Source organism: Cebidichthys violaceus, unplaced genomic scaffold (genome assembly GCF_023349555.1).
Source record: "Cebidichthys violaceus isolate CVI_PGR_0920_01 unplaced genomic scaffold, fCebVio1.0.p SCAF_7, whole genome shotgun sequence".
Classification (NCBI taxonomy): Eukaryota; Metazoa; Chordata; class Actinopteri; order Perciformes; family Stichaeidae; genus Cebidichthys; species Cebidichthys violaceus.
In genome coordinates this window covers 12,505,593-12,577,681 of record NW_027176927.1, presented here as the reverse complement: position 1 = coordinate 12,577,681, position 72,089 = coordinate 12,505,593, and the positions used below count along the sequence as shown (strand labels likewise).

Sequence of the window (72,089 nt, the reverse complement as noted above, 5' to 3'; positions counted from 1 at the left end):
TTGCATCAATAAGTGAGGTAAAGCGTGACAATTCACCCTTATCTTTGCGAACAATCTGCTGCCAAAAACGTCTTAGCAAATGTGCAAAGGACTGCATGATTACAACTGTAGCAGAAACAATGGATTCTTAGATATACAGCATAAGTTGTGAATTTTGAGGATATACAGATTGTAACCCCTTTGATTGACTGGTAATCTTTTAAGACTATTTCCCTACTCTCTGCCCAATGCATGCTGGGATAGAGTACTCAAAAGGGATTCTGCTCCACGCTGCCACTTCACTATTCTTGATCGTCTTCTTCAACATGCAAAAGGAAACTGAGCATTCCCTGGTGTATACCGCCACCTAATGGCTCTCGATTGACTCTGTAATGAGGCAAACGATCTAAAGACTCTGATGTTGATCTGCACCGGACACATATGGTCATATATGTACAGTGCTTTCAGACAAGGGAGGACAATACAAGTCTTTCTTTTTTTAAACTTTTCTTTTGAAGCTCTGAATGCTCTAATGTCCTACATTTATCGTTCCAGCATCATTAAATCTCAAATAAGTAGGAGCAAAGGTTTTTTTCTAGTTAAAGGTGTTGTTGTCCAAGAATCCATCTGGTGGTGCAGAGGTTTTGACATTGCACTTGCTGCACTGAGGAGCAAACAGAAACTACTTCAATCATTCATTATGCATATGGGTAAAAACACTGATTTTATTAAACTTCTATTGAGGTACAACAAAAGAAAGGAACAAACCAAGCAGCCAGCGGTTTCAAAAGAAGTTGTCCTTTGCTTATGAGCAGGAATTAAGCTCATGAACATGAATCAGATGTGTGTGCCTCTGACTGGCCCCAGAGGGCCTCACTGATAACGTTCAGTAAAAGAAATGAAGGGAGGAAGAGCAGAGAGAAGAAAGGGAGACCAAAGGAGAGGACATAATGTATAAAAATATCAGAGGGAAAGGAGCATAGACAGTTAAAAATCACCAAGTTGCCAGGCTGCCTGTTACATAATACTGCTGTCACAACCTGACAGTGACATCAAACATCTATCAGTCTGTCTAGACCTTAGATAATTCCCCTAGATTCAAGGGGAAATCTGCTCTGGCCAGAGGACCGGTTTCAGGTGAAGGAGAAAAAAAAAGATACTCAAAGATTTTGACAGACCCACCATCCTGACTGCAGACTGGTCTGGCCCTCTTTGTCTTTCTCTGACACCGTCCTCTTCAGCGTGAGAGGAAGAACTGTGGCCTTAGGAGACACACCACCACTGTTTGGGGAATCTGAGCTCTCATACAGCTTATAACAAATATGGTCTCATCCGTCAAACAATCTCACAGGAAGATTAACAACTGAATCACTGCAGCAACAATCCTCTCAGCATGGTAATCAGATCCAGTGCTTGTACCTATGCTCCTGCCGGTGCTGCTGGTGCTGTTGGTCCTTGGCTTATGTGGGATGGAGGGTCGGGCAGCCAGAGCAGGCTTCGCTCCCTGTGGCACCGGTGGTTTGGGACTTACTGGCCCCCCAGGAGAACTTGAGAAGGATGTAGCCCTGAGACGAGGGGCCTTGTCAGGCTTCGTCTCGCCTCGAGGACGGGTCTTCTCTGGGGAACCAGTCGGAGGATCTGATTTATTAATTGAGCCACTGGGAGACCGGCTTTCTGAAATGGGTTGGGCTGGTACATGCAAAAAAAACAACATATGGGTATGAAACCAGACACTAAAACAGAAACATGATCCACTAATAATCCACTAAAACCAGCTGCAGGTCTGCTTGAGTAACTTTTTTCGGACTTGTCCGATTTATCTGCTTTTTCGGATTTGGTGGAACGTTTGATGAGGTTGAGGAAACCTCCTTTACACTTGATGCTGATTCAGCATTCCAAGTATTGTTCTTCTAATCTTTATTGTTGGAATGCTGATTCAGCATTCCAAGTATTGTTATCCTATTCTTTATTCAGACTATTTCTTCTGTACGTATTTTGGCACTTAATACCTTCCACATTTCTTAAGCTACAGAAACAGTTCAAATATTTAAATGTTCAGCTCTTTCAGCTCATGAGTACTATATCTCTTCATATTTCTAATCTTTCAACTTTTTGAATTATTAAGCTTTTTGCAATTTTTTTTAATGGGATGTCTATGGAGAAACTTTTCAAATCCTCTTAAACTTTTTCAACTTTCAGATCCTTCTACTTCCTCATACTTTCAGCTACAGACACCATTTGAACTTTCAAATGTTGAGAAAACCCTGATCAATGATTGTATGTTATAATATCTTTTACACTTTTTGAACTGTAGCAATTTTGCTTTTATGTGTTTTTCAGCCCTTTTCTGCTTTTATAATGGGTGTGTATTGCGCAGCTTAGAGAGCCTGAGATTCCTGTGAAAAAAATATTTGTCTTTTGCGACTGACTCCTCAATTTTCACTCTTCATGCATCATTTTTGGATGGAAACGTAGCTAATCCTGTCCTTGTCGTAGACAAATGATTGTGGAATCCCACAGATTTACACATCTGGCACAAAAGCCTTTAATTGAGAGGAAATCCAACTTTCTGCTCCATAGACCCCAATGTTAAAACGTACTTCAAAAAAGTCTTGCACAGACAACCGTACCCCATTTCTAAATCGCCATTGAAGCCACTTTTTTTTACACTACAGACACAATTTTCGCATGATCTGTTCTTCAAGTCATCCTTGCGCCCCAGTAATAATAATAACTGTTGCTCCTATTGCTCTGATAATTAATATCAGAGCAATAGGGGCTATGGTTATGGGGTTTTTTTGGTTTTGTTTGACAGGTGTTTCCCAGGTTTTTCTCCTTGAAATGGCTGCAGGCACGCAGGTGTTCTTAATTCAGCTAATTACTGATGTTTATAAACACACAGACTCAGACATGCGCACATACACTCCATCTCTCTGTGTGTCTCTCTGTGTGTGTGTGTGTGTGTGTGTCTCTCTCTCATACAGTCATTCAGGTCTTGAAGATTTTTAGAGGACCCCCCGCCCCACACACACACACACACACACACACACACACACACACACACACACACACACACACACACACACACACACACCATTTTAAAATACAAGCCCCACCGAATGAATTCCAACTGAAATGCTTTTGATGAAGCCTGTCATTTAATAACCTGTTTGTGTCTATCTAACATTATGATTCTGTCTACACCCAGCAGACGGTACCAGTTTTGTAACTTGCGCTGGAGCTCACATTTTTAACACCACAAACATAAAAAACACATCTAGTGTTTTACAGTGTTGTGCTGCTTTGTGTTGTGTGGCCGCCGTGTCATCTCTAAGCCGATATGTTTGTTGTGACCGTGGTGTTATGTAGAAAAATGTCTTTTGCTAACTTTATTAGCCTAACATCAGCTTATTAATACTGAGACTGACTGGATTCCCACGCTAGGTACTGTTACTTTCCATTTGTGCCATGTTTTTATCTTGAACTAGCTAAAGCCTGCTTGTGTTGCTCGTGTCATCTCTGAGGCGATATGTTTGATGTGTCTCTGGTCCTTTAGTCTGGGTGGTAGACCCCTGAAAGATTTTACATTAGTTGAAGGTGCTCATATGTTCCCATTGCTGGGGTGAAAATTGTAATACTTTTGTTAAATTGGTCCATTGTTGTGCTGATGAAAAAGAGTTATGTTTTATTTCCATAAGAGGATTATTTAAACTTTGTTTTTAAAGATTCCTCTTCACTTGCATTGTTTGAAGTGCCATGGTCTTCATCACGTTCTTTATAAGTGAAGTTAACTCTTTAGTAGTGCTGGGCAAGTTAACGCGTTAATATCGCGTTAACGCATTAATTAATTAACTGCAACAATTATTATATCGCGCATTAACACAGTTTTTTATTATTATTTATTATTAATATTTATTATCATTTTTAACACAAGAACCGGTGTTATGGTTTTAACAGGGACCCTGTTAACTGGCGACCTTCAGCCGAATGCATCAATTTGCAACAGCTGCCATAACTATGACAACAACAGACACAATGGTTAAATCATAACACCGGGCAGCCAGCGGTGAACAGCTGTTTGTGTGGCTGTCTCTTCCGTCTCTTCCTGTTTCCTTCACCTTCATCCCCCTGGGTCCTAAGTCACTCCCTGTGCAGCCTCTTATCACCCTCTATGTACCAACGTACATTTATAACAAATACCACACATATTACAAGGTACTCAGCGTTGAATATGTGTCTGACCAAAATACCAACAAAAAACAAAAAAAATGATTAATTTAAATAATTTTTGCAGAGTTTTTAAAGTGTTTTTGTTTAGAATATGTATAATAAGCATATCATTTAGTTTTGCTACTGAGAATTTAACAAACATAAAAAAAGAGAAAAAAACATGACTGAGCATGACACAAACTGAGATGGACTGAACAAGAGACTGGAGTTATTGATGACTCCACTTCAAGTGCACATGTTGTTGATCTGAACTTCATATTCATCATTTGGTCTACTCGTGCTGATAAAGCTAAATTCAGTTGTTTAATTTCTATTTGTGCCATGGTCTTCATCTTAACAGACTGGTTGAACCAGCTATAGACTGGTTGTGTAGTGCTGCTTGTGTTGTGCTGCTTGTGTTAACTGGCTGTGCCATCTTATTGTTTATTTGTGTTGTGCAGTTTGTTCTTTTCACAGACAGACAGACAGACAGACAGACAGACCCAGACACAGACCCAGACCCAGACAGACAGACAGACCTAGACACAGACAGATAGAAAGACAGACACAGACCCAGACAGACAGACAGACAGACAGACCCACACACACACAGACAGACACACACACAGACCCAGACAGACAGACAGACAGACCCAGAAAGACCGACAGACCCACACACAGACCCAGACAGACAGACAGACAGACCCACACACAGACCCAGACATACAGACAGACCCACACACAGACCCAGACAGACAGACAGACCCACACACAGACCCAGACAGACAGACAGACAGACAGACCCACAGACAGACCCAGACAGACAGACAGACAGACCCAGAAAGACCGACAGACCCACACACAGACCCAGACAGACAGACAGACAGACAGACAGACAGACAGACAGACCCACACACAGACCCAGACAGACAGACAGACCCACACACTGACCCAGACATACAGACAGACCCACACACAGACCCAGACAGACAGACCCAGACAGACAGACAGACCCACAGACAGACCCAGACAGACAGACAGACAGACAGACCCACAGACAGACCCAGACAGACAGACAGACAGACAGACAGACAGACAGACAGACCCAGACAGACAGACAGACAGACCCACAGACAGACCCAGACAGACAGACCCACAGACAAACCCAAAAAGACAGACCCAGACAGACAGACCCAGACAGACAGACAGACCCACAGACAGACCCAGACAGACAGACAGACCCAGACAGACAGACAGACCCACAGACAGACCCAGACAGACAGACAGACAGACCCAGACAGACAGACAGACAGACAGACCCACAGACAGACCCAGACAGACAGACCCACAGACAAACCCAAAAAGACAGACCCAGACAGACAGACCCAGACAGACAGACAGACCCACAGACAGACCCAGACAGACAGACAGACCCAGACAGACAGACAGACAGACCCACACACATACCCAGAAAGACAGACAGACCCACACACAGATTCAGAAAGACAGACAGACCCACACACAGATTCAGAAAGACAGACAGACCCACAGACAGACCCAGACAGACAGACCCATACAGGCAGACCCAGACAGACAGACCCAGACAGACAGACAGACAGACCCACAGACAGACCCATACAGACAGACAGACCCACAGACAGACCCAGATAGACAGACAGACAGACCCACACAGACAGACCCAGACAGACAGACCCACAGACAGACCCACAGACAGACCCACACAGACAGACCCAGACAGACAGACCCACAGACAGACAGACAGACAGACCCACAGACAGACCCAGACAGACAGACAGACCCACAGACAGACCCAGACAGACACACAGACAGACAGACAGACTCAGACAGGCAGACCCACACACAGACCCAGACAGACAGACCCAGACAGACCCACAGACAGACAGAAAGACAGACCCACAGACAGACCCACAGACAGACAGACCCACAGACAGACAGACCCAGACAGACAGACAGACCCAGACAGACCCAGACTCACAGACAGACTCAGACCCACAGACAGACCCAGACCCACAGACAGATCCAGACACAGACCCACAGACAGACCCACAGACAGACCCAGACAGACAGACCCAGACAGACAAACAGACCCACAGACAGACCCAGACAGACAGACCCACAGACATACTCAGACAGACAGACCCAGACAGACAGACAGACCCATACAGACAGACAGACCCACATACAGACCCAGACAGACAGACAGACAGACCCACAGACAGACCCAGACAGACAGACAGACCCAGACATACCCACAGACAGACCCAGACAGATAGACCCAGACAGACAGACAGACAGACAGACCCACAGACAGACACATACAGGCAGACCCAGACAGACGGACAGACAGACAGACCCACAGACAGACCCATACAGACAGACAGACCCACAGACAGACCCACAGACAGACCCACACAGACAGACCCACAGACAGACTCACACAGACAGACCCAGACAGACAGACAGACCCACAGACAGACCCAGACAGACAGACAGACAGACCCACAGACAGACAGACAGACAGACCCAGACAGACAGACAGACTCAGACAGACAGACCCACACACAGACCCAGACAGACAGACAGACTCAGACAGACAGACCCACACACAGACCCAGACAGACAGACCCAGACAGACAGACCCAGACAGACCCACAGACAGACCCAGACAGACAGACAGAAAGACAGACCCACAGACAGACCCATACAGGCATACCCAGACAGACAGACCCACAGACAGACAGACCCAGACAGACAGACAGACCCACAGACAGACCCACAGACAGACAGACAGACAGACAGACAGACAGACAGACCCAGACAGACAGACCCAGACAGACCCACAGACAGACACAGACCCACAGACAGACACAGACACAGACACACAGACAGACCCAGACCCACAGACAGACCCACAGACAGACCCAGACAGACAGACCCATACAGCCAGACCCAGACAGACAGACAGACCCAGACAGACCCACAGACAGACCCAGACAGACAGACAGACCCACAGACAGACCCATACAGACAAACAGACCCACAGACAGACCCAGACAGACAGACAGACCCACAAACAGACCCACAGACAGACCCATACAGACAAACAGACCCACAGACAGACCCAGACAGACAGACAGACAGACCCACAGACATACCGAGACAGACAGACCCAGACAGACAGACAGACAGACCCACAGACATACCGAGACAGACAGACCCAGACAGACAGACAGACAGACCCAGACAGACCCACAGACAGAATATCAAAATGTTCAGCTCTTTCAGGAGAGGGGTGATATGACTTTTCATGTTTGGAACCTTTAAACTTTTTGAATTATTAAACTTTTTGCAAGTTTTTTTCAAAGGGATATCTATGAAGAAAATCTTCAAATCCTGTTAAACTTCTTCAACTTTCAAAGCCTTCTTCTTTCTCGTACTTTCAGCTACAGACACCATAGTTAGACGTTTCAACTAGAAGGGTTTTCAGCAGTGCAGTTTAAATGCTTTCGGGCTTCAACATTTTTCAGACAGGTAGTCTCTCATTTCTGTATTGTCAGCAATGTTTTTGCAATTCATTTCAGCTTTCAGCATTCCAAAGCATTTTCAGCAGGAAATGCATTTTCTAGTTGTTTATTATAAACTCACTGACATGTTGTCTCATTATACAGTTTAACAGAGATGGAGGTCTGATGTCTGTGTTTCACCTCATCTCAGGAGATTTATTTTAACATGTTGATGTTAACATTCCCTAGCTGGCTACAACATGGAGTTGCTTGGAACTCACAAAAACAGCAAATGTTGTAACCTTATTGATTAATGATGCGCATATGTAAACCATTCTGGGTAATGTGTGTTGATGTTTCGATAAATTGTAAATACTCTAATGGCTATAGGAATGGCCAAAGGAGAAATTGTTGGAGAAATTTATCATACCGTTCTCTTAGTTAACTTGTATTGCTTAAAACCTGCAGAAATGCAGACGAGGTCAACCAGACTAATTTAAATGATCTCATGTCAAAGGTATTTTAGCATTTCTTTCTGTAGTGTTATCCTTATGTCACCACTTAAAGGTATTTTAGTATTTCTGACTTGCAGTAGTGTCATCCTGATCTCACCACCTAACCCTCTTCCCACCAAAAGGCTGAGGACATGGCCTTGGTGGGTGCATCGGCAGACAGAGGAGGATGACATCTGCCAAGGGGGGGTGAAGGGAGAGGAGAGATAATGTGTATATATACTCTGTTGTGTCTATTCATTGTTGTTAGACCTCCGAACCATCCGTGGGGAAAGAGCTCTATCCATTCAGCTGAATTATTACAAACTGTCTGTTCATTAAATATGTTTTTTATATTTAAGAGTTTTCTCATCTCAGTTATTTCTCACAGGGAGGTTAAAAAGATTTTTTTCCACCACATCAGTCAGGTATTATTAATTTTAATATCTTTCCAGCAACCCTCAAATCAAAGAATATAGACACTTTACGCACAATTTAGGTGTATTTCCCCTTTTACTCACGATATGGGGCGACCGTAGCACACTGGGTTAAGAAGGTCGTCTGGTAACTGCAAGGTCGACAGTTGGATCTTTGGCTGGGACATGTCCTGTGTCGAAGTGTCCCTGAGCAAGACACTGAACCCCTAATGGCTCCCCGGGCGCTTCTCAGCAGCCCACTGCTCCCAATGAGCTAGGGATGTGTTAAATGCGGTTGTCAAATTTCGTATATGTGTATAAAATAAAATAAAATACTAACTAATTAACTTAAGATGCAGGTAACATGTTTCATACTTAATGTGAATATAATTCATTTAATCTTATTTACATTATGCAATATGTTTACTTTGTTTCAAGTATACAACAAAGTATCCAACATTCAGACGAAACAACTTATTTTGAAAACCGGATATTCGTCTGAAGAAAACCGGACGTTGTCTCACGTTAATCTTTCCGCTAACTTTACAAAGTCCTTCGCTCTCTCCCGATCTGTGCCGTTTCAATGCGTTTACCGTGTATTTCAGCATATAGGCCCACGCAGTTAAGAGTCTGCTGAGTTGACCACGGATATCGAGTGTCTGCTGACTTGACTGCAGTAGCTGTGCCTACGGTGTATGAATGTTGTATGAATGTTAGATAGTCTTGATGGGCAGGTGGCACCTTGCATGGTAGCCCCTGTCATCAGTGTATGAATGGGTGAATGATGACATGTAGTGTTAAAGAGCTTTTAGTGGTCGGAAGACTAGAAAAATTAAGCGCTATACAAGTACCATTTTAAAGACAAATCTTTCTAACAAATGAAGAAAGTTGTTTGTGGTCCTTTTGTTGTTCAGTCTACAATGAACATATATTTAAACCAAATACTGAATCAGAAAACATATCAAATATAAAGCTTGAGTTTGATCTGCGATCCGTCTTCACTGTTTCATGTTGAAAAAAATTGTATCAGTCCGATCATTAGACTGACTGGAGTTTAACGCCAGAGTGAAGACAGATCACAGATTAAACTCTAGTTTTATACTTGATTCAGTGTGGCTTTGTGGCACAAGGCCTGTGCCAAAGCACACTGACTGTAATCCTGCGGGTTTATTGTTGGAATGCTGCTTCAGCTTTCAGCAAATCTCACTGTAATGCTTGTAATGCCTCCTCTCTCCCCCACCCAGCCCCACCCTTTCAAAATAAAAGCCCCATGGATTATCTGTATTTAAACATTAAGCTCAAAATTAGGCTTTTTTGATGAAATAATTAATGCTCCTACTAATATTGCGGCAATTACTGCTGCTAATATTTCTAGTATTACTACTAGCACTACTGCTATTACTACAACTTTTGCTACTACTACTACTGCTACTGCTATTACTGCTACCATCAATAGTATTACTAAATACTATGACCACTACTACAGCTATTACTACGACTACTAGTACTACTACTTCTAATTACTAATACTTATACTACTAATAATACTTCTAGTACAACTACAACTTCTACTACTACTACTACTACAAATATCACTAATGCTACTACTAGTACTTATTCTAATGTTACTAATACTTATACTACTACTAATAATTCTACTACAACTACAACTTCTACTACTACTACTACTACTACTTATTCTAATGCTACTAATACTTCTACTACAAACAATACCTCTACTACAACTTCTACAACTTCTACTACTACAAATATCACTACTGCTGACATTTTTTAAGCCACAGAAACCGTTCGAATATCAAAATGTTCAGCTCTTTCAGGAGAGGGTGATGTGACTTTTCATATTTGTAATCTTTAAGCTTTTTTGAATTATTAAGCTTTTTGCAATTTTTTTTATGGTATATCTGAAGAAAATCTTCAAATCCTGTTAAACTTCTTCAACTTTCAAAGCCTTCTTCTTTCTCATACTTTCAGCTACAGACACCATAGTTAGACGTTTCAACTAGAAGGGTTTTCAGCAGTGCAGTTTAAATGCTTTCGGGCTTCAACATTTTTCAGACAGGTAGTCTCTCATTTCTGTATTTTCAGCAATGTTTTTGCAATTCATTTCAACTTTCAGCTTTCAGCATTCCAAAGCATTTTCAGCAGGAAATGCATTTTCTAGTTAATACATAATATCAAATATAAATATTAGAAGCAAGTATAGTTCAATACATCTATACTGGAATACATATTCAGACAGTCCTTCATGACAAAACTCTAAATGAAGCATTATCCTCACCTGGAGTCCATCCTGGTGACTTTTGTAAAGAAGAACTCGTCCACACCCTCGTCCACCCTTCCCATTAGGCCGTTCTGCTCTCCATCCTGAGATGGAGCACTGTTGATTTGCTGAAAGAGGAAGTTGAAGGATCTGGTACTATGTCTGGAAATTAACTTTAACATTTTTTTAAAGTGTTTTCTTGTTCCGTCGTGGTCTCAGTTTGGTGAAGTGCTGCAGCTTTTTTTTCCTCCTCGGACGGCAGCTGCACCATCCCTCCTGGCGGTCGGTGCTCTAGTTTTGGCAGGACCCGAGATGGAGTAGGTGGAGTTTGAGATGAAGTTGATGCGTCCTCCACATGGACAGGGATGTCTTCCAGAGCCTTGTCCAGGTCAAACTCCGTCTCTGTGGGTTGGACGGTCATTAGAAGGTTCATTGCTGATACACATTGAATATTCAAGAGTACTTCCATATGTCATCAGGTAGCATTAAGATTGAGGAATTATTTGAAAGTCCAAATACAGACTGATTTAAACCAGCCACCCTAATCCATCAGCTTTATACTATCAAGCAGAAAGATAATGTACTATTTGATTCTAATACAGCTCAATGTCATGAAATATAAACAAAAAATATTTAATATACTGCTTACTGAAGGCACGAGACACTGGCTGAAGCATTCTGCTGTGGATGCTCTTCCTCTTGGATTTAGGAGTCATCTGAAAGAGGCACACATAATCTAATAAAATGTGTGGTAATTGTTAACTAAATATCAAAACTGTCATTTCTATCACTCAAGACCTGTAGAGCTTTCAGTTTGATAAGCCATGTTCTTCAAAAATAAATGATCCTGAGTGAACAAATACTGTCAAATATCATGAAATTGATCAGCTAACTCTGTGGCTGTGGATTCTGGTTTCCTATTTGGGATTCTGTCCACATCTTATTTTAACTACACTAGACTACACTCATAGTTTGCACTAAGACCAGACATCATCCTATTTAATCAAAACTGTCTAAATATAATTATTAATAAATTGTAGAGGTAGTAATGTATTATTGATTGAATATTTTTTCTATGGTGGTTAATAAAACGTGTGCCATGAAGACAGTGAAAGCTATTGTAAGACAAACGTTTAGATCTACATATACTGTAGACAGGTACTTATTATGTTGAAACACATGTTACATATTATATTGTTCTGTGATCCAAATTTACAAGGTGGTGATGACACACGTGTGTTACAGGTACCAGGATTGGTACCAAATAGTCAGATGATACTTTCTGCAAACAGAACACAAAAACGACACAGAGCAACTACAGCGTCTGTTCATTTCGCCGATGTTATGGTCATAAATCTACTGTCGTAAAGTCTGCCCAAAGCAAAGCAAAAAGCACCACCCTGCCCCCTGCTGGCTACAGGATGGAATGTATATTCCATACATAATGAAAGCATGTCAGTCATTTATAAAATTATTATATTTCTAGAATATACAATGCTCACTGTAAACCATATTGGCTGTCCATGAAAACAAATATCATGTCAGCATGTCAGCGGTGTCTTGGATGTAGGAGGGCAAAGCGTTCACCAGCTTCTTCATGTGTGAGTTGTGTGAGATGTTAAGTTCAACTGTTACTATTTAGTTTGGATACAACTTGTATTTCTTATTTCAACCACAAGATGGTGCCATGATATTTAAAGCACACACAGGTGACAAGTTAATGCAGGTGATACATGTTATGGTTTGATCACCAGTGATGTGATTATATTATAGGATGCCTTGTTGTGTATGAACATTATTTTTGGAAATGTATAACAAGTTGTTTGTAACTTAAACTTCTTGCTCGGCCCCTGAAGAAGACACGTGTGGAAACGTTGGGCTTTTGATTCAGCACAATGTTGTTGAAATAATTAGAGATTGATGAAGTGAACAGGTGTGTGTGTGTGTGTGTGTGTGTGTGTGTGTGTGTGCTGTCCTCCTTCTTCAGCTCACAGTGGTGGTGACAGTAATATTGACACTGCCATTGAGATCAAGATGTCTCAGAAAAGACATTATAAATCTGGAGCAGAACAAATTATGAAAACTGAAGATATATGATCTACTAGCTAATGCTATCTAACTTGTTCATCTTTTAGATCAGATTCACAAACTACATGTTTATTGGCAGAGCAAAGAGCGTGTGTGTGTGTGTGTGTGTGTGTGTGTGTGTGTGTGTGTGTGTGTGTGTGTGTGTGTGTGTGTGTGTTTCTTTCCTCCTGCTTTTCTTTCTCTCCACCTCCCCTGTTTTCTCTCCAGCTGCTGACGAGATGATTGGTTTCCATCTGTGAGGTGCAGTTATGCTGTTCATTGGTTCCCACCGACTTCCAGCTGGCCAATCATCAGTCGGGACCCTGACGAGCAAACCTGATAGGTCCTTCTTTTTTCTTTTTTTCCAGGAAAGAAACTGAAAGAAAAGAGGATGTAGTTTGAAACTGTATGGAAATGACATAGAAAGTCAAGGTTTTTTTGCGAGTGGGTACAGAAAAGAACAAATTTAGCTCACAGTGGTGGTGACCGTACTATTGACACTGCCAGTGAGATCAAGATGTCTCAGAAAAGAAGTTATGCATAATAGGCAGGCCGCGGTCCTGGTCCAGACCCAGACGCCCGTTGTATCTGGACCCGGCGCCGCTTTTCTAGCCTTTTTAAGGCACTCGTTCAGCGGTCCAGGAAACGCACCAACCAATTACATGTGTTGTAAATCATATCACGTGATGCTACTCAGCCAATCAAATGTGTGTATTCCAATAAGCTTCGTGGCTTGAATGAGATACACACAGACGGGAGAAACTGGACGAGAGGCCGAACAGTCAGAATAGTACGTGAGCCATTCTTACGTTGATTGGAGGGTCATCAGCTGGATGAGCCACACCTGTGCCGGGTTAGCTCTCCCCTTAAAGGCCTTCATTTGGCAGCCTCGCTCTCTGGAAGGAAGATTCTTGGTGTTACTGGCTTAATACAGTTGCTTCGTTTATGTTTGAGTGCTGTTATTGGTTTACTTAACATTTATTGAAAATAAATTGATTCCTTTTGGCAGCCAGCTTGTTGTCTCCCTGTTTGTCTCAGTCTCTGAGCAACTGTCCAACAATGATGATAACAGAGAGGGAATAACGCTGGAACAAGTGGTTTCAATAACAACAGATAAAGTCCCTGCACACACATTTCTCTTTTTAGAAGATGAGAGGAATGTAATATCAAGGCTTTTTTGGGTGACATCACTTAACACCTGAATTAATTTAATTTAATGCTGCAGGACAATTAAGTTAAATTATTTTTTCTGAAATTAAGTACTTTATTTCAAGATGAACATTTTTCAAAAGCTTTCTGTCATGCAATTTTTTTAATTTTTAATTCCAGCCCTTATTGTAATTGAAATGAGAGGAGAACATTTATTTAATATATTATTTTCATCCAGTTAAATTTGAAAACTGATGATGAATATTGTTGAGATATGATTCAATTGAACTTTCTTTATTTGATTTGACAGTCAGTTGTTGACTACATACAGAAGTTAATACAACTGTTAGCTACTTCAATATATATAGGACTAAATCATAGCGCAAGTTAGAAATTATTGTGATGTTCCGGACCTTTGCATGAAGAAATTCTCTCTAACTGGACCTCTTTGAATATGTATTGAATACCCCTGGGCTAGACTTAGACTACACAGTGCACATAGACCATATGTAACATTGTACATCCCTTAATGCCGCAGGTTTGCGGGAACGTGTATTGGTATCAATTCTCTATATAGTCAGCAGAGGGTACTGTTGTACATAATATAACAACAGTGGTCCCAAGCTCTCTCTCTCTCTCTCTCTCTCTCTCTCTCTCTCTCTCGCTCTCTGTGTGTCCGTCTCACTAACTGCTTCCCATTTAGGTCAAGGTCCAGATACAAAATTAAAGAGTTTATACACAAACATCAACAACATTTTTTCAAAAAGATGCTTTGGAGGTCATTTGGTTGTGAATTTAAGAAGCTTTTACAATGAATAAAGTAAATACATGGATTTTGAGATAATTGCCTGTTTGTTGTGCTCCACAATAGTCCTTATTACTGCGGCAGCAAGTCGCCTCCAGTTTAGTGATTCTAATAGCTGCAAGGAAACAACTAAAGGTGCTGGGATTGTTGTAGGTGCATCCTGATGGAAAGATAATAACCCTGCAACTTCAGATGAACCTTCAGAGTGTAGCCTCAAGGCTAAAGAGCCAAATCTCTCCAAACAGATCCAGTCAGAGATAGCATAGTTTTTTTTAAGTGGAAAAGGGAGTGCTGGGCATGCTCTCTCTCTTCCTGTCTCTCTCTGACAGGTAATCTCTTCTGTTACCTGACATGGGTTAGGTAACACTGTGGATGTTGCCAGATTTGTCTCGATCACCTTTGTTATCTACAGGAAGCCTTTGTCTGATCACAATCTTTGTATAAACAAAATGCTTCTTACTCCTAATCCTTTTCTTCTTGTGTGGTTGGATTTTTTTTTGTTTCTTTGTTAAACTTCCGTAGAAAATTATACAGAGTCAGAGGGAAACAAAATTGCTTTCAAATGAAAGTCAAACTTTAAGCCACTAAAGCAATTAATTATTGTTTTTGGCAGCCTAATTACTGAATTACGATATTTATCTTTGAAGAGTAATGCAACAAATGGTCATCTGGCTATCACAGGGCTAACTCACATTGACAGACAATCATTTGCATTCATTCATAACCGCAGTTCAGAGTTTTCCTGAACTGCATATCTTTGAATAGTGGGAGGAAATCCAGAGTGCGGAAGACAATGCAAACTCCAGGCATACTATATGTTATTAAAAGACACAGGTTTTCAGGTAATAGTCATGAAAATAAACCAATACAGTATGATAACACATTATAAGTCATTTTACAATTTTGCAAGGATCATAGTGCACTGTAATTTTTATACATTATAAGAGTAATGTGACTGTGTGTTTGTGACTGTGTTGTTGCTTTTCTCAGAAAACTGGCCTTAACTAATACAACTGCTGCCATGGCCTACATTTCATCACCAATACAGTGTCCACACACACACACACACACACACACACACACACACACACACACACACACACACACACACACACACACACACACACACACACACACAAGCACACAGTCAGAGTACCCCAGTGCCCACAGCTTACCAACTATAAATCAACTACAGAGAGGTGGTTGACATGGAGGAAAACCCCTTTTACTCTCCATACCCACCTCTCCCTCTGGCTCACTCTCTCTCTTTCTCACTGCATATTTCTATGACAGCACCAAAAACATAGATGCCCTCCCTCTGCCCTACTTTCAACTCTATTTCTCTCTCTCCTCTCACACTCTTCTTTACTCCCCCCTCTCTCTCTCTCTGAAGGGGAGTGCCCGAGGATTATGACAATGGTGATTTTTGTTTTGGGCATCTGTGTCTACTTGACTTGTTGAGAAATGACTAAAGAGGAAGGGCCAGACACAAGATGTCATAAGTGTTGAAAAGGCTAACAGATTGATGACGAAGTCTTAGAATTAGGCTATGGGTACATTTCTTAAATCACGTGTTTCTGCTTGTGTCATCATGTTATGATATGACATATAACTCTAACCTGTGGGGTGGTGGTGTTGCATGAACCGCACAGTAAAAGGGTTTCAAATAAACTGCAGAAGATGGCTCAGTCCAGGAAACTAAACTTGATAGAAAATAGAAAAAAATGGTGTTTGTTATCGCAACAAACAACTCAAATTTACTTGTATAGCTCAATATCAGATAGACCTATAATGGCCTAATGCTTGATTTTAGAACCCTGACTGGGCATCTCAGGAGAAAGAAAGAAGAAGAAAACTATGTACCGAGGAGACATACAAAGAATAGCCAGACACAAACCCACACAGAATTAGACTCTGCAGTGTCCCTCAGCCCTATGGAGCATTTTAAGCCTTTTCAGCTCATTATTTTGTTGGCCCACAACTTTATGGTTTTGAGTCACTGCTCTCATCAACCTTGTTTCAAGCGGGATCAAGTTGTCCTCATTATATTATTTAAAAAAAAAAATGTCTATATGTGTCCTGCCCACAACAAAGTTAGCAACTAGCTGGTGAACGCATTCAGCTGCTAAAGAGCACGCTATTTCTCTCAGTAGTTGGTAAAGACCCAAAAAAACACAGAGAGAGAGATGAGTTTGTATTGGACTTACATTCATCTGGTGGCCAGAAACTCAACTTAAAAAAGCTAATGCTGGCCCAACCACTGGATGTGTAAATAAATAGGTACCTGCTCCATGAACTTGCGCCAGCCAAAAAATGTATTAATGCCAGTTTAACAATTTCTAAACTAGCAACTGACTTGGCCTGAGGTAAACCTAGCTAAGCCTGCACTGTACTATTTCGTCTGCATTGTGTAGATAGAGATGCAGTTTGTTGAAAGACAAATCTTTTTCAGGGTATGATGAACATATCGTGCCCAGTGGAAGTCTTCAGGCAAAAAAATATGGTTGAAGGTATTAAGTTCCCTTCCTGATCTTGTTTCCCCGTCGTAAAAATATATTTAGACTTGTTAAGTTTCCCACCACCCTGGTCAGATCGAATTCACTCAAACTGACACCTGAAAAGAATGACTCGCATGAATGGAAATCAGGACTCGTGCCACAGTTGAGATGCTGACATGACTCACATTTGTTTATTGTTATTTCATTTACATTGTGAAAATCACCTGTTTATTAGTGCTTTTAACCACAACAATATGTAATGCATTCTTTTTGTGCCATATCAATTCATGCAATACATGACTTGTGTAATAATGTAGGACACTGCAATGGATAGACGGAGCAGACTCTGTTCATACCTTTAGTCCTTAATACAGATTTCAACTCGGCAGCTGTTGTAAATAATCATCACTAGTCAATGTTGACATTACTGAATTGGGCTTTTGACGTCACATATTTTTTTTCTTCAAAGGTAAAGTAAATGTTTTTAATACAAAAAAAGTGCAGTTTGTCAGCATGTAATCCTATGAAACATAATACAAAATATAAAGGTCATGGACTTAGGGTAGAATAATAAAAGGACACATTTATACTGCTTATTAATACAGTCTTCCAGCAACGCTGTATTATAAAGCCAATAAATAAAACAAACAATACTGTACATGGGTCACACAATTCATGTGTTCTTTCCTGAAACTTGAGGATTTCACATTGATTTTGTGACAGAAGACAACATTGTAGCACCGCTGAGTATGAAAGTCAGTTCACACAGCCTCGACCCATCTCAGAATATTGCATGTATGTATGTATAATGCATTTCATTTTGCTCTTTCCTTTTTCTTTTATATGACAACACAAAGCTTCTTGCTATTGTCCAGCTATTGAGGAAGCCCACTTTGATGATTCCCAGTCTGTTTTTGATTAAGCCGTAGAGTAAAATGATGTTTTCTTACTTGCTTCTTTGAAACATCCCTTTTTATTATCAGACCCCAGATTTCCAATTGATCAAGAATTGCAGTGCAGACCAGGGCGTATCGCATGTTGTTGCGCGGCGGTGCCTGAAACTTCCTCAACCGTTTTTTCATTGTTGGCCTGCCATCATTGGCCTGTGGTTGACCGGGAGATGTTGGGTGTCCTGGTCACAGATCTGTGCAATTACATACAGTATATAAACAAAGCTGGTATTTTTCAGGTTTTCAGTTTCTTTTGGATATGTCAGGCCTATGCTTTAATCAAGATTCCCATTTCGCTAGTTCCTCCTCATAATTCTCTCCTTTATATGTACTGTTCCGATCACTTCCCTGTGGAGCGGATCAAGTTCTTGCATCCAGATGTCCGGCATCACAGGGAGAAGAAAGGGCACTGCAACTGTCTGGCACTTCCATTGAAGCGTCATTTGTTTTCAGTGCCCGCCACACGCTTAAAGCAAAAACAATGTCTTTTCAAGCATGAATGCCAAATATAGTCTTTTGTCTATCTAACTACCTATTGGTCTGTGTCACAGACATAGTCCCTCCGTATGATTAAAGGTTTGAATTTGAACATGATTGACAGCACTGCTTTCCATAGAACTTGTGGTTGCAGACTCCATGCTGGGGCACCAGGTAGCACCAGTTGAAGTAATCCCTACATGCAAGGTCTGGGGAAAAAAAAGGGGAAAACAAAAACTTATGAAAGCTTGTTTCTATTTTGACAGGATATTGTCATAACTCTGTTCCGACAACAGATTACAAGAGTTTGTATACAAGCATCAAAGTAGTACTATAATCTGTTAGTGCTTCGGTACCTTTCTTCTCGGGTTGTGGGCAGAAGTTTGTGTTGCAGGCCTGTGACATTGAGGGTTTAAGATGGAGGGCACAGCCAGGAGAGGGCTTCCCTTGGACCAGACATTGGACTGTCCTGGCCTGCACTCCTCCTCCACACGTCACTGTGCACTGTGGAGTACAAAGAAGCAAAACCTTGATTAAAAAAATAGCATGCATGTCATGAGCCACGTATAGCACATTCAAATTCCTCCTCTCTTGTCAATCAACAAGTGTTGATTCGCTAACAAAATTACTACTAACAAAAGCAGTAACTCATAAAACATATAGCTATAAAATGTATAGCTGTGCTCATTACATGGTTAACGTACCTGAGACCAAGGAGATGAGTGCCACTCTGCTTGAGGCGGAGGTTGAGGCAGGGGTTGAGGTGGATGGGTGAGGTGATGCATGCTCCATCGGTGGACTGGTGGGGTAGTGCGGACGGGGCACTCAGCCAGGATGCAGGGCCTCTGGAGCTCTACTGAGGGCTTGGGGACGTGGTGGCACTTCTTGGCAGCGAGCTCTCTGTACTTTCCTGCAGTGTCCTGCATTATGGAAACCAAAAAATATTCATGTAAGCCAGAATATTCCATTGTGTAACAAAAGACTCTCAAGAAAACTAGTATTTGCAATACAATCTAGAGCACTGTATCTATTACATACATATAGTATAGAAAAAAAAGTAAAACCTGAATTAAAGCAAATCGGGATTTGAGGAGTTTCAGTGAACATTTTTACACATGTAATACACACCTTCTCTGCACACTTGATGAAGCGTGCCTGATAGCCATGACCACATGTTGCTGAACACTGGACGTTCAAAGAAGGAAAGAAACAGAAGAAATGGACATTAGCAAAAAATAATACATTTACACACTGCATTACTCATGATGTATTCATTTTAGTTATATATATTTTTTTCATCAATCTTCATGTCTAAACTTGAATTACCTCCTGCCACGTGGAGACAAACCATTGGACTTTGCGTTGTTTCTGGCAGCGTTTGATGAAACAGGATTCTTGACTGGCGGGTTTCGACAGGCCAGCACACAGACTGTCTGTCAGCGTGTGTGTCCGGGCCCCTGGGTTGGTGCTCGTACACAGCACCGTCCTCTTCCTCAAGCCGCTGCCACACTTGCGAGAACACTGCCAAATATACAGAAACATGACAATGATACAATTTGATGTCCTTAAATGCTTTAAGCTATAACTTCCTCTTCATGACTGGTAGATCACAAGAACAACATTTTTCTCAAGAACATTCATCATTTTAGAGGTAGCCTTAAAGTAAGGATTTGTCAATAAGAATTTAAGATTTGACCAACGTCGATTAAATGTATAAAGCATTGAAACACACAGTGACTTATTTTGCTTTACTTCCTTAATACTTCCTTTGAGATGGTCCAACAAACCCTCCAATATTCATTCTGATTCTGAACACACACATCTTATGGCACGGCCTGAATAAATATCTTGAAAGTATTTCACTACATTCAAGAAACAAGGGGCTGTGATGCACTACCATAGAGGAAGTAAACTGGACACCATTTGTGGCAGGTAGTTAAGGATATTTGGGCTAAATGACAGTTGAAAAAAAGTTTATGAGGGAGACAAGTCACCACACACAATGTATAGGAACTGGACGTGGAACAAAACACGGGAGGTCTCAGTGGGCACATTCATACTTTAAAGCCACTGAGATCACTGTCATAAAATGTGGTGAAGCCATCAAGGCTAGGGTTCACTTAACAACAGTGTGTAGCGCTCTTGAGGCTAAATGGCAAGTGTGCAACTTTGAAGTGTTTTTTTCCTGCTGTGGATAAGAACTGCAGCAGTATGCCTTTACTGACTTACATCAGTGCAAGCACATTGGAAAATCTTAGACTCTTACATGACGTGGTAGATCACTTTCACACATGCTTACCTGTGACCATGGCCCAGTGGTCCAGACTGGTGGACAGCTGTGTGTGTTGCAGGCTTGCCTCCTGGCTGGAGTGGGCTGGGCACAGTGGGAGTTGGCCAGGGCGTCTACGTTGGTCTGGCTGGTTCTCTGGACACACTGGACCTGCCGCATCTGCTCCCCTCCTCCGCAGCTCCGACCGCACCCCCCCCACTCTCCTACAGACCAGCTGGGACAACACAACACAAGGTCGAGAGTCAACATGCAGAGCTCCTCAATCACTTATTCAGACAGGCCTGTGGGAATTCACAAATGACATGATAACTGTACAATGATAGCAATTGCGGAAGATTCCCTGTGTCATATTCAAGCGACTTCTCTTCTTCAGTGGCCTCTGCAGCTTAATCGTCTTCAGAAATAACTCAGAAAGGGACTGTAATTATTGTTTCATAGATCTTTGAGTTCGTTGTAGTGTTGCAGGCCTAAGTCTTTCACATGTGTTCATGGCAGACTGGCTTCAGAGCAAGGCAGAACAGCCGAAACACCAGGCTTTTAAACTGTAACTTAAACCCCACTGTGCAGTTTTAAACCCCCTCCTTGCCTAAACTCAGCCCTCATCACCACTAAAACTAAATATCATCTCATATTTCTTTCATAATTACCTCCATTCGTAATGTAAACTCCTAACAAATGCATATGTTGGCACAAAAAGGTGGCCCTTTCTACATAAATTCAGCATTCTTGATATTGATTCATCTGAGACACACAATCCTCTGACTCTGGTGAGTGCTCGGTTAAGGACAGTATAGTTTATGTTATTTTTAAGGCATTTTTTTTCCAAAGCTGCGCGCAGGCCGATCACATATCTAAGCGCTTAATCCCCGAGCCTCCGATTCCTTCTCTCTTCCTTGGAGCTTCATTGCATCTATCCTAAGTGAACCCAAACTCAAGGTGCAGGCAGCTCAATCCCTCATCACACACTCTGTCAACCTCTAGCTAACTTCACACCAATGTACCCACCCAGCCTCCTAAGATCTACCCCAAACCATCCAAAAACAGTGCTGTCAGCACAAAGAGTTGTGTATATGAACAGTCTAAACTTTATTTGTGGCAATTTGGTGCATCATTTGCTTGGAATGTTGTATAAGGAGGATGAGTAGAGTTTAGCTCTAAAGGGCATTATACATGCACTATGGAATCTAAATAAATACGGATGGAGAAATTCCATCTGGTTTTATATATGTTATGACTTGTCAGGAGGAAGAGACACGCTGTCGTATCATCAAAGGGTGATTTGAGGGAGGATGAGCGGAATGTAGAGATGAAAATCTACAATGCTTTAAACATTTAACCGAGTAATCAACACAAACATGAAACATATTTAACACAATGACATGATGTGTATTGGCCCTTGGCGCAGAAATAGGAGCTAAATCCTTGTGGAGTTATTGAATACATAAATAAATGGAAGCAGACGACCAACTAAAGTCACAGCAATTTTTAGAGCCACCTCGTGTCTTTCAAGAGCGGAGACGTATTTGGACACATTACGCTTGCATTGTTGGCTTCTAGAGAGAGGAAATTCAATACAACTCCTTCTTAATTTGTAGTTCTTCATTAATATTTCAATATTTAAACTGTACAGGATCTCTATGATGTAACAGACAAGTTTGTAGTGGTTAGCCGATATCTTTATTCAGGTTTACTATGTACGAACATTTACCTACTTGCTATAGTATGGCATCATACTTGAGTACTTATTTTGGCTTTCTTACATCGCATCTCAGATATCAGTTTCTGCACAGAGAAGTAAAATATAGTCATCTGTCGATGAAGGTTTTAATGCAGTAGACGATAAAGCTGATATATTATAGCTTTAATTATCACTGAAGGACATTTACTTATATCATGAATTTATTACCTCAGTGACCCCACTGGCATGGCCATTGGTATAATATACTGATTAATGCCATAGCAAGTTATAGACCACCCTTGTGATCTTTGCCTCGGCTGTTATTTGAACGTGGGGGATGTTGGAGGACGAGTAAGCATCACACTCTCTGGACAGAAGGGATCAGATGTCCAGCGGACAGAGTGTCAGATAGCCTCTGTGGTCTAAACGACGCTGTCTAGATGCTCACCAGAGGCATTAAATAGCTTCTGACCAGTGTTTATGGCTGTGCCACTGTGTGCGTGTTTGAGCTTTCAAGTGTACATGACAGTGTGTGAGTGTTTCTCTGCTTATGTCAGTATACGTCCACACTGCGAGAGAGAATGATATCATGCTCTAAATGTGAGTGGGCATCGGAGACCTTATTTTTTCCATGGTGTAATGTCAGTTTCAGTCCAACTTACTGGGTGCAGACACAGCAAAATAAAATAACTGCAGGGCCAGAATAGAATGAACTGCAGAGATGGACGGGTGACCACAGATAACTTGTCTAGTCTGGCCTGCATGTTTTGGTCAGTCCAGCACATGTTTCTTCTCTTCTTACAGTTTATGCGTGAGGAGGGCCCGAAAACTGTACGAAACCGGTACACTTTGAAAAACTTGGCCACATGCTTGGTGAAAAAAGAGAAACATATGCACATATACTAGGACAATATGTTTCAGTTTAGTTCAACAAAAATGTTCGATACTGTATCAGGCATTTCAAAAAAGGTACAACTGAAATCAGTTCTGGTTAAAAGCTATGAAATTGAACTCTAATATTGTAGGATACACAAATTAATGTGATCATCTGATCCCAAACACCACAGCAACACTGTAACTATATTATTTGCATGTTATGAACGCTTCATCTGTAATCGGAAACCTTTATTCACCACACACTGCTGCAAATAACTGTAATCGGAGTGTGGCAAAGAATGGAAATAAAGCCTGGAGGCCTCGACTGCAACCAATCGGAAAAAGATGACCTAATATTATTACTGTGCAAATTTTCTGCTGTAACATGAGAACTCTCCTGCATTAAACGTTTTAATTTGTGTCTAAATATCTGAAGTCTGGCAGTATATGTTGTTACAAAGCTTGATGGGTCCTGAACCCACAAATAATTTACAAATTTCTGATAATATTGGCATAAAATGCTAACTGAAAAAAGAATGTAATACATATCCGCATATTTAATTTAATTACCTGACAGTTGTGTAATCATCAATTCCCTCATAAATATATAATGTACTCAAACACTCGAAATCTGCCACATATTACAAAATTAAAAAACACGTTAACAGCACAGTAGCTCTGTCACTGACTTTTTCACATGCTTCCACTCACACACATACATAAGCTTGTGTGTTCACACAAGCACACCTAAGCAGCCCCAGCTGTAGATAGTGAAGGAGATAGGAGACAAGTGTTAACAGTTGTGAGATTACTTTACAGCCACCATTATCAGTGCTTTCTCAGAATGAGTGTAAACACACAAATCCATTAGGGAGTAAATGCAGATTCGGGTGGTGTGTGTGTGACTTTGTAAGTTGTGGAGCAGGAGAAGGTAAAGAGAGGGAATAGAAAGCGAAGGGGAAAGAAGAAATATCAGAGAGGAGCATCAACATCTAAGCTTAATTATAGGTGACTTTTAAAAGACGCAGTGAGACAGACAGACAGACAGACAGACACACGCAGACAGAGTGTGTATGTTTGTTATAAAGCCCCACAAATCCCTGCTGAGAGATTGGAAGTGCTGCGACCCAAACACAACAAAGTTGAATGACAGCTATCCTTGGCCGGCTGCTTGGTGTGTGTGTGTGTGTGTGTGTGTGTGTGTGTGTGTGTGTGTGTGTGTGTGTGTGTGTGTGTAGAAGGACAGGGTTGGACAGGTCACAGAGAAAAAAGAGACTTTACATCAAAGTGTCCAGGTCATTAGGGTTACGTTTACAGCTCAGCCAGAATAGGTCTTACAACCAAGCTCTGTGCAGTGTGTGTGTGTGTGTGTGTGTGTGTGTGTGTGTGTGTGTGTGTGTGTGTGTGTGTGTGTGTGAGACAGAAAGATCTCACAACTGACCTCAAAGGCTTCACCTATGCCTCTGTGTGTGAAAGAGAGGCAGAGGGAGACAGAGTCAGACAGAGTCAGACAGTGGGACAGACAGAAACTGAGGGGGGTAAAAGGACAGAGACAATTGGTGTGTGTTTGTAGCGGTTGAGAGCAAATGAAGCATCTGTTGTACCTACAGTATCTTGAGAGATGAGTAAGCAGTTAAGTACTGACTGAAACGTATGGAAGGGAAACAGTCACGGTCTCTGGCTACCAGATAATGACAGTGTGACTGTAAATGTGAAGATAAAGCTTGAATTGTTTGGCCTCTCTGCATAAACCCACAAACACAGTGAGCAAGAGTTTCCCAATATTGTCCTCGATTAATGTTTTGTTTCTGACTGCTCTACAATCCATCTACCAATAGGAGCGTAATTCAATTTTCCAATGTAAGCGTGGCATAGAAACATAATACACTCCATAAATTGGGTTCACATACATACATGTATAGAGTTATATTTCCATTTGTGTTATCTAATTTCTACAAGTGTATAATCAACAAACCTAGTTGAGACCATTCAGTGAGTCTTGTTTCAATATACTGATATTTGTAGAGTGCATAGAATGAGCTCTATATTACATTTTATGGTGAAATATTATCTTTTACTGAACTTTTGATTCCAAAACTTTTTCCGTCATGCAAGGAGGTAGAAAAAAATGTCATGCTCCCCATTGATGAGTAAATTGATTGTCAATAAATAACAATACTGGAGAATCTGGTAACAAAAAGAGCCAAGATGAATGTCTGTGTTTCTCATTGGTTTCTGTTGCTTACAGTAAGTGAAAAATGCCAGTTTGGAACTTTTTACTGACAAATTATTGAGAGTTTCTTTATAATTTGGATTTAACTGCCATGGTTGCTTGATGGGCATCACTAGTTTGTTTTTTTTCCATGTCAAAGGTCTTTTATTACGGTGGCCGACAAGGGCAAACACACTACAATCACTCAAAACATCTTCACGAAGAGAAAAAGCAGCTTCAGAACAAAGCCAACTAAAAAACATATATGAATGTCCAAAGCAAATAACAAAACGGTAATTTGGTGCAAATGCAAAAACGTGATGCAGAAAGCCAACACAAACACATTAACAGCTAACACGCTGCACATACAGAAATGATGCAAGGTCAAAATCAATCAAACGCAACAGAAAAACGCTGCATATCCAGTCAACACAATGGAAGTTCTCCAGGCCTGCAGGAGGTGGAATAGCTTGATTTTCGAACTGGAAGAGAGAGAAAGACCCTGACCAGAAAGTGTGTTCATTTCTGAGCTGAATAAGTAAGTAAAGATGCGACATGACAAGGTACGTATTCTTTTCTACATTTGACTTCTTATACAAAAGCTACTTAAATCTGTTGTTCTTTCATCATACTGTTAAATACCCAGTAGACAGACAGTGGTGAAGCTTCCTATAAGTCGAAATGTGTTTTCTTTATACATTACATTACAAAGCAACTAAAACATTGTTTTGTTAAAGAATCCATGGTAACAGTAATTACCCCAATACAACCCAATAGTTAATAACCTAAACTGTAGGTGGAGTTTAGTGGTAGCCATCCTAACATAACATTTGGTGATCTCTTTCATCCAAAGTGCCTGACAACTCTATGAGTGCAGACATTTCTAGCCTGGGTGGGAATAATCTGTAAAACTGGCACTAGTGCTCTCTGCTCACAGTACCAGTTTGTTTTTCTTGAATACAACAGTAAAACAAAGCAGGAATGACTGCATAACATACGGCACATTAGTACACATGATGACAAAATGAACCATCACCATTTACAATTTACAATTACTTAAAATGTCTGACCTTACAAAGCTCTGGAGAGACATGATCTATTTTTCTGATGATTTATATACAGTATATATATATATTTTTTTGTCAACACGATCGCTACTTTATGTCAGTGAATATGAGACAGCTCTGTGGTCATCATGCCAGATTTTCCTAGGATACCTGCTCCAAAACGGAGACAGACACAAAATGAGCAAGAAGGAAAAATAAGGCACTGACACTGCTGTACAGAGGGAAGAAATCTCCTTTAGAGCAGCTGTTAAATACTATAAAACATGAGATAGATGGCAATAAATGGGATTCCATGATTTCAGTGCTGATCATATAATATTGTTGCCATGTAAAATACTGTGTTTTTTCAGCAGGTTTCGGGACACCACCAATGGAATGCAGAATAAGGAAGAGATGACTTCATTCGGAAGACGGGAGGTTTCAAAGAAAAGCATCCAGAACAAAAGATAAGGAGATCTGTGCACCGGTGTTACAGTAATGTGTTATATTGTAGTTTTAGACTTTGTATTGCAGTGTTCATTGGGTGGGGTGTAATAGAGAAAAATGTTCCTTGGAAGTCTTGATGAAAGAGTGAGAGTGAACTTCATAGTAACCAAACACCACCACTGTTCTTCTCCTGCCCTGCCCTGTCTTCTTCTTGTGTGTGTGTGTGTGTGTGTGTGTGTGTGTGTGTGTGTGTGTGTGTGTGTGTGTGTGTGTATGTGTAGCAGCTCTGCTCTTTCTGCTCTTGGCAACATTTTGGGAGCAGAGTCATACACTTCAAATGCATGACAAAAACTGTACTGTAAATTCAACAAAACCTGCATCATAGAATGTATTAAAACTTAACATTTGATGCTATTTGCTCTTCCTCTTTATCTGTTTCTGTCCTGTGATTTTGTATCTCATTGCTACTCAAACATCGGAAACAACTATATCATATTACATTTCAGACATTTAGCAAACACTGTTATAAAAAGCAGCTCACAACAATAGAGGCACTATTGTCCAGGGGCAAAGATGAAACAAGGCCTTATTGTGGCTGTCTCTGGCTTTGCCTTCTAATATCGAGAACTATTGAGACTTGTAAAATATTTGATAAAGGCTTGACTCAGCCACAACGTAATTAAACAGTTTTACATGCAGGGGACAAAGTCACAATTGGACACACAACTGCATTTTTCTGGACATCCACATGCAACACTGACCAAGATGAGGTCAGCGTTTCACTGTCTGCTTGTAAATCAAAGCACAACTTGTCAGCAGTGTCCACTTCATTTTCAAGAATCTGGCTGATATTTCAGACTATAGCGAAGAGTGTATGAGGGAACACTCAGAATAGAGGCACAGAGGAATTGACGCCTTAACAGCAGCTGTCAAAAGCCTCGAGATTAATGCTCTTGCTATGCCTTTGGAGACAGGCATCTACTATACTCTGACTCTCCTCTATCTGTGCAGTGGTAGTCTTGATAGAGGCTCAACACATACTTTGGTTGAAGCCTACTTACCACCACGTTTTGTGCCTTTGGCTAATAATTGCAGACAGTGACACAAGTTATAAGCCATTACCAGAGGTAATATATTGAATTATTTTATACAAAGTGTAGAATAATTGACTATTTGCTCCTCCCGAACATTGTCCAATTATAGCTTAGCAACTGTAACTAGGAGGTTGGTGTCTTTTTCTAGCCTCTTCAAAACAAAAAACGGAATGTGTTTGTCTCCTCTAACGTAATCTAACACAGCATTACTGTGAAAAAAATCCCATTTTCATCAACAAAATCTCCTCTCTCTTTAACACTAATGTTATCCCAAGAGTGTCTTTCACTGAATTGTTTCCTGGCCAAGGCTTTACCCTTCGTGACACTGTCCAGAGCAGCACAGACAAGGGAGGGACATTTCCCCAGTGTGTGTCTTTATGCGTGTCTGTGTTCATACATGTCCTGCCTGTCAACGGACGCACCACTCCCTATGATGTCCGCAGCATCGGACCACGTTGACTGATCTTTGATCCTCTGCCTTGGTTCTGTGTGGGGAATAGACAGTGATCGAACCAACTACGCTGAGCCAATATCCCACAGAACCTCACCCTGAAACCACAATAGCGCTCAAACTCTCTCTCTGTCCGGTATCATCAGACATCATGGGAAATGTGTTAGTGCCACTCTAAGCGACAGCCGTGACATTTTACAAATGTGAGAAAAGCCCTCTTGGCCACAACCTCCTGGATGGGAACCTCAAGATATGATAACGCTTCCTACTTTGGTTCCCAAATGCAAATCTATCTTGTTTCTGATGCTCTCTTGTGGGAAGAAAATGATGAGGATCACCAGGGTATGGAGGAACCAACATGCCCCATCACTTCAGTGAAGCAGTTCATTTTGCATAAAGCACTGCTTCTTAATCTACGTTCAACAGTGATGTCTCTGGTGGGTCTTTATGGGGCCAGATAACTGGCAATTGTGTTATGAGCTTGGGTCCCACAGTGATGCTACATGTGAAAAGGTTTACACGTCCTTGGCCTGCTGAGTTAAACAAACACAGAAGCTAACTGTTCCTGACAGTTGGTGAGGTATCATGCTGAACTGGATGAAGACACAAAGAGAATATCCAGTGAAACTTCCCCTTTTTCCCCGTGTCTCTCACATATGTTGTGTTAGTGTTAAAGTTATTTTTTCATGACATGAGAGGAAATTGTCATCATCATAGAACAGGTGCTCTGCTGGGCTGGGAAAGGGTGGAGGAGACAGCCAGCGCTGCCTGACACCCCTCATTCGCTCTATTATAAGGAGATGGTGTGGGAAGTTTGGAAGAGTTGACTCAACCAATAAACAGCTCATTTTGACACCGCATGTCAAGAAATTACAGAACAGATGTGTAGGTGTTGTAGACCAATAACACATGGCGGTCAGGAGGAGTGAGCGAGGAGGAAGGTGAAAAGGACAGAAGGTAGGAAGACAAAGGACTAAAGCCCCATATGGTGAAGTAGGATGAGAGATGCAGAAAGAAAAAGACAGAATAAAAGGATATTACGACTAAGTAAAGAGAAATACTAAAATACAGTCCACAAGAAAATCTCTTCACAAATGTGATGAGCTTGACAACTGTATCAACCTATTTGGCTGGTGGCCCCTAAAGCTGCCTCCTCAAGTTCCAAACATGAACATGCATGCACAGAATGTCGAGCAGTAACAGCCAACTATGTATTGGCTGTCACATAGCCTACAGTCCACAAAATAGCCCTTACAGGCTACGCCAATTTAACAATTGAATCATTGACATACCCCAAAGTCTAGAAGTCTGGATGGGCCAACTATTCTGTATTTTTCCATCCAAAAGCATGTATGAGGAAAATATGAGGAAATGTCTGCACCCTTCGAATACCATATTCTAATGATGTCCACAGTGAGAGCCAGACAATAGATATATTGATGAGGTAATTCATACACAGTTGAGGCCACAGATTGTCATTGACATTACTCAGGAATGGGTTGAATGAGCAGTGATTACATAAACTCTAATCTGAACAACAAGAGTCTACAGCCATGCTAGCGGCTCTGTGAGGCTGTACTTTGGCCCCGTGATTCTTGAGTTTAATGCTAATGGCAGCATGTTAACATACTCACAATGACAATGCTTACATGCTTATTTTGAGCAGGTATAATGTGTACCATGTTCACAACCTCTGTTTAGCATGTAAGAATGCTAATATTAGCTAATTTGCACGAACACACACAGTTAAGGCGGGTGGGAATGTCAATAGTTATTAAGTTACAATCCAAAGAACTGGACAAATTAGTTATCCTTTAATTTTGACCTAATGAATACTGGATAAAAACTGTGACAATCACCAAAGTGATTACAAATTATCCTGAGGGGGACATGAATGTTTGTGTCAAATTTCATGGCAACTGTGGATAAGTGGAGAGCAGGGCCGCCTTTCAATCAGAGGGATGTCTGTTCGATCCCCGGCTCCTGCTCCACTAGTCTCATGTCAATGAGACAAGTGTCAATGAGACTAGTCAAGTGTCCTTGAGCAAGACACTTAACCCCAAAATTGCTCCCGTAGCCTACGGTGTATAGATACTGAATTGTAAGTCGCTTTGGATAAAAGCGTCTGCTAAATGACTGTAATGTAATGTAATGTAATGTAACCCATCCAATAGTTGCTGAGATAGTTTACCAAAATGTCAACCTCATGGTGTCCCTAGTAGAAATGTCAGCGAATCATTTAAGTTATAGGATTCATCTTCTGGAGACCATGAATGCCTTCACAAAATGTTATGGCAATCCATGTAATAGTTGTTTAGCTATTTCAGCCTGGACCACAGCGGTGGCCATCCATAGAGCCATCACACTAGCATGACTAAAACAGAACCAATCACAATGGAGAACCCTTTGATTCCATGAAAAAAACACTACTGTCTCGGAGTAGATATATTTGTATCACTAACCATCACCACTATGGCTAGCAAACACAACATACATGTGACAGAGCAGAGGGTCTGACCTGGTGGGACATGGTTGGGTGTTGCAGGGCATCAGTCCTGTAGCTGGTCTTGATCTGGGATTGCAGTAGGATGTATTCACTTGCACTCTCAAGTCTTTGTAGCATGCTGACTTGGTGTTCATCTGACCTGTATGGGTGATTTTTAAATAATTTCAGCCACATCATCGTAAAAGGAGAATATCATTTTTATTTTGACTGACACTCTATTCCATCTGCCACTTGGCTACTATGAGATAAGAGTAAAACAAAACTTCAGGCTCATATTTACATTATGTAAATAATAATGTATTATAACATCAGTGTTATTGAGAGATGGCTCATTTTTGGCCTTGGAAAGAGCAGTTTTACAAAAAAGTTATTTGGAACAAAACAGCATTGTTGCGTGAATCTTTGTGTGTCAAGCTACTTGTCAAGATGCTATCACATGTTTGCACATAATATACCTGCAATATGTGAAACCTGTTTAATAATGTTACAACATTTTACCTTGAAATATATTCTAGGTAGTTAAAGGAATGTTGATGGATATCTCAAGATGTGTGTTTTTTCAGCACACCTCCTTGTACACCTGTATGTGTGATGTGCAAAATAACTTTCTCTCTCTGAAACCAAAACTTTTGAAAAAAAAAACAATTATTTCTTTAAACAAAATAAATAAATAAATAGACAAATACCCTGACTTTGGTTTCGGTACAAATGTCGATCTGATTTGATTTATGAGAAACATGAATCTGAGCTTTACAGATCAACTGGTTGGTATTTGGCCTTGGGCATGGTCCATCTGCACATCCTAACTCATTCGGGTCAGTTAGTCAGTCACACTCTTTAATAAAGCAAACGACCCCCAACCCACCGTGGCCTACAATCAGCACACAAAGAGGCGGAGGTGGTTAGGGTGGACCGCAACAGACCAGGGTGGGGAACTTTAACCTGCAGTGTCAATCAATAGGAACTCTACACTGGGCGCTTTGTTCACACTAAAGTGCACACACACACACACACACACGGACACACACACACACACACACACACACACACACACACACACACACACACACACACATACACGCAAACACACCCGTGCACATACAAGCACTCACAAAGAGCAACATGTAAACACACACAAGCACTCACACACACTCTTGTGCGTGCTCGTTTAATACTAGGCCTCAGGTGGGACAAAGGCCACTGGTCAAAGTCATGCATGTGTGTGCTTGTTTCCTTCAGCGTATCTGTGTGTGTGCTCGTGTGTGTGTGTTTGTGTGTGTGTATGTAATAGCAGGTCTCCAATAGAACAAGAAGAGGTCCCACCAGTCCCAAACAAGAGCTACTAATGATGGGAACACTCCCCTCTCCATTTAACCTGCAGCTAAAAGCCATAGTAAAGATCAGAGAGGTCAGACTGAGCTTTAGATGATGGCCAAGATTGAGTATGTGAAGGTGATTTTTCATTCACATAATAGACTTTTAAATAAGTTTAGAATTACATCTACGTAAAAAAACACACAAAAGTATTGTTTATTTTCTAACCAGCAGAAGAACAGCCAACTGCACAGATTTGATTGATAAGGGAGATGAAATTATCTCAATATATCATTGCAGTTGAGAAAAACACATGTTAACTTAATGTTGATTTAATAATGCAATTAAAAAATATTTTTGTCATTCATGCTTACACTTACCTCCGGCACAAGTAGCTGAGCATTGAGAGCGTATGACGGCCCATGTATAGTTGTGTTTGATGTGGTTCTTTTTCTCATCAGCTTTCTTCAGAGTGTATTCCCAACGTACACCTGGGTTCCTGCCCTGTAACAATATCTACAGGCGAGAGAAACAAGAGCCATGAGACAAAGGACAACAAAAAGTAGCACAATTATATAGACTTAGGTACGTACTAATGGGAAGTAAAGAACAGTCACAGGAATGAAAGACACCTAGTTGCACAAATTGCATAAATTGATATATTAAATGTATAACATCTTTCTGTGTCCAGGGATTCTGTACCTCTATGACTAGTGTCTCATTAGTGGGGCCAGTTGATATGAGGCTCTCTGGTCTGTTGTAGGGTCTCTTGTACTCAAAAATAGCTCCAGCGATGGGGTGTCGGCCTGGCCAGTCCACCGTCCAGTGCCCGTTCAGGTAGTAGCGTCTCTGGGTGTCCCTGACAGCCAGGTAGGAGCTGGACGTATTCAGTTCCATCACACGGATGCTCCGAGCTCCTGCTGGGATTGTTACCACCCCAGAGTACTCTGAGAAAGAGAACAACGTATTAAGCAACATGCACATATTGCAGCTGTGTATGAGTTGTAAAGTTATAAAAGCCAAAACAAATTCAGTTGGGATAAGGAAACAAATCATTAGCTTTTAAAATGTCTTAAGTGAATTCCCCAAAAGCCAATGAGCTGAACAATGTAACCTCTCTGACTTACGGTTGGTATAATACTGCTTGGTGTACTGTCCTTTGTAGATCTTGCAGGTGGAGTTGTCGCCGTTACACACCCCGCAAGCATCGGGCACAGCTGCAGAGCCCAAAACACGGTCACAGCCCACTTTCTGTGGGAGAAAAACATCATTGATTTTGACGAAGAAAGCAGATTATACACATAACATGCAACATAATGCAAAATTAATTACACCAGTTGAAAGCAACCATCATTTAGCCTGTCCTTTATGTGGTGACAAGTCAACGTTTTCTTTTTCATGATATTTAAAGTAGTAGTGAAACAGCACAACAAGGGTGTCTTTTGATGTTCTCCTGGTGTTAAATCCACACTCAACTTCAAAGACTTCAGATATGATATCATCTGAAAAAACAAATCAAGCACTAACTCCAAACGCTTTGAAATCATTCTTCAGTTAAACCGTGTTACCGTCTCACTGCTTGACATTTAGAAGTGTTACCTCACACAGTCCGTCAATACAGACATTAGAGCTGTCCTGTGAGCAGAGTGTCCCATCCTTAACTTTGCTGGCCAGGGCAAAGAAGAAATCATAGCCCTCAGCGAAGCAGTACAGTTTACATACATCTTGATCTGGGAGGAAAGAGGAAAACCACATGAGCCGCAGACAACAAGCAAATAGTTTCCGAACATGATATGGCTTGTTGGTAAAAGCCTTTCCCAAAATGTATTTTCTATCATTTCAAGTTGTTTTTTTCTTGAGTAATTTCTAAAATGAATAGGTGAGGGACAGTTGTCTCACCATCCACTCTGGTGTATGGCCTCCAGCTGTAGTACCATCCTCTGAACTGTTTGCCGTTGAACTCGGCACACTGCTGCGCTCTGTACTCAGTGGTGTTGAGGGGACAATCTTCAGTGTTGCAAAGTTTGTACGACCTGAAGGAGCCCTCACAGAACTTCCCTCCATATGCAGGTCTGCAAAGAGGGATTGAAAAATATGTCTCCATTTGTTGCATTACACTGTATATTTGATATTCAGTATTTCACTAGAATATCTTCGAAATGTCCTGATTTCTTCTCATATGTGTGTGAGTGGATACAATGTAATGCTAAATGGTATCAGATTGCACTGTATGAACAAGAAATTCTGAGGAAGAAAAAAAACACTTTTGCATTTGAATTAAGGGAGCAGAAGTGTGTTAAATTACAAAAATCATTGAATTTAATTGTAATTCTGTGTACCGTCCTGACTAATAGGTGCATATGCTTGCCAGTATATGCGGCTGTGTGTGAGTGTGCCTTTGTGAAGGGTTCTCCAATCACAGGTGTATATCCCCAGGCTATGTTCCTTAAAATCTCTTCCACGGGTCAATTACACCTTCTATAAGCCCTCTAATCACATTCTCACTTATCTCTCGCTGGCTCTCAGATTCTCTTCTTTAATATTTCTGCATTTCATCTTTTGCTTTTTTAATCCCTTCTCTGTCATCTCTCCTAGCACCCCCCGTTCCCTCCACCTTTATCTCTTTCCCCATGCCTGTCTTTGTCTTCCTTACCCTCCACCACCATCTCCCTCTCTTTCTCCTCAACACCCTCTGTCTAATTTAACCCGCCACTTGTCAGGATCTTGGCATGACATGATAAAGAGGAGGCCCCGGCATTTGGGATAGGGCCCCTTTACTGACAGGCAGAGCAAATAATCCTGAGTGACTGATGAGTCGAGAGACTAAGTGAGCAGTTAAGTGACGAAGCAACAGACCCATGTGAGTGATCCTCACTATTTTAATCACATGTCTTAATATACTCTTGGCCTTGAGTCTTGCAATCACAAACAGTACAGACCATTTCCGGACCAAAACATAGTCACTTGATAATCTTCAGTGTGTCCTGAAAATGAGGAAATGGTCAAAGTTGATATTTTTGATGTGATTCAAGTAGTTCTTGCAAGAAGGCAAAAACAGCATAATAACAGTCAGCTTTAGCTGTGGGCTTTACCCTTGTTTTTCTACTGCATAGTTTCAATATATTAGTTTGAAAGGTTTACTTGTTATATGTTTGGTGAAATGTACAAATCCACTCCGAGTTGACGGATTCATGAAAGCCATTTTTAGACATTTTGGAAAATACTCTTTCACTTTCTTGTGTTCGAGAGTTATAAAAGAAGATCCATTATTAGAGCCAGGAGGTGGTTAGCTTAGCTTAACTGGGGGAAACAGCTTGCTTGGCTCCCTCTCGCCCCCCAAAGCTAAAAAATAAACTATTTGTGATTTTATTTGGAGTACCATGCCAAGTTGAGCTGGTACCTTATCTACATCTTGATAAGAAAGCAAAGCATTTCCCAAAATGTCAAACACCTCTCAAACGGATTGCAACAATATTTAAATTGTTGCTAACATGCACTACTGTACTTCTTTGTTAGGGCCTGTTATTGTGTATATCTCTACCTCGGGTTGTTGCACTGGCGCTCTCGATAGGTGACTCCGCTCTCACAGCTTCGCGAGCAGGCAGACCAGGACGACCACTCTGACCACTGGCCATGCTGAGGCCTCGGGCCCTCGTCACCCTGCTTCACACACTGGCCCCTACGACACCACTGGAGAATGAGAGAGAGGAATTATGAGTGGAGCGGAGGGAGGCAGAGAGGTAAATTTGGCAGCAGAGGGAGGCACACAAGAGCAAAGAGTCATAAAAGTGTCAAAAACATACAGACTTTCCAGTGGACCCTGCCCTTTATCTTCTTTATGACGACTGTCTGTCAAACCATAGAAGATGTCTTTAAACCATAGCTTTGAGGTTTAAATGCTGTCAAAAATGTTGTGGTCCAGTCCTGGTTACATAGTCACAATCTATCAGTCAAACTCCAGTGCTGCTGCTTTTTGGACAGCCTCTCCCTGAAGCTTTCACCAGCTAGAAGTTTCACTCAACTGAAATGTGGAAAAATTTGTCATATTTGCATTTCATGTTGCCCTACACTATAAAGTAAAACACAATAACAACTATAAAACATGAAACAAGTTGAAATACTATTGCCAACAATGCAAAAACTCAATTTAATTATGATTCTGTGCTGCTGAAAAACATAATTTGAAACATTTTTAGTGCTAAAACAAAAGAATAAATATCTGCTAAGGCACTGAGATAATCTAACGTCTTTCCAATGCAAATCAACTACTAAAGTGGGGTATCGGCTTTTTTGTGACTTGTGGTGTCGACATAATTCTTGAAAGAAGTAAACCAGAACCAGCAGGTTTCTACCATGCATTTGAAAAAAAAATATGCCCATGTTTTCCCAATTTGGTGAGGCAGAGAGCCCACATGAAGTCACCAGCTGCTTCTTTTTACCCTACAGAGAGGAGTGTCAGTGGGGTCACAATTACCTCCTCAGATAACTCCTCTGCACAACAGCCACACTGACCACGTGGCTTTCCACCCATGATCACTGCAAAATGTGTTCCATGATGAGGCAACCAGACAAGGCAGGAGAGGAATATTAAACTAAATGGCAAAAAATCTAAATACAGTTTGTCTGAGTGTACTGCATGGGATGGTGGAGGTGCTACATGAAGCTCAAGTTGTTTATTGGATGCACCTTTCAAAAAGGTTGAGTCATTACCAAACCAACCAATCACAGTTTCCAAAAATGAGCAGTACTTCACTCAAAATCCTCAAATGTAGAGTGAGAATCTAGATTTAGTTAAAGCAACATTATGTCACATGACTGTTCGCTGGCACAGGATTGAACTGGATTAGTGTGTGTCAAGACGACATCAGTCACCAACTGCTCGTCTTGGAGTGATCTCAAGCAAGCACAAACACGCACTGTGCACACACAACCCACTCATGCATTAGTATTGATTGGGTGACATATATTAAGCTGGTGTTTTTCCCATTGTGTGTCCATGCCTGCCACGAGACGCACACTAGAACACACACAGTCTCACACACCCCTCCAACTAATCTCGAGGTCCTTGACTCGAGAACTAGAACAGCTGATTTCCCCTCAGTTTTCCCCCTGCGGCTGAGTGCCACGGATTCCTAAGTGAGCCTGTCATTGTTTGTGTTCAGTTAATTGTCCCGTGGAGGGAAAGGGCGGGATTAAACCATCAAGTTCAATATATTGAGAAGCAAATGTGGATGAGGGGCTGTCAGGGGAGAGAGGGTAAGAGAGAGAGCAAGCCTTGGGGGAGAATCATCTTGAAAGAAGTAAGGAATGAAACAAAGAATAAATAAAGAGCACAGATTGCTTTTTGGCCCAAGCCCCAATGGCATATTTTTTGCTACGTCAGCATCAAACCAATTGCAGCTGCTCCCTGAGGTAAAATAATGAAGGGAGTGTGGTACCTCTATCAAAAAGAGCGATTTTTACTGAGACTGCACTCAAGTGAACCCAAATCAAAGTGAATCCAAACGCTTTGCTTCAAAGTTGATTTATTAGTCTGCACTGGGACAAAGGCATGAGTGTGTAAAAAGACACCTAAACAAAGTACAGTGTCACTCAGTTCAAGGCCTTTTGTTTTGAAATGGCCGAACTGGGTGGAAGTATTTGCACTACATAACCATAAAACACTCAACAAATTTTACTTTAATGATAGCATCTCCATCAACTTTGCTCTGATCACCATATAAGATAATATCGCTCTTTGTCTAGTGCAATTTACTCACTCAGAAATCAGTGGTATCCCATGGAGGAGGGATCTATGCGTGCATCTGTGTGTGAGAAGTCTCTTTACAAGCTCTACCCCTCTTAAACTAAATGCCACACAGCTGATTATACTAAGCAGCACAGTGAAAAAACTCTGAGTCAACTCATGCCTTAAAGGGAAAATCCACATCCTTCTTGTGCAGCTCAGTCCGTTAACATGCAGGCAATCTGAGAGCTGTCACTTCCAATGTTCTTGTTTGAGTTGTGTTGTTGAGCATATTTTCACCAAAACTGCAAATAAATTTGTGAGAGGCTATTGTTTGGTGCCTTTCATTTGTGGATTTATTTGGCATGATGTTGCCATGGAGCAGTGTGCTGGCGACAGTCAAGTAAACAGAAAAAAAATCACATGCTGTCCTCATTTGACAAAACAGGCGTACCAACTGCAAAATCATTTTGGCTCCTTTGGCTAAAATGAAACACTTTATCTCAGTGTTGGTATGATCATATGGTAATTATACACCCTGTATAGAGCATGCATTAAAAAAAATAAAACATTCTGAAGAAGGATTTAGCTGCATGTTCCTGCTAGCTGCTAGAAATGTTCTTTGGAAAGAACACTTGAATTGCCTCAAAGGCGATGGATAAAAAAGTCCAATGGAAATTAATTGGTTCCCAAGCAAGTCATGTGATACCACTCTTGAGGTAACCAAGCTTGTGAGCATATCGCCCAGCCCCCTCCACCTCACACACACACAAATACACGTGTTAAGTCACCATATCAGGGCCGCAGGCAGAGCCTTCAGCAGCTGGCATGAACTTGGTCTCACACTTCCTCCCAACACGGTGGCACCACAGAGCCTTGCAGATGTCCTGGAACAACATGGGAGAAAGGCAGGGAGTGAATTACACGGCGCTGCTAACATGTTCTTGTGCTCAGTATCAGTATCTCACAACAGCTGTAAACAAAGCTAGCAATGAGAAGGACAATAAATAATGCTGACATTGCTGTTTTGCCACTAGAGAGCTATTAAAACATGCTGATGGAAACTTGCTGAAATAGAGATTGTCTGAATAATGATCTTCTGGCAAGCTTTCAGTGTGCAGCAACCTTGTATCTCCAACATATTTATGCTTCAGTAGCTAGGATAACAACATTTTATGACCTTGCATCAGTTTATACGAACAAAATGCACATCCATTGTTTCTCCAGCTGAATGACAAAATAATTAAATGATAAAGCTGATGCAGTAATTTCATAGATTTTCTTTGCCTAACATACAGTGCATCTTATTGTCAGAAAAAGAGGGAACCCACAAAGGATATGAACAGAGATAATGCTATGCAAGTATGTGTGTATTGTAACAGGGTACAATTGACTTAAACTTACACAACTTTCATGGCTGTGTTTCTAGGCAGAGGTCTGAAAGATTCAGATGGGAGCACCGGGTGCTTTCCCTGTTCACATTGCTTGAGAAACATGGCCTGCTGCTTTTTTAACATATCCACTCTATTACTTTCTGAATGACTATATCAGATTTTGACAACTCAGTGCAGATGTTGACAGGCACCTTGGCCTCAGCTTGTTGCTGCCAAGAACCACCATGGAATTCATCCCAAGGCCGATTTGTCCAGCTGTTTTGCTTGCTCAGGCCTTTTGTAGGGAAAAGAGTGAGTGAGTGATGGAAGGAAAAGACAGGGAGAGATGATGGACAGAGTGGGACAGAAACTGAGTTGAAGAGAGAAAAGGTGAAAAACACCTACACTTATTATTTTGCTTTTTGCAAGGGTAATCCAGCTCTATCTAACCACACACATCATAGATAATATCATTTGGCTCCTCCAGTAGTACCTTATCTTGACATCGCCTGCCAAAAGGTTTCATTAAATATGAATTAATTTCACAATGAATTGCACCACTGAGGATGATTCTCATAGTTTTTTTTTTCATGAGTAACAAGTGTCTGGAAAGACAGTGAGCATGAGTGCTGCTTGGGGACTGTGCACCTTGCTGCTACCAGGTGCATGAAAAAAAAACAGTGCAGGACCAAAAACAAAACCATGTGGGAGCAATTCTAAAATATCTTGCAGTCGAAGTGATGCATGGATGTTTCAATGTTCAAACGGGCGGGCTAAGTAGGGAACCATGTGCTAATATCATGGGTATCCTAGCAAATTATAGCAAATTATCTCTGAGGCATTTCAAAGCCCCTTTCCAAACTTTTTTCCAACATCTTCTTCAATAAAGGACTTGCCAGTCCTGTCCCATGCCCCAACTCATTACAATCCATTCAGTTTCCAAACGATGTTAACCACAAGCTGTCAGAACGTTTGAGAACGTTTGCTACACATAGACAATGCTGTAGCCTAAAACATTTACTGTGGAACAAGGTAGTTTTCCCATTGCGGTTATTCAGGAGTCATGAGTGGCATCATCCAGATTAAGTTGATCAGTGTGTCCATTTAAGGTGCGACAGGAACAGCGCTGGTTGAATCATTGCCAAAATAAATAAATAAACTGGATTGGAGCGTGGAGTACGCAATGAATCCCTCGGTGGGAGATAGGTCCACTTCATCTCAATCAATGGCAACACAAATGACCATAAGGGCTGCACACAGGAGACAAACATGGTAAACATGGTGGCCAGTTTGTTTTGGTGTAAATAGTTCTGCTGACAGAGTTCACGTACGCACAAAATGTGCAGGGCCGGATTAACCGGCAAAGTAAAAACTGTCAGAATGATGGCAAAAGAAACTACTGTCTCAAAAATGACAACTAATAAATAGCCATTGACTCCTCTTTTTGTTTTGGATGGACTCCTTTTCTTTTGGAAGGGCAGGTGCATCTTGTGAGGTTCAGGTGGTATACCGTTGATGTTCCTAGGAAGATCACTAATCCAGATGCAAGACCACCAACAATTTATAACATTGTTAAGGTGCCATTAAACACTGAAGTAATCTAAACCCTATCTGGACTCAGGCAGGGTATCTCAAACAGTAACATCAGCAGTAATGAGACAATGGGAGAGCAACAAGGAGAGATTCCCATTGGCAACGCTCCAGTGTATATTTAGTCATCCATCCCAGTGAGTATTTCATGAGCAGAATTATAACTCTCACTGTTTATTTTGTGTTTTGCGTGTGTGAGAGAGTACAGTATGCATGCTTGTGTGTGTATGAGCACATGCGGGAATTCAATCCTAATCAGTTTCTCTTTTCCTTCCTCTTTCCTTCATTCTTCCTTTTTTCCTCGACCTCATTCCCGCCATCCTGCTCTCAATCTCTCTTACTGTTTCTTTTCCTAGGGAACAATTGCCACCACATTGTTTTAAAGTAATTGAGCACTCAAGTTTTAGTGTGTGTGTGTGTGTGTGTGTGTGTGTGTGTGTGTGTGTGTGTGTGTGTGTGCTGAAAAACCCCCAGAGAGAATTATAACATGGCATGAGATTTTGAACTTGTTTTTAAATTTGCATGGGGTGGCATAATTGTGTCAAAACCAATTGTACCTTCTTAAAGTCCAGAGTGCAGAGTTTGGCCTTCTCCCCAAATTGCCATTTACACTGTGTGTCTGCATCGTACAGCTCGCCAGGCAGCTTCTCGGGGTACCGATACTCCTTGACCGCTCTGGGTTCATCTGATAAGCACACGGCCTGGGCAGAACTGGAGGAAAAGAGAATAAAAGTAAAGGAAATGAGAGATAAGAAGAAAAGAGAGGACACAGGACAAGGAAGAATAAAGAGGTCAACAAAAGTGATAGAAGAGGAGCAGAGCAGCAAGGTGAGTGGAGGTGAATAGGTCAGTGGTGGACCATAAAAGAAAGCAGAATTTATCATTCATCTTTAAACAACTGGTGATAAACAACATGCATGCAGACATAAACAGTCAAACAGACATGTGATTCAGTACTTTATAAATGGAAATAAGGCTCCATGCTGTGCACACAGAAATTCCAAAACGGGGAGCACCAGTCCACGATGCTCCACTGCTTCTCACTTTGGAGAGAGCTGTAAAGTGTTGCTGTGGTAACATAACAATGCTGCCAAACTCAAACCCTAACAGTAATGGTTTTAATGCAGCAGGGGCTCAATTATGACGGACATATAAAACACTTGCCCATATCGCTCATATCCTAACATCAGCGGGGGGGTTCCAATGTTAACTGATAGCACTGGTTACTATACAGGGATGTTTTACTGCTTATACACTGCAGTCAGGGGAATATAATACAACAATATGGTGGAAAGAGCATGAAAAGGCAAAATATGTTGGAAAGGTTCATCGTGCTAGTGAGTGGTCATGATTGCTTTAGCAGAGTGTGTGTCTGTGCGTCTGTGTGTGTGTGTTTGTGTCTGAGAGGGAGATCGCTTTATGGGTCCTTTATGTCGACAGAGAACAATGGCTCTTCTGCAAGTGCAATATTCTGATTTTCAACATTAGTCACATAGTAAGGTTTCTGAAAAATACATTACATTTACAGTGTACACGCATCAGCAGGAGCACAAGTAAGGCCTGTGGACAAGCACGGCTGCACTCAGGCGGTCAGTCTCACATGAAATTACAAGGCCAACGTAACAGACACACTTTAGACTAGCTTTTAATATTCACTAATGAGACTGTGAGAGCCTTCAGATGAAATGTTTTGAGGCTGGAAGCACTGAACGCCATAGAGATTATCATCAGCTGGGGATGAAAAGAAAAGATCAAAATAAAAAGAAAAAAAAGGAGAAAAGCACCGTTCTATTCTAGGATTCCCTGCAGATCTCCTGACTCATGTCTTCCAAAATCATGGTTTGTTGCTATATCAAACATGAAGACAGCAAAATTATGTTATGTGGGAAGGGAAAAAAGTCTTAATGACATTATGCCAATTACAAGACTGGCAAAAGGATCAGTGGTCACAGGTGAATTATTACCTGAAAAACACTTGGCAGCCGGTTGACTTAGCTTTGCATAAAGATAGGAGGGGACAGCTAGCCTGGCTCTGTCCAAAGGTAACAAAATCCACCCATCAGTACTTTTAAAGCGCACTGATTAACACGTTGTTTCTCGTTTGAAGTGTAAAGTTGCCTGGTTAGAGGCCAATAAATAGTCAGGCGCAGAGCCCCTCATAAAACAGCAAATTGTTGTCGTTACACTTCATACAGATTTTGTTCAGAAGCGAGATATACCGTGTTAATCTGTTAGCTTTAGAAGTCACTGATTAACACAGATTTTCCTTCCGTCGTACATTGCCAAGCTTTCTGTGTCCAGTCATTATGCTGAGCTAAACTTATCATCTGCTGGGTCCAGCTGCGTACTTATCGTACGGAATTGAGAGTGGTGTTGATCTTATCTTGGCAATCAATCAAATAAAACGTCACAAGACAAAAAGCTTCTACAAGAGACATAAATATGTCACCTCAGATGTTGGCTATAATGTGATAAATGGGCCGAACTGTGTCATTTGCAGCATGTCTGACCCTGGGAAAAGAAATGGGACCTCAAGAGAATCTTGTAACTTTCATGTATCACTGCCTTTCTGATGGGTTTCACCAATGAAACTAACTTTAAGTGGCTTTGAAGGGGATTTTGCTTCCCCTGCCATGAAAGTTGTCCATCCATTTTAGAGCATGACAAAGAGGTCAGATAAAGCATCTGCCTATACATACAGTGTTGGTACAGACCTCACTGTCATGGCTGACTGAGGAGAGGCAGATTTAGAGTGAGTGTGATGTAAACTTCCCCTCCGTGGCAGATGAAGGTAGAGACATTTAGCAGTCTCAGTTACCTCAATGAGAAACATTTAGCCAAAAACATTTAAATATCATAACCCTCTGTTGATTGCAATTAGGAAAACGTACAGCATTTCAGCTTTTTTTATCATGAAGTGGTTGTAGAGGAAGACGACCCCTGGTTGTTTCAGTGGTGAAGAGATCCCCTCCACGTGGCCTCAGGGGACGACGGGAGTTTAATATAAGGCTGACAGGCCTAACAAGGGTGAGGTCACCCCAGCTCTAATAACTCAGCGAGGAAATACACTGTCTGTCTCCACCACTCTGAGAGGGGAGACCTGACTGTTCAGTTAACACACTGGTAAATTTAGTGGCGGGCACTGGCTCTGAGCTATCTCGTTTCAAGCACACACACACACACACACACACACACACACACACACACACACACACACACACACATGCACAGACACATAGAAACACAGCCAGACACATGGACGCTATGTCTGTGATGCTTGTTTTCCTCACATGGATGAGCACGCTGTATGAATGGAAATTCAGTTATTGCACAAACACACACATAACTTTACCCCCTCGCACACTTTCCCCCACACATACGTTGACACATAATAGTATGCAGTCTGCAAAACAACACTTACAGGAGAATAGCAGCACCACATATCACTTAGTTGCTATGTCAGCTATATATTCCAGTCTCCCACACACGCACAGTACATATATTAAGCCTGTTGGTCCTTGCTTTTTGCAAAATCAAGTCCCATAATAGTTATAACATAGGTGCAGTTTTTCACTTGGCACTCTTTGGATCAGAGCGGCATTTGTAACTGATATATCTGCTGCTGACATGTTTTTTCTATCAGTAACACGTGTGGAATAATAAAAACACAATGCATGTTCAGTGGGCCCCTTGCTTCATTAAGTCTGTTTAACAAACTGACACAGTGCTTTTTTTCTTTGTTGCATGAGCACTTAACAAAGGCTGGCATGAGGATTTACTCATTAATCATTATCAATGTGCCATATGGATGTGATTGAGCTCTTCTGTTGTGAAAAGTTAATGTGACTCTTCAAGCGGTCATATCCATAAATGTCCTTTTTTAAGAATAAGTGCTTCTGAAATCAATTATTTTAACATTGTGTCAGCAAAACAACAAAATCATAACAGTAATAGGAAATATGTCTGCTTACTTGAGGAAGCGGCTGAGGTACTGGCGGCTGCAGTCAGACCAGGAGAAGATACCATTGTGACCCGCTAATGTGGGAGACATGATGTTGCCTTCTGACTTCTTACAAACGTTCCCTTCACCATCATGGACCATTCCAAAACTAAGGAGTGTACATAAGATACAAAAAGTATTTACAAGTTGAGACGGCAGTGCTCCATAAGAATGGAGACAGGTGACCGTACCATGTAAATGTTTGAGCAAACAAAAACAGTGTATTACTATGGGGACAGCAATGCAAGAAAAAGCCCATGGCTGGACATTGTGGATCATGGTTGACACCTTAACTCCACCACCAGACATCATTTTTTTAGCACTTTCTTTTTTTGTCATCATGCACTAATGAAAAGGATGGAAATCCTTACTTGTGTCCGGATTCATGCGCGATTGTGAATGCTAGACCCAGGCCTGTGTCCTCATTAATGGTACAGCTCCGGTACTTGCTGCACATCCCACTAATTGGAGCAAAACCTGCAAAACCAGTGATATAATTTTACAGCTTTTACATCACACTTCAATTATTTCATCAATATTAACTCACTCCATTCCAACATAAACTGTAATTGAATGATTATAATAACCACTGTCAAGCTGTGTTTACTTCTACTCAACAAAAAGTAAACTTTTTAACTCCAACATGATTCTCTCAGATGGGAAGCACAAAACTCACCCCAGTCTCACACTGCATGAATAAAAAATATCAAACACACCAGAACTGGGTTAAAACCCTTCCACATGTTAAAATATGGGACTCCATGGAAACATTCCTAGATCCCCTGCTACCTTTCATGTCACTTTAAAACATTCTTTATCTGTCTTCACTTCTTTCTCACATCTCTCATTCTTTATTAAACTCCCTTTTACTATTCAGCTCCCTTTATGCCTCCCTCTGTCCATTCTCCTTCTGTCACACACACTCACACTCACACACACACACACACACACACACACACACACACACACACACACACCTACACACACGGCCCCCCTGGCTTTGAATCAAAAAGGATAATACCCATGGGGGCCTCTCTTAATGTTTTTGTCTCGGTGTCTCAGGGAGAATTTAGCCTGGTGTTTTGTTATTTTACGGCTCTAAGTCATTCGCCATAGAGCACAAAACCCCAAAAGTAATGTTCTCATGTACATTGCTAATGTGAATAATGGTATTAACCACAAGCAGACAGATTGACTGTGAGAACTACCATTTAGTTCCCTTTTTGTGTCAGGAAAGAGGTAGATCATTGATATTATATACTGGTTTTGAAATATGGAGGAAAACATTGAGAGATAGGGCTGCAACAGTAATGCAAATAAACTTATATACTGACTGGTCAGTATATAACAGTTTATTGGTCATTTTGCCTTGCACCTTTGGGAAATTAGTCAGAAATAACTCCTTTTTTGACTGCAAACACCCAGAGACACACACAGACCTTTGAACTGGGCTTTCATAGCAACGATTAGGGCTAATGCTAGCCTCAACACTTTGAAGTCAAAACTTAACTCTGGGGTTTGAAGGGAATGTGTGTTTTCTTGTACGTGTGTGTGTGTGTGTGTGTGTGTGTGTGTGTGTGTTTGAGTTTGACTCTGGGACAGAGAAGTTCTTTCTCACAGTGGGGAAGACAACAATGTGTTTGCATGGTCATTACCACAAACAAGCTGTTGTTAGTTAGTTAGATGGTTTACACTCACGATAACTGAGTGTGAGTGTGTTTAAAGTAAGCTTGGTCTGTACAGATAATAGCTAAAAAGCACGTCCTGAATGCTCTGTGAATTCAGTGAAAACATGATGAGTACGTGCAATTTTGTTATATTCCTCTGATGTTGCACCTGCATTAATGCAGCAATGTATGTTTTGAATTTGATAATGCTTTTTACGCTGATAGTAATAATTTTCCTTTTTATCTGCTGTTAAACTTATACTATTTTTACATTATATACAGTGTGTACTACTGTGGAGCTAAAAAGATCTGAAAGCTTTTTCAACATCTGGTTTGGCTGATATGACCTTTGGTCACATCGTGTGACAGAGGATGGGGGCACCTTCCCAGAGAAAGACAACAAGAGAGAATACCATCTTTCTATCAAGAGCAAGAAACAACAAATGACAAAATATGGACAGATGGTATTTATGTGACTTAAGACAGGTGGCTTGAGTGTGTCGAAAAACACTTTCTTACTTGTCATTATTTTACCATTTGATTCAGCGTTTTCTTCTTGTCCTTGCTTTTTTGGGGGGGTATTTACATTGTTAAAATTACACTTTCAGGCATTTTGTAGCTGATGTTAATGTTGAGGATGTAGCCTACCAAGAGTGTCACAGGGTTCATTCTTCCAAGAGCAGATGTCGAGTCCTGTGAGGAGGATGGCGTGGTCGTGGTGTCTGCCCTCTCTGCCTCCCAGAGTGGACTGCCAGTGGCAGAAGCTGTTCAGCGTGTGGTCTGCATGGTGGTTGATCACCAAGCCATCCTGTGAGATAAAGCAGATAAAAGGAGGCAGAAAGAGAGACAATGTTGTCTTTATGGAAGGAAGCTCAAAGTGTTATGGGTTTAAGTGGTAAAACAGTTGGTTGAATGAATGACATTACCTTTCCCCTTCCCCCTGCGTTGACAGATGTTAATCAAACCACCTCATAACATAAGCAGAAGAAGGGAAGGCAATGCAAATACATGTATTGCTAATCTTTTTACCAGCTCCTTGCCTGTTCTTCACATTCAATTACCAAGGTCTTTAGACATATGTATGATACAGGCAATATGAAGATGTCAGAGGGCACACTGATCTTATAAGTGTTTCTACTAGGAAGACAAACGTCTGGGACATTTTTGCCATTTTTGGCATGCTTCCTGCAGATAATTGCCTCTTAAGGAAGATTGAAATCTATTAACATCACAGGTGGATGGAAACCAGAAGCCGTTCACCTCTGCCTCCTTGACTCTTTTCACTGACAGTGCCCCACCTGTTTACCTCTCCCTCTTTTTCTCGTGCACTCAAAGTATCCTTCATTCTCCCGCACTCTGAGATAATTTCCCTCCTAAATCTGGCAAAGATCCAAGGAAATGTGCACCCTATAATTAGCCACTGTAATTGTCAACCCCGGGAGACCTAAGAGATCTGGACCTTCAGGCTTATAGACAAACAAACAAACAAATGATCTGTTCTTGGCATTTTTTGTGTGTTTTGCTTTCCCTTGGTCTGAAGCTCACACACTGTTCTTGGTGCTCTTGAAGTCCCTTTAACAGTATGAATTCAAAGTAATTTTCAAAGCCTTCAACCACACAAATCAAAAATTCAGCCACCAGTTACAGTGTAGCTGTTTTAATAGCTGGATTTTTGGACATATTAGGGTTTTCACCTAACGATGCTTACATGCTTTGAGATGCTCACCTGCTCTTCATCCAGAAGCACAAGGCCAACTATCACAATGTTGATGTTCCCCCCTATTGTACCGTCTTTGAAGAGACTGGAGACCTAGGGCACACAAACAGACATTATCACATTATGAACACTATTGTTTACAAAAATGCATTTCATCTGTCAACAATTGCCTCATCAGTTTTGGCTACAAGACAGTCAATGTGTCTTATCAAACACAGGCACTATCAAACACTGTTATCCAGTTAAACCTGAAGTCGTGTTGAGTGGGGGAGGTGAGCATATGTGACTTTTGAACATGTATTTTCAGAGATCTGTGGATTGGATTGGATTGGAGGTATTCTGTCTTCAGACAAGCAGGATTAGTCATTCAAATATTAAGATTCAGAAGAAAACACTGACACAATGAGATTCAGCTATGGGTCAAGTGTACCAATTCTACATTAGGACCTGATTTTGATAGTGTTATACTCAGGATCTATAAGTTCTAGCGCCATGAAGACAATAGAGAGGTCTGTGTAAAGTGTATGAGACAACACACCTTGGCATTCCTGTAGAAATAACAAAGAATCCCCTTTTGATAGTATCGCTGAGGTATGACAGCCACAACTGCTGTTCTGAATTCAGTTTCTAGTACTCACGAATATCTGACCATCAATCATAACACTTTGGGCTTTGAAAGTGGACTCCTGATCTGTTGCTCTTGTTCGCTCTGTCTTTCTCTCGGGCCCTTTGAATACCTCAGGTGCCACTCACTAAGCCCCCCCCCCATTCAGAAACACTCTCATTCGTTCCTTATGTTTCTGATGTTTGGTCTTCCTCTGCACTGACTCATTTGAAGACACATGGCTGTGGTTTGTTACCAAATTCAAGCTAAATACAGAGGTCAAAGAGGCAATCAAAGCCACTACTTAAACTAATGTCTCCTGGAACACCATTGTTTGACAGAGCTCCAGATTTGAGAAATTCAACAGATTCAGTGAACCAGTTTCCATAGAGCTTCAGTGTTTAGTGCTACATAATGTGCAGTGTGTTTTTGAAATTTGTAATTAACGCCTTTGAAGACTTTCCACTCTGCCGCAAAGAAAACATAAATCTACGCAAATGCTGGAACGGCAAATCAGATTTAATTTTTGACAAATATTAAATAACCTTTTTGAGGCCCATGAGAGCTGGCAGCTTGGGTAGGGGGTTGGGTGTTTTCTGTGAAACTCCATACTGCATTTAGGTGACTCCTCTGAGGCGGGCTGTGACTGCTCCAACTTGGATTTCTACAAGAGGGAACTATGTTTTCAAAATAGACGGATTATCTTTGGATTTGTCAGTCAGTCATTAAGTAGCAAAACGACCATGACGGAATTTGCTTGCGGATCAGCTGAGAGGGACGGGTGGACACTGTGAGCGTTGCGGCGATGATCTCACCCAGATATCAGTTTCATGTTTTTAGATGTGCTCTTTCTGATAAGTGAGAATGGAAGACAGGGGTGTCAAGTCACGAAAAACTAAGCTATGGCAAACTTCAAATTAATTCATGTATGGCTTCCAAATCAATCTCTGCTGATGTTTGACCTTTACATGCTACATAATGACAATTTTGCAAGTGTATAACACGCCAAAACTTTGTGTGATGAGAGGAAATATGCCACCGCTAAATAATAGACTTTGTTGTTATATCGAATCCACTTCACGACATGTATGTTGACACATAGCAAGATTCTCCTCCTTGCATAAAGACAAAGCGTAGCTAGAAGAAAAACATATCCTACATCACGTTTCTTTTTCATAAGAATAAGATTGAGTAGGCCATGCTAGCAGCTCTGGGAGAGTGTATTGAGCTAAATGCTAACATCAGCATGCTAACATGCTCACAATGACATTTTGTCAACACGCTGATGTTTAGCTGGTTTAATGTTTACCATGTTCTTAGAGTAGCATGTTAGCATGCTAACATTTGCGAATTGGTACTTAACACAAAGTATCACACCTTTTCTTTTGGCTCCTATGAGTAGGATTCCCTCACCATATTAAGCACAGTAAGAACATATGTGGTAATGTTCTCGTGACCGTGGTTGTCCATCATCTTTCTGTCCACCACCACCAGCGTCTCCACATTGAGCTTCTGATTGGCCTGGTTCTTCATTGGCACCGCTCTTTTGTTCCTCAGGATGAACTTGTACTCATCTGGAAGGATAAAGACATCCTCTTCTGGAGGTTTGGGCATGTCTGAATAAAACAGGATGCAGAATAAAGGGAGTGAACCAATTAACCGTTTTGAAACAAAAAACAAGAATAGGATCACACTGTTAGAGTATAGTGGGATCTAAATGATTGATGAAAGCAATAAACAAAAGCGCATATAATAACAAGTTAAGTTAATGGCGGTTACGACGTCCATTACAAATAATCCTTCCTTCCCACAGCTGATTATATGTTTTGCAATATGAAATGAACCTATAGCCATTGGCCAATTGGCCAACTTCGCTTGTGAGTGTTAACCAGCGATTCTGGCAAGTAGCTGACAACCATTGTGGATGATTAACTATACTCTTACTTGCATGAACTGGTGTCATGGATAAACTGTAAACTGAGTCTTTTTTGCTATTATTAAGTCAAGTGTGAAACCACAGTATGTGGTTGTACATTAGCAGCAACGAACCAAATGTTCTCATATGTGACTGCTATATAAAAGCTTTACGTTGACATTACCTTGATATTGATAAAAGCCAATCCATCAAAGAGATTGCTGAGAAAATGTATGTTATGTAGACATAACACAAAATGTGATAATGATAGACAAGGGCCAATTCTTAATTCATTACGAGTAGTAAATTCAATTCATGTATTAGCTTATCTCTGTTTTAATCCACTTTACAAACATTGTTAATGAAGGTAATTTTGAGTGGTGCCCAAAATTACATCAGTGTGTCACAAATAAGATAAGCTGTTTTTCCTCAAAAAAGAAGCTGTATTATTAAAAAAAGTATGACGTACATCGGGGTGAATTCACAATACAAGCTTATTGTGAAAACATATCAGTGCTTTGTTAAGTGAACATGTGACTCAAACAAACACACTTAATCTTTACATCAAATTCCCAGCTCTGCCCTGTTTTTGACTCTCCTTTTGAAAGCTGTGTTGTCTAACATTCATCCTCACTTCTCAACAGTACTCACAAGTCAAAGATAAGCACAGCCTAAAACTAATGTAGCTTGTGACATTATCACCTCAAATCTTTTCGTCTACATTTCCAGGTCATCAAAACCTTCACTGCTTGGCTGCGATAAACTATAAAGGCTAGAAAGTTTGCTTATGTAGGTGAACAGCAGGTGAGCGACCAATGTGCCTATTTGACTAAAACATGGCACAGGTGTTCAGTGATGTTATGCTATGGGAATGTAAACATCATCGTGTTTTCCCAGGGGACAGACAGCTGGGGTTCTGCAGGTTAATGGTGGTGGTACCAGTCCAATCCCTGCCTGCTCTCTTTCAAAGGACCCCTGTGACACCAGCAATGATAACTGATCTTGTGGTAATTCCTTGAGAGCAAACATTTGTCACAGTGTCAAGTGAATATAAAACATTTCCCTTGACCTTTCACAGGTCACGTCACGGATGTCAATAGAGATTGAGACAATATTCTTCTGAAGAAACATTAGTCATCACGTGAAAAACAGATCGAAACCTTCACAGAAAGCTCAGGATCCTTTTTCAAGGAAATTTACCAAACTTGTTGATTTAGCATTGTGTTCAAAGGTTACAGAATCTTAATAACTCAGTTAAAAAGTGACTGATAAGTCAAAAATGCTGTCAGCTCAAAAAAAGAAGAAAAAAGCAGTATGGATTTATAATGTAGCTTCTTGTTAAGTCAATAAAAATACACATCTTGTTCTCTCTATTTAACACAGCTGGACTAATGATGTGTAAATGCCAGCAAGTTAGCCCAGAATGTGCTAGTTCTAATCTTGTGTTGCAAATGATGCACCGTGTGTTGTTCTTACTCTATGAATACTGTAAGTACTAGTGAATTTATGAAGCACTAAGTGAATATATGATAACAGGCATTTATTGCAATAACATGGTGGTGTGCTTCTCTTACACCATCCAACGCCTTGGAGGCTATTTGTGAACAAATTCAACCATAAATGTCAACAAATAGAATTATTATCATATGTCAATCTTTTTTCTTTTCTCTATGAAGTGATGTGATAATTCTTTGAAATGTGGCTTCACTGTTTTGAGTTCAAACCACTAATTTAGTTATATCCGGAAAGTAAAGATTATTATTATAATGCCTAAAAAGTGCAACGTGAGACATATGTCCAGGTGGGAGCATTCTTAGGTTAACCATTTTCATTTGAAGGATTGGAAAGGGCAAAATGACTACATGACTACATTTTCCAGAACAAAACATGTCACATAATCTCGGTTTATGAGTTAAAGTAAAAAACAATATCCAAAGGCAATTATCCCTTAGGTGGGAGAATATAGGTGAGTAAGATTAACCTCATTATAAAATCATATTGAGTTGTTGAAACATAAAAAGACATTGGTGCAAAAAAGGGTTCATGCAATGTTTTTTGTTTTACACATCTCTATGTCCTAAGTGCCTACTGTGATTTGTAGAATGTAAATAGAAAACTAAAGAAATATGTATTACACTCTGTCTCCCTGTTTACTTGATATAAGCATGGGAAGCAGTTACAGGACTGTTTAATGCATCTCAACATGAAGATCAGAGTATTATATGAGAGGGCAGTTTATAATAACGCTGCATGCTACGCGTGGATTAGAATGACAAATTGCCCTTACATACATTTCTTCCGTCTCCCGCAGAAGTGTTGCCTCTGCTTCTCCCCATGTCTGTGGTCATTCTCATGGTGATGGCCACTGTCATGATGTTCCATCTGGTCGCCGTGACTGATGTCACCTTGCTGATCTTCATGAACTGTGCTGTAGGTGGTGGGGTCTGCCTGTGAGTTTGTGGATCTCTTGGTGACAAAGTGTCCCTGTGATTTGTGTTGAGTTGAATCTGGGGATCTCTTCTGAAGCACCCGAGGGTCGTGCTTCTGCTCTGTACGGGAGTCGCTCTCGCTCTTGTAGAGGATGTGTGGCTGGTGACTGGAGGGTGCTGTGAAGTTCCCTCTTTGGGCCAGGCGGTCTGACACGGGTCTCAGAAAATAGTCTGCATCCTGTGTTCTGATCAAACCTGACTAGAGGCAAAACAGAAAAGTCCTGTTAGCTTTACAGTGCTGGCTCTTTAGGATCTATTTAACGTGGGCAAAAATATGCTTTTTTTGCAGAAATATACATGTTTGACTTGTTATACCTACTTTCTCAGCCTTAATTCAAGTAGCTATACATGTGTCATCAAATATTTAAAATGATATTGTTGGTGTCCAACACCTCAACAGCTGACATGTTCTCCACTCAAAAAGTAGCCTATAGGGCTGCAGTCGTATTATTACCAATGAACAGAATACTACCCTTCTCCAGCTATCCGCTTAGCTTTCCAATCTGTCTCTGTCAGCAATTAGTCAAGATTTTACTCTGGGGTCACTGCGAATCTGACCCCCCCTAAACCTCTGCGAGGCTCAATTACTGGCCGTGTTTCTTCATGTTCAACATCTGTTTTGCTGTTCAGCTTCAGACGTTATCTCAGCAAAATCTAAATAAGACTTGGTCAGATAGAAAGAGTTTCAAACAAAAGAGCTGATGTGAGGATGAAAGGAGGTGGCATCTCACTTGTAAACAATGTATAAGCTCACAGTTCTCAAAGTCTAGGCATTCCTTACTCACACTATACATACTCTATTCATTACTTTAGTATGCACGGGTATTAGAAATCTAGCAAATATAAATATCCAAAGTATTATCTAAATATGAAGTGTAAAAAACTTTTTTAAAAGTACGTTCTTAGATGTAATGAATACTTCTCACTCTGTGAAGCTGCTGTTACAGAGGGCCCCACTTTAAGTACCGGTGCCTTATGCTTTCGATTTTAGGGGATAAGTTATGGGAAAGCCTATTATAAATCTGTAAAGGTTCAGCACAGGTTTTCTTCGGTTGACCTTATTCTCTCTCTAACTTAGTCTGTCTCTGTCTCTTTGGGAAGGAGACAAATACTTTTCCTTGGAGATTACTTGGTCTCTGCCTCTCTTTGTCTCTCTCAGTCTCTCCAAACATGCACCACATCTGTGTCGACAGTCAACTGGCACAGAGTGTTTGGACTGTAACTGTTCTTGGCAGAAAAAGCAGTTTCCCTAAAATACGTTTAATTGACTCACGTTTTTTTTCTTCACTGGGAGTGGAGTGTGAGGTCCTTGGCTGACAGAAACAGGCTGACACAGTGGCAGTCGTGAGGCTGTGTCTGGCCCAGGGTCAGCGTGTATGCATATGTGTGAATGGCTGTATCAACACAGTACAAAGGGGATGTGTGTATGCAGGACAAAAATTGGTGAGCGTGGAAGCTGGAAAGACAGAGATTATCCATGTGCAAGTGAATGTTTGTCTGTGTGAATGCACAGATTTGTGCACACCTGTGTGTGCATTCAAGTCTCCTGTTGCATTTCATCAGTCCATCTGATGTGTTTGATGTTGCTACAATGATCTCCACAACTGATTTTTCCCCATTTCGTCATCCCTTACTACCCCAGCCTTTCAACCACAGATCAGGAAACCAGTGAAACAGAGTCCTTGGAAAATGCTGCAACTGTATTAAGCACTGAAGTTTAAAATGATGACCTCTGTGAATACAAGCCAACACAGATGTGAAAGCTGTGACTGCAATGGTTGTGGAGTTTACAGCTTGCATCACATAGCGTGGCAAAAGATAGTTATCATGCATTTATCTTACGAATATGATATTATTGGTTCTACAGCAGCCAAATTGGCTTAGTCTCTCAAATGTTGTAAAACAATATTCATCCAACTTTGATTAATCCAACAGCAAAAAGAAAACAAAGACATTTAAAAATGTTGCATGCATCTATTTCACTCCGGAAGTCCAAGGATTTCATATCAGTTTATTGTCAAATGTAGGCTACTATGTGGGGAGCGCCTGCTCAAATCCCACTGTTAACTTATATGCCCTTGCTACAAGTGGAGAGCAGTTGTTGTTTACAGGTGTTTCTGCGTCAGATAATGATCATTTCCCACTGTACAGAAACTGGTATTTGAAAGACAAATGATAACCCCAAACAGCGACGCAGAAATGTATTCAGAGACCTATTTACAGCCGGAAACACACTTTGTGGCCCAGTACTTATTGAGTTGAATACAATCTTTTAGGCCCCTTAAAAAAACAAAAAAACAATGAATCGTCACAGTGCAGTCCTCAAGTGTGCATGTTTTTCTACATCAGCAACTCACCAGCACTGTCATTTCTACACTGGGTTAAAACCCCCAAAAAGCGCAGCTGTGGTTTTCCACTTGACAATGTTGCAAACAAGTCTATGAAACAATTGACCCTGATATACACTCCAGTTTTCTTTGGGGAATAAGAAAGAAGAGAGTGTGGGATCAATTATTGAGAAAAAGAGACAAAGAGAAGAGAGAGACTTGCTAATGCATTACCACCTTCCACTATAACTTAATTACCAACGGTCACAAAACAAACCTTGCCGGGAACCCCGGCCTGGATCGTTGGTTACAATCACATGTGACAACCTGTGCATGATCCTGTCATCCACATGGCACCCGCCCCGGCGCTGTGTAATCACAGGCGCTTGTCATAATTTGGTTCCAAGGCACGGTGAGGCCTCTGACCTGAACTGCTGTCAACCTTGAAAATTTCACATGCTAAATACTTAGTCTGCCAGGGTGGGTGCTTTTTGTGGGTTGAGCATTGGGGCATTAGTGTGGAGCTGAGGCAGCTCTCCGTGGAAAATGGGTGCCATGTGATAGCTGAGAAAAATGTTTCTGGTGATTTGGTATCCTGATTCTAACAGTAAAGAGGTGAAGATATTGGAGGAGGAGAATGAAAGGTTGTTTTTGTCATGAGGGGTTATTTTTGGTCAGCTCATTCCAATGGCAGTAAAATGAGCTGGGACAGATAAAGAAGAGGAAATTTATGATGGAGAGAGAAAATCGTATGACTTACACCTGCAGCCTCTGGACTGGACTGTTAAGAGTTGTTATAGAAACTGTCATGTTCTGATGTATATCAAAGAGTAGTCTGAAGTTGACAGGGTAATTCGGTCTTTAGAAGAACGATGTATTTACTGTGAAGATATGTGCAGAGCTGTAATACTTACAGTAGGCTTATTTCCAACCGCATTTCAACTGAAATGACCAAACATGGCTTTGCTTTCGCTGTCTGCATACGGCACTTAACTATTCAAAGTATCAGAGTAAACTATCAAAGAAGAATCATGCAGAGGTAGTAAAAAAAGTCTGCAACCTCAGCCAAAGCCTTTGTAACAATTCCACTTGAGGCATGTCAACAGGCATTAATGTCATGATAGCTGTGACTGAATTTCATGGTGACAATGTTCAGTCCCTGACTGCTACTTCTGTCTCTTCTCTTCACCACATGCACATGAAAGTTTTACTTTTTTTTTGATTCACTGACTCCGGAGATCTTCAAGGGTCCTTGACAATGCTCCAATTCCAGGGTCCCTCAGCAGATTTATCGAGATTACTGTGTAAGCTCATTTTCAACCGCATACCGCCAACTCTACATACTGTGCATGAGGATGTACTGTATGTTATGAAATAGAAGTAGATCCTTGATTCCATCTCCCTGCAATATGACAACTGTCCATTTCCATACAGCTTCAAATCTGTGTCAAACAACGCTTATCTCCTCACATTTTGGTTTCTTATTATAGTTGTTGTCAAATTAAGGGTTTTCATGCTCAGGGATGTGCTACTAGTATGGCTTGTGTTTGAGGCTCCATCATAACAAGATGCACATGTCTCCACACACCCTCTTGTTTCCTCTCATCTACGTTTGCTGTCACAATGACTGGATGGAATGTTACCCCTCAAGTTAGATCAATGCCCCTTATTGTTAAATGAATTCTGTCTTTGTGCTGTTGTCCTGTGCTTCAGATATTTAATCCAGATGTGTATATTGTATTATTTAACTTGTGTTGGTAGGTTCTGTGTTCTTCTAAAGGATGGACATGTTAGATCTAGTGTGCAGAACCAGCTTTATATGCAGAAACCAGACTAGACATTGTACTGAAAACCATATGTAATAGCAGCATACTGTATGTACAATGAATTTAAAATGTTTTTTTGTCTTAAACAAAGCAACACGCATCTCTTTGTCTTCCTAAGCTTAACAGCTAACATACCCTTCAGATAATCTTTTTATGATGTCTTTAGCCTGTAAACACTGCACAGTCTTTAAACTTAAGTCTGGTGTCACACAGAACAACATGCGTCCACTACTTCCTCAGAGCATGTGTGTCTATGCAAGTCACTATGCCTTTCCTAAATAGCCAAAGTCATCAGATTACACACTTCGCTCTACGAGGTGGAAATAGTAGTCATAAAATGCTGAAACACTACTTGGGAGGGCGTAAACAGCTGGACTCTTTGGAGTCAGACGCATCCAGACAAGCAGCGACAGGAAAGGAGGGGTGGGTAGGAAAACGGAACTGAGGGGGGGGAGAGCATTCAGTGCATTACAAGGTGCACCTGACGGTGAGTAGTGTATGGTTCTCTCCTTCATTCTGCCTACCTCTCTTTTAGTCGCTCCCCTTAATGGAAACCAAAAGAACGAACGCCTACTGCTATACTTACTTAGAGTTCATATTTATTACTCACTTTTTGGTCAAAGCTTGATTTTTATTTCAGTCCAAGCACAAACGAATAATATGGGTCAGATTTACTTATAAACAACCCTTAGTTTTTTATATCGTAACCAAAACACAAAACACAACAACACAAGGGGGGGAAGTTGCTATCACAAATCTATTATTCAAGAGCAACCTTATGTTTCTTTTCAACTTTTTTTCTTGACTGTGTTTGGTGCATGCAAACTGGTTCCATGATGGCAACATTTCTAACAGTTGATGGCACATTAAAACTTTGGCACAATGTTGACAGGGCTTATTGGAAAATTGGAAATGATACTCTGACATTGCACTTCAGCACTAGACACCATTTCTGAATCAATTAGTAATTTCAATTCACGATGTACCTTAGTCATCTGTTGGCAAGCTGCCCAGAACACATTACACCAACTGGATTTATATCAATTTGGAAAAAACAAATGTTCCAAACTGACTTAATCCCAGCCTCTGAGACATGCATGTGACTCAATGCCCAATCTACTTTGTATGACTGACAAAACTATAGTGATGTGAGCAAAATAAAAACTTTTGATTGATCTTACTGTGTGGATTGAGAATTGGTTATAGCAACCTGCCAAGACCACACTGACTGCTTTTCAAAGCATCATCACATCAATAGACCATCCCTCATATATTCTTGGAAATCCCAGAGGTGGGACGAGTGCACAACATTCTATTATTATGACTTCTACTAGGCCTGAGGCAAGAAACACACCCGACTTTTTACAAGAGGAAAACACATGACCTCCAAGGGATTTGTAGTGGGAGGACGCTTAGCATTTCCCTTTGGTACAAAAAAAAGGTGTGCATTAGAAGTAGAAAATAGAAAATTAGATTGGACAAACAGATACTGATGTATGTGAAGCTCAATATAAAGTAGGAAGTACATTTATATCGTCATAATATAATAATAGAAGTAAGCAGGTAAGTGTTTCAGTGGTGTTTTGAGCCAAATCACAGAAGATGTCATATATTGGAGAATATTGGCGTTAAACAATGCTTGCCTGGCACTCTACTCACCCCTCAACTCCCTCACCCCCATAAAAGCCAGACTAAAGAGGATTATGCTGCAGCATAAAGTCGACACTGAGAGGGACCTAGCTTTATGATCTCCCCTTCCACATGTGTGTCACTGTGCAGAGTCTCAAACCATTTGGCAGGTGAACAGAGTCGTGGGATTGGCCTGCTTCTTTTATTCCACCAATTCCTTGCTTGTAAGTACAAGATTTTTATGGTTGAACCCTCTACTGTCATCAAAGCGAGGCTAACCGCTAAATGGGCTGCCAGAGGAGTTGAAAAGGCAATTTATGCATAAGCTTTACAACGTAACACTCCTTTCAAGGGGGTTTTTAGCACTTCAAAATGCCAGGAGGGAACAATAACCCTTACAGCCTACATCTTGAAGGTATAGATTTTTATTCTTCTCTCAGTCTTTCTTTTTTTATTTATCTCTGCCTTTACTGGCAAGGCCAAGGAAACAGACAGAGTGTGTATGAGTCAAACACATACATATTAACAAAAAAGCATTTTTTCAATATTAAAAGGATCCATTGTTTACAACAATCACTACAATTGAAGTAATGCAGAGAATGTGAGTTTACAATATCTCCCTGAATACTAGCAACATCAATGTATATTGAAACGAGGAATTTTCCCTATTTGTTTAAGGAGACTTATTACAACACAATCACACTCAACAAACAACCCGTGCTGCATACATAAACACAATGACATTATGTTAACAAAAAGAAACAAGATGTTCCTGTTGAATTGTATGGTCAGTCTAGGTCAGGGTCTGTTCTGACAACACAATTGCCTTGGTAAGTAACATTTCTCAAATAATTACGGATGATGGAATGATCAAATCTAAGCCGTGTCACGCTGCAGTTGGTGCTCTCACTGATATTGCTATTGATCTGAGTTCCTATGGTCAATATTTACCTGCCTCCTGCCAAATAGGAACTTGATCGAAGTGCAATCGAGCGCTCAGGTGGCATATTGAATTTGTTACCATGTTTTGACCAGTTGTCATCAAGAAATCTGGAACATCTGGAGCACAAGTACACAACAGTCAGATCATCAAAGAAACCTTTTTCAATGCATAACCAGGTTGGTGCTGCAGCAAGATGAGTTCAAGTACTACACATAATCAGTGATAGAATGATAAGAAAGAGATGAATGTAAAAAGTCATCAAATATTCAGTATTCAGGTCATGTTGTGAATGTGTTTTGGTATAAAATATGCCCTTTTTAAAAAAAAAGGTAACTGTCTTTGGCATTCCCAGGATCCTAAATATCATTGTGTTCTGATGTAGCTTTGCAATTCTGTAATTCACATAAGAAGAAGTCAAATTCTCATTGATGCATTGACCCAGTCCATCCTGACCAGCCTCAGTCGTGAGAACCACATTTACAATCTGTGCAACCCTGGACCTTTTGGCTAAATCTTTTATTGGGATCTGGTCTGAAATGCGTGTGCACTCACACACACACACACACACACACACAGAAGAAGAATCCCAGGAGATATGCCATCCTCTGTCTGAACTTTCAGAGGGCGATTCTCAGACACAGCAAATGGACCTCTAAGATTAAAATATAAACAGCAAACCAGCAAAGACAGGCCAGGAATTTATCATATTTAAAAAAACTGAAAAGCTATGCTGAAGTGAAAGAGGTCACACTAGTTGTTGAAGCATTTGTTTGGTTAAAACTGTGAAAAGATGGCAAATTTGAGAAACTAATTCATTTTCTTTTCTGCTGCAACAAGGTCCTCCAGATGCAAAGCTTATATGTCCACAAGCTTGAACGTTCTCAAGACTTTTCCAATCCGTCAACTGCAAGATTGCACTTACATTTAAGTGCAAAAAAGTAACATTACAGGAGTTTTATCTTCTTGCTGTCCAGTTGCTGCTTGCTGTCTCCAGTGATTGTTTGGTTATAAATGAATACATGTGTATGTGAGTCCAAGACTGAAAGGATTAGTTTGTATTCATAAAGTGCTTTGTTCTCTAGTCCAGGCTGCTAAGAGGGCTAGTGTGGTCTTACTGGGCTGGAACTGCTTCACTTTGGCTTACTTAATGTCATTCTCACAATTATGTTTCCTTTATAGAAGAGGAGGACCACCAAGGCAAGAATTGAAATCCAGCGAGCTTTCCTCACAGAACACAAAAAAATCTGGATGTACTAATTAGCGTTTGTACATTTAGTTGTATCAGCCGACATATTATATCAACAACTTTTATCTGAGACAAGTTGGATGCATAACATTAAGCATGGTTGAAACAAAAATAAAATAAAATAACTTTTGAACACCACCAGAACAAATAAAGAGCTTGTCTTTAGTTCACTTCACACAGTTCAAGTCAACACAAAAACACCATGTGCTTCTATTGTGAACTGATCGTCTCAACACCAATGTCTTTGCTCCAATTTGGATTTGAATATCAGCTTATTAGTTGTCTAGCTTTATATCACGCTATACGAACATTACTAACAAGTAAGCTGGCTACCAAGGTACCAACCTTCCTTATGAGACAACTCAGAGCAATAATAAAATATATATATCCTGTGTTTTTCAATTTGCACACAGTCAGTTCTCTGCTGATGGTGCCAGCTGTTAGATCTGCAAATATTATTGCTTCGTGAGTTGAGAGCCTAATAAAATACTGAGCTGATCAAACAGCATAATGTGCTAAATATGAAGATGAACTTCCACCATAACATTATTTTGGGCATGTTTGGCACAAATGTGTTTTGGGGACTTTCTTGGCTAATTGACCAAACATGTTGCGGCATTCACAGACATGACTTTTCCATTCATTAGTAATAAATTAGCTGATTTAGGCAAAAATTCAATATGCACAGAATGAGCTAGGACTAATGATGCACGGCAGACAGAAGGAAGAAACTTCTGTGCATGACTTGCAACTTAGCCAGTCAATTTCAGTCAATTGCAAGTCGATTTTCTGACCAGACCAGACCGACAATGCACCGCCTCAAGTGCTGTGTGAAAGGCAGCTTCACAGTAACATACTGAAAGGACTGCATGATGACTGTGTTGGTGTCATAGAAATGGGCCTTTCAATGACAAAAAAGGGTTAATCTAGATTTACTGAGTGTAATCAGATTTCGTACATTGTACTTTCGTACATTGTTCACTTCTCACTCTTTCCTTTAGATCAGTGTCTGATTGGCATCTGGTGTCTCATATCTTACATTTCACGTTATGTATTGCTTTCAGTTATTTACTTCTACCTCTCTATGCTGATTCAGCGTGACAAGAACACTAATGCTGTGTTTATATTATCAGTGGTCCCAGTATGAGCTAAATTTGTTAAATTTGGCTCCAATGCTGACTACTTCTTCTTGGTCAGTGAATGCTATTACAGTGCTCACTTGGTAGATCAATCCAAATGCTGCCAAAAATAATCAAAAATTTAAAAAAAACGTTAAAATGAACAGACCCTGTCTTTTTGCACACCAGCCCACATCAGACTCATCTACTCCCCCCTTCTCATCCAAATCCTCCCACAACTCGACTCATGCATGTTCAGACTCACCATCCCTGTGCATGTTGACAATGCCACCGAGGAGTTGACCTTTGACCTCAGCGACCCCTGGTAAAAGCAGAGGTCGTCCTGGTGGTAGGCCCTCAGGCTCTTTGTGCCGTTATTTCCCAGGACCTGGATGGTGAAGCCAGGTGCAATCAGGCTCTCTGAGGCCTCCCTCAGCTCCATGTGGAAGTCCTGCCCCAAGCCACTCAGTCGGAAGTGGACCGTTTCGCTGCTGCCGTCGGTATTTGATGAGCCAGCACCTGGAGTCAAGGATCTGCGTCGCCTTCTGCGCTGGTTGTGGGCAACTTCGTGAGAGATGTAAACGCCGTGGTGGTCGACCTCATAGGGTGATACAATCTCATATTCTGGATGAGAGATAAAGGGAAGCAGGGAGAGAAGAGGAAAGAAAAATCAAAAAGCAGAAGATTATTGGATGTTTGCAAAGTTTAGGCCAAGTGAAACACTGAATTTAAATGCAGTGAGAACAGGCCAAGAGACAAAGCAGACAGTTTAAGGGCAAAATCTACTCTTTTGATATGGATATGCTAAATGAATAGAGATGCCATGGGATCAAACAGCAGAAAAGATTGCTGTGAGAAAGTTATAAATTCATGAACTATATTTTGTGGATGCAACTTGGCAAAAATGTAACACATTGTTCATGTGGTCGGTACTTTAATTAACTTCCTCTGTCAACATCATTCACCGTGATAAAGAGCATGCTGTGCCAGCTCCTACCTTGGTTGCATCATGGTCTGAATAAAAACTACAACCTTTTCCATTTGTAAAGTTTCCTTGACCTGCCTCATATACTTTTGCTGGCAGGGTCAAGACAGAGTTACAAGAAAAGGAAGGGTTTTAGACAATTCCAACACAGTCCCTTCAGCTAAGAGTGAATCATGTTTGACCTTGTGTTTTACTACAGTTTTTTACTACAGCTTGGGCTGAATAACTGCAGGTCATAAAGGGAGATGGTGGCAGGTCACAGACCTGGCCTTCTAGACCACTTAAATGTCTAATGGCTTTGTGGCCACAGAAACGGGCTTTCCTCCAAGGGTCAAATCCAAAGAGTAGCTGACTCCTTCAGCTGCATCAAAATTGGTTTTCCAGAGGAAATCGTGACAGCAGACGCCGCTACCTACTATGACCTACTATGTCATTGTCTTTAGGGTTTTAAGATCAAGTGTTTTGCATGCACAAAAAAAAATTCAAAATGCAATGAAATCAATTGAAAGTGTGAAGTAGTTTCAGCTTAACCAATGCTGGGAGAAACTATACACTAACGTTTGTTACTGCGGTGAGATCTTATCGGTGATAGAGGGGGCCTGGTGCTGTAAGCCGTCACACGCACCTTGAAACATTGTGTACTTGGTACACTTTGGGTCTATGTGTAACCTCCAAGCAAACAAATACAACAGTGAACAGTTGATCTTGTTACAGTGTTGTAATGTGTTCACTCTTGCCATGGGAAAATGATACGTGGTCACTTTATCAGCTTTAAGTGCACAAAAATAACAGCAACCTTGGGCTTAGAGTCAACAAGAGCCAGTCTCTGTTACTGTACAGTATGACCAGCTTTAGCAAGCCTGAATAATGAGTAAATATAGCACAGAGACAGACATGTTTTGGCAGTGGGAGAAACATTCAGGGCGACAGACAGCGTATCATCACTGGCAGTGTGCATCATGTCTGAGGTTTGAACTTGGCTATTTGGTGCATCTTGAGGCAGACTTAAAGGCCCTAAACCCACAACAGGACACATACTTATTAGTGGATGCATTTATTTAAGGCACCTTGCAGTACCATGACTGCATACGTTTTAGCTTGGGTGGCCACAGTGGGAAGCCAACCTCCAACCCTTAAAGTATTACAACGGAGACATGCCCAGAGAGTTACAGGACTGCGAAGAGCAAACACATACTCCAAGTCTCAAGCATTTTCTGTGCAGGCACCGAAGCACTTAGGCAAAACCAGAAAATTGTGTTCTCTATCTTTGGCGTTTTGTCCACCTACCCCCAACACACATTTTCACCTCGTCAACTGTGTTTGTTCCGCCTAACTCAAAAAACAGCTGCAGTGACCCATGTCTGACAGTATACAAACACAGAGTCTGCGGGAACGGAGCATGCACACACACACACACACCCACACACACACACACACACACACACACACACAAACACACACACCTTGTCTGATGGACCGAGACAAGATCCTGTGGTGGCTACTTTGTTGGTTTAGTGGCTCCTGAGTGCCATTAGTACTGATAGGAGTAGCAACCAATGGGTGCTTTGACTTAAACCCAACAAAAGATTGAACATGTGAACTCTTTCCTCACCCGCTCTGACATAGATGTATGGATGTTAAACGCATTAATACTGAGCAATAGTTGTGCTGGCAGGAGATGATCTGAAACAGAAGTAAGGGCTTCCCCTCAATTCTGTTTCAGATCATCTCCACATGTGCCCAGGGAGAGGAGTTTTGATGTTTATTTGTTTATGTGTCTGCTTTTCATGGAAACTGAAAGAAAAAAAAAAACAACAACAAAAAAACAAAGGATCTGAAGGAGAATACACAGCCAAAGCAGTTGCTGACTCAGCACACCACATGGGGTTGGATCCACAAAACAAAGAACAGATGAATGTCTTGCACTCGCTGCTCGCTCTAATTGCTGAATTGTCTAAGCAGCTCTAGCAGGCCTTCAATGAGGCTTTGGTGACTCTGGTGTGCAAACATATGAGGGAGGAATTTTCATTGTGCTATTCAGCAACTAACCCTAACCCTGATGTCACATATTGATACTTTTGTTCAAGGGCTCCACCAATCAAGAGTCCCGTTAGAATAACTCGTGAAATGTACTATTGCAAATCAAACTGTTTCTTTTTTGTTTTTTTGCACTGGATCGCGATTTGAGCTCCCCTGCTGCTTCGGACACTGAAGGCTCCGTGTCAGGGTGCAGGTCGCCCCCCAGCGGTGAAGAGAGGCAACACACAGCGCAGGTGAGCGCTGCTTGATGCTGCTGGCCGTTGGAGGGATGCAGTGGATGACTTTACTTTTAATCTCATTGTACCGGAAAGTAAAACCTAATCCGGCGGATCACAATGCACTCTCCCACACACCAAAGAATGGTCACAGAAGCATTAAAGAAATCTGCAAGACGCTGTGTTCCACACTTGACATACCTGTATGTTGAGGTAAATTGAGAGACCGGAGCAGGGCCGACGCTTCTCGGCGAGAATCAACACTGTCGGCACCAGTATTCAAAAGCACGCTCTGTGAGGAAGGAGACGTAAATATGACTTGGTCTGCCTATCTTGCAAAATATCATGGAAAATAACTCGGCTCTCTGTCATTTGAAGTGTTGACAACTTTATGAACTCTGCATGCATGTGCGTACAGGCGCAGCGGAGATAATGCAACTGACTTACTTTGCTCAGAGTGAAAAAGCAAAATAGATGAAAAACGAGCAGCGGCCGCGTCGAGGTTCTCCACTCTGCACAAATCCGTAGAAGAGCCATCTCTGCGACTGCGGGTCACCTTCACGCACAAACTGAAGCCTATAAGTCACGCCACTTGGCCACCCGCCAGCAATCCAAAGAGCTTAAATAGATGAAATAAATAAGTCCAACTGCAGCCGAAGCAGCGCTGCAGAACCCGTGGTGAATGAGGCATCAACGGGTGTCAGATGCAGTCGACTTCTTCAGACTTTGTGCCACTTCGGGTTCCGTTCATTTTCTAAAAGCGCAGTATTCCAACGCGGCAAATCGCTTGAACTCAAGTCTTCTTTCCCGGCAAGTCATATTCTTCTCACTTCCACTCGCACAGTCCGACCAGTATCCAAAGTCTCCCTCTCTCTTTAACACACACGCTCTCTCTGCCGCTGCCTCTCTCTCTCTACCCAGTGACCCCCGCGGACCATTTTGACTCCCAGTGAAATCATGTGATTGTCTTAAATAGGCTGCGTTCCGTCTTGGCAATAGCAGACTTCTATGCAAGTCGCACTGTTCTCTCCCCCCACCCCCCTCCGGGAGCCTGTCGAGGGAGCACTGAAGACAAGGCAAGGCGTACCGTGTGTGTGTGTGTGTATGTGTGTGTGTGTGTGTGTGTATGTGTGTGTGTGTGTGTGTGTGTTTTGAGGAAGGGGGGGGGGGGGGGGGGGGGGGGGGGGGGGATACAGCCTGTAGCCAATCACATTTGACACCTGTGCTGAGAGATGGGGTTTGTGTCCATCTCTCAGGTTGCAGGTAGATGTGTGTGAAAGTAAGACAGTCAGTGTGTGATAAAAAGGAGAAAACAGGCACAGTGTTTCGCTTTGCTAGCAGGGCAATGAATTAGCCTAATTACATTGCACTGTGAGGAGACTGCAATAACAAGGGTAGTTCCACATCAGGTAGTTTTAAATTGATGATGCAAGTAGACATGATAATATTTGTTTGAATTCAGTAGTCTGGCTTTTGTAACCCAAACGTGATGTGGAGATTACACCCCGAAGCAGGTAATCAGTAATTTGTGATGGATTACGGCCCGAGATTTAACCTTTGACCCCCTTTAATCCGCTCGTCATTCTCCCATTTCTCCCGTATTCCGCAGCTGCACTGATAGGCAGTGCGCCAACATTTCTGAACTCCCCACAATCATTCATGGAAGTGCTTAGGAGTGTGGGAGCCAAAGGGTCGGGAGCGCTTGTTTCATATTCTGGAGCATTTCATCCTCCCAAAAGAAAACCAGATGAGTGTTCTGCTGCAGCACAGCAGAAATAAATGTGTGACGATTTACAGTTTGATCGTTTTGGCACTAAGTCAGAATATCTGGATCAGAGTGAAAGGAATCAGAGGTGATAGTCTATTAAATTCCACCCTTTTTTTATACTATAGTCTCTGTTCCACAAGTGTCAGTGCGCAATGGATTTGTAAAGGTTTCATTTACCGATGCGAGGGTCCTGGGACAGAGGATGTCATATGTTGTCAAGCCCTTTGAGGCAAATTTATGGTTTTGGGCTGTACAAAATAAATTTAATTGAATTTATTTCAACAAAGCTGAAACATAGGAATCGTACAATTTTAACAAATAAACACTTATTTTGTTGGGATTCAGCAGCAGCAAAGCTGATGGGTCTTAGCAACAGGTTCAGGTATCGAGGACGGTTAAAAGACACCCATTTCGTTTGAGATAAGAAAAGAAAACCCCACTATCATGTTTCAGCATTTTAGAGAGGGAGTGATGAGAGAAGATCTCTGTGATAAATTACACTGAGTGAAAAAGTGGGACAGGACTTTCTCTAAGACACTCTGTCCTGAGGGTTTGTGCAAGGTGTTTGATGTATCTTCCAAATGCTCTTTGCCATGAGTGATAATGTCACACATGAAGGATTTATGTGTTTTGAAAGACAGGATGGGAATAACTAAGACAATGCTGTAGTGTCAAACCCAAATGACCAACTTCCCCTAAATGCAACTCCCCACAGATAAGAAGTGGGCAAAAGTAAACGTAGGAACATTATCATCCTGAGAGTATTATGCTCTAAGCCTATAAAACTGATACATGTACAACACTGACTTCCAGATTTCTGCCAGTTCTGGATTTAATCAGTGATAAAATGCCATCATGGAGACAATTCCTACCATATGTTTGGAGGCGCAGGAAATCTTTACAGTGTCAGCTGCTGTTGAAATTATATCACCCCTCCTCTTGCATTAATACACACACACACACACACACACACACACACACACACACACACACACACACACACACACACACTCCTTACTCGCTCACGTGTGTGCACACACTGGAATACAATACTCGCTCTGCACCTGAAAACATACTGCTCACATATTTTTGTGCAAGTCAGTTCCTTGCAGCAAATGCACACGTACATAGCTGATTGGAGAGCTTTGAACTTTGGAACAGTCAGACAGCAGGCTAGTGAGTTTTCATTGTGGGGTGTATGCAGGTACAGCAGATTGAGAAATAAAGAGAAGACCCTGAGCTGGCTGCCACCTCTGAACCCCTGACTTCCTGTTTGCCTGTCTCTGTCTTTTTTTTAGCTTGTCTATTTGCCTGACTGCCTGTCTTCAACATCATCTGTGGATGTACAAAGACAAAGAGACAAAGAGCTGTATTAAGGGAGCTCTTTCCATCCCATGTATTTCCACGCACACTGAGGCATGTATTCTCACACGTACAGTGCATCAGTTTACATCAAGTCAATGTGCAAACATTACTGGTTTACTGGTTACTACAGGAGGGGTTTGAGCTGTATGCTGGTCTGAAATGAACTCAACTGACCCCGGCACCGGGGTCAGTTGGACACATGGCAACAAACACTAGATAAGCACACGTTTAACATGTTTAACATGTGGCAACATATTCATCCTGCATAATGGGAGGAAGCTTGGCTAAAAAGTCATGATCATCATTTTACCGAAACAACGCTCAATTCCAACACTGAGTAACTCAAGGAGCGCATAACAAAAACGTTAATGCTAACGGTGCATGTTTGCATAGCTTAGTGGTGCTGGTGCTAACGATTTTCATTCAACCTGCACAAACAATGCAGCTGAGACTCCACAGATTCAAACGGTAGTTTATCGGTCTCATCACTCCACCACCGAAACTCAGTGGACCAGCAGCTGAAGAAGAGAAAAATAACTTCACTTTATAAAGCCACAACCATAAACTTTGTCTTAACTTTGCTGTTTTGTGATCAGTTGTGTTCCAGGGCACATCAATGCGGCTAATGGTGACTCCAATGTCTCTGAATAATTTGTAAGTTGATTCCAACGTCTTTCTTCATTTGCCTTCCCCAGCCTTGCATGAGAAAACACGGTCTATGTCTCCATCTAATGGATGGATCTTGATACAAATAGACCAATGGGTAATTGTTCTCTTGGAATATTTTTTTTTTCTTTTAATGGGGACATTTATAGAGGTCTGATCGATTGATTTTTCAAAACAAAGCCAAAAACAGTTGTATTTAGATATAAATAATACCTTAAGTGACAGGTAAATTAAATTTTACCGTTGCCTGAGAAAAAGTTCAAATGTACCCAAATGGCCAATTTGAAGATTCTGCCATAGCATATCTCCACTAAAACCACTCTAACTTTGCTCTGCTTCACTTTATTAGTGTTATCAGTCTGTGCATGTGATGTTCAGATGTGCTATGGTTTGCTAGAGGCTTGGGCTGCAACTGCAGCCAGAGCCAGACAAGCTGTTTCCCCCTGAATCCAGTCTTTATGTGAAGATAAATTAGCCGGCTGCTGGCGGTAGCTTCCTACCATTAAAATATGGTGGCATTGATCTTCTCATGCAACTCTCAGCAAGATAGCAAATAAGTGTATTTCCTAAAATCTCAAACTATTTCCTTATGTGTTTTCTGTATCTGATTATTTAAATAGACCCTGTAGTTGCAGAGATTCACTCTTCATTTTGGGCATTTCATATTCGAGCTAGAGGCCTTGGGTTCGAGGAAGATTTGTTTTATGTTTTATTCCCTTCATTCTCAAAATGTGGGTCTTAAATTTTCTTTCTGCTTTTGTCTCTCCAGGTAGTTTTCACTCCATGGTATAATTTAATTAGCTGCCTAAAATGGTCATCAGGGCAACATGAGTGTAAGAGTGTACGGGAGAGTAGGCTTGTAGTAAGCACATGTGAGCTTGTGTGCTTGATCTTTTATGTGATTTATGTGCGTATGTGTCTTTGTGCGTTGGTGTAAGTGTGAAACTGTACATGCATGTATGCGTGTGCATGTGTGTTTTGGTCCCGATGTGTGTGCGTGTGTGAATAGTAAGCTGACAGCAGCTGTAAAATTCCTCTCTGAGCATCACAGAGGGGAGGCTGATGGGAGCTGACAGGGAGCAAGAGTGAAGGGAGGTGGGAGAGGAAGATGAAGGTGAGTGTGGGGCAGGGGGAGACTGCGGTTGCCAGCCAGTTTGATGATTGAAGGTTTAGTCAGGCTTTGCAGAAATGCTGTACTGCTGTCAAAGAATACTGATGCCCTGACTGCTATTGTCTTGACCTTATCGAGTGTAACCCATACACCTTGGATGTATCAGCTAAGAGTGAAACAACTGTTTCCCCTGAATATTTGCAGATGGTGCTGAAGTCTGGCTTTTGGCCAACACTGGACCTATTCCCAGTTATCCATTTATAAATCTTACTTTATATTTTAGAAGACTTATATTTATTCTATTTTAAAAAATAGCAACTAAAGTAAACTACTGCTAAACAGCTCCGTATTTGGGCCATTTCCCAAATGAAGGATTTATAAAACTTTGGAATCATTTAAGGTATACTGGTTCTATTTGTTTGACAAAAGATAATGCAATAATGTTTTCACAATTTTTACATCAAATTTGCAGAGAAGATACATTTCCATGTTTGATATGTATACAATAAGAGGCACATATGAAAGGGTAGTTCCAGTTTGACTGGTTTGTGCAGAAGAAGCTCAGACGATTAAGTGGGAAGAACAGTGGCAGACTTACTCACAACCCTTTATTTCCAATTTGGCAAGCCAAGTTTTCTGAACAGGAACAGGGAGTATAGGGACTGACTGACAGAGTGGTTGGTTCGGATGCTGGTGGGACTGCAGGCGTTATAGAGATAGAAAGAAGACTTCCAAAATAAGTTACTTGCCAAAATGAGGAATCCTGTATGAAAATCGCAGAAACAAGCTTTATTTAAAATGATATATACGTGACATAAAACAATGATTGATTGTCATTCCAACATAACTTGGCAGCATTTATTGTCATTCTCACTAACAGTTCTCAAAATCTTAACATCATGAAGGTTCTATCTTCATAACACATACTGTAGCAACTGCAAGCAAGAATAGCTGTCATCTGCATTGTCTAAGCCATATGGTTTGTCTTC

At 41.2% G+C, this 72,089-nt stretch overlaps 1 protein-coding gene across 1 annotated transcript; it reads right to left on the bottom strand.

Annotated features, from left to right (window-relative positions):
• Window positions 1-18,960: 18,960 nt before the first annotated feature.
• Window positions 18,961-66,727, bottom strand: LOC137891294 (A disintegrin and metalloproteinase with thrombospondin motifs 16). The gene is made up of 24 exons (XM_068735842.1): window positions 66,638-66,727; window positions 66,392-66,482; window positions 63,216-63,574; window positions 53,664-54,060; window positions 50,871-51,073; window positions 48,863-48,946; window positions 47,785-47,944; window positions 45,841-45,946; window positions 45,441-45,578; window positions 42,027-42,180; window positions 39,298-39,393; window positions 36,323-36,471; window positions 34,681-34,853; window positions 34,381-34,511; window positions 33,909-34,032; window positions 33,484-33,728; window positions 33,162-33,297; window positions 31,480-31,606; window positions 21,167-21,371; window positions 20,194-20,388; window positions 19,996-20,052; window positions 19,572-19,787; window positions 19,224-19,371; window positions 18,961-19,076 (listed from the first exon to the last, which is right to left on the bottom strand). Exons 1-24 carry the CDS (start codon window positions 66,725-66,727, stop codon window positions 18,961-18,963), a joined length of 3,900 nt encoding a protein of 1,299 aa, XP_068591943.1.
• Between the last annotated feature and the right edge of the window lie 5,362 nt (window positions 66,728-72,089).

Bases quoted from the DNA above. Each gene is read 5' to 3' on its own strand.
- LOC137891294 (XM_068735842.1), bottom strand. From the start codon at position 66,727: ATGGCTCTTCTACGGATTTGTGCAGAGTGGAGAACCTCGACGCGGCCG. The intron at 39,394-42,026 runs GTACAATTGGTT...ATGTTGTTCCAG, and splicing joins GCACTCTGGACTTTAAGAAG to GACATCTGCAAGGCTCTGTG. The intron at 19,372-19,571 runs GTACGTTAACCA...TGTACTCCACAG, and splicing joins ACTCATCTCCTTGGTCTCAG to TGCACAGTGACGTGTGGAGG.